The following is a 59,691-nucleotide window of genomic DNA, read 5'->3' on the forward strand; positions in this document are numbered from 1 at the left end:
TCTATACAGAATATTAAAAAGTCATTTTTTACGGAAATGTCAATAATGTTAAATATCCTCGTCAAGTTTTTTGTCACATGGATATTTCACTGTCAAACTTGGGGTTGTTAGTGTGCGCATATTTTATAGCGATCCCCTTGTGATAATCGATAGATTGACAGCTACATGAAAATCTGATGTTTAAGAAAAATATTTCACAAATAATTTGTCTCTGACACTTTCGTGGAATATTTCCGAGGAATGAGGAAATGCCAGTTTATGATTTTTTTATGTCAGAGAAATCACGAAAACAAACTACAAACCAGAAAAGTTATGTCTTAAAAATTTCAGCTATTTTTTACTTCTAAAAGTCAGGAGACGAGTAAATTCCCATTTCTGTAATTGATGAAATTCAGAAAGAAAATGTCATTGCCTGATTCCTATAGAGACCCTAGGCAGGAAATTAAAATGTGCAGAAACTTGATACAATCAGTCAGGGCCCTAATAGAGCAGAGATATGGCTAATTAAAATTGACAGTCCATATAGCAATTATCAGTGTACGTAAATCGAGACCTCATTGAAGGAGAAGCCATCGTGATAAGCCATGTATGCCAAGACTGATAACTCTGACAGCGTAGATTTCTTGCCTGTGCTGTAACCATTTAGACCTGGGTGTGTATGGAATTTGAAGTTATTGAACTGAGCAGTGGGCCTATTAAGACACCTGATTCAATTACTACCCAATCCATTACATAGATAATTAAGTTACTAGGTAATAGTTTAGATCCCCCCTGCTATCAATGTGGAGATCACAAGAGTACAGTCCCTTGCACTAAATGCCCCAAGCTCCAAATTAACAATAATTGCGGCAATATTTTTACCATTTTCACTAATTATATTGCAATCATTTACAATTTTTCACAAATTGATATACCATTAACAAATTACTATTGATTACTACCAAATGACTAATGAGTGTTTTTGTTATAACCAAAGGCTTGCTCTCTATAAAAGTATTTCTACCTAACAGTTGCTTATCATTCGTATAATCATTGTTTTATTAATGGATTCTGAATTCAAAAACTACCCATTTTATAAATGTAAAAACTGGTTTATGATGAAGGCAACTGTATACAGGCATGAACTGTTCTAAACTGGTTAATTTAGATCTACAATTGTTGGAAAGCATCCTTATTTTATCTGATGATTTCTGACAGAGTTATGCCCCTTGAACTTCGACCATTTGATTACAATGTTATGTTATATAGTACAACAGCATGGCAACAAAAATACAGTGTTACGTTATATAGTACAACACCATGGCAACAGATCACTTTACTAGGAGTTATGTTGTTTATAATGTACATTAAAATAAAGAAAAAGAATCTGGAAGTGAGGTTACACCACTGGCAGTGAAAATTTCAAATCCCGTATTTGTTTGCACAAAAGATTTCTGGGTTCCTATGATCAAGGGGTGTAACTCCATCAAACAAAAATCATTTGACCTGGACCAAATTTGAACAAGAGATACCTGTATATGCATTTTAAATTTTATGTATTTATCCCTTTAAAAGCCAGGAAACTAAAAATATCTCTACATATGGAAACTTGCTTTTGAAACCACAATAAATTTTCCAGATTAAGATTTTAATTTTTTTGAAAAAAAAATCAAAAAGTAGAGTTCATAGAGGTTACTACATTTCAGATATATATACAGTCTGTTTGACTTGCCGGATGGGAATGTTAAAAAGGTTTGGGGGGGGGGGGGGTGTAGAGAATATGATACATGTATTTTATATCTGAAGTCGATCCAGACATTCAATTTATTACTGATAAATGGCACTGGCTTTGTTAATTTGACATTTCTATTGATCCTCCAGGATTTACCCTGTCTGGACACATTCCATCGGAGGAACAACAATACTGTTCTGTTGGAAATTCGATTGAGAGGAACGTTTTTTATTTACAGATATTGTATTATCTGAAGGCTATAACGTCTGCCCATCTTTGTACACTCTGTTAGGAATTTTTAATTCATTGTTTTAGATAAAAAAGAATATTGCTGTCATTCTAAAGATTACGTTCAAACAATGCAGACAAGTATAGATGTATCATTAAAAAAAGGATAGCTAAAAATTGACAGAATGAAATTTAAATAATGATGATAAATTTCCATTTGATTCCATGAAACTCCTGGTGGAACTATTGATTAAGATTTAACTGGAGAATAGATTTGTAGCTGAAGAGAAGGATGACTAGAGAAAATTTTGCAGGGGATTTCATGAATTTTCATTAGGCGAGCATTTTCCTTGATATTTTAAGCCCGCAAGATGGATTTTGTTGGTTACATGTGATTACTTTTAGTCATTTACAATTCACACTCTGAGGGCAAATTCTGAGATATTCTCTGCCCTGACATCTAATCAATTACTGGACAGAAAGACAGTCCAGTAAACGCTCTATGATATTAAGTGGTCACCATGAAATGATTCCCAGTTAGTGTTGCCACCCCCCCCCCCTCCCCACCCCCAGCCCTGGTCAATCAATGATGGACAAGCTGAGATGATTCAAGTTTCTTTCATATGATATTATCTATTGCAATTTCATTTATATCAGTTATACAACTCATCTGAGTATGTAACATTATATAAACATTCTATATATGAGATATACATTTCGTATATGAGTGGATCGATAAAGAAAACTAATCTTAATGAAGTAACAGTGAATGTCTTACAAAATATTACGATGTTGTACATCTCAATTTTACAGCTTGTAGTTGTAATTTACCAAGACAGCAATGTACCAAATTTTCTTAATTCCATAACAATCTCATAAGAAGAGCCTATCAATTTTCTAATTCAACGTAAATTAATAAGAAGATATGAGGAATTTATGGTAAAAAATGTTACGGAATAATTGAAAATGACCTGAATTTGTTAGTGTTTTTTTTAAGCTGTTTTGCATAAAAAAGCGTGTCAAGTGAAACTCCTATGATTATTAAAACCATTAAGCATGACAAATAGCGAATATCTCAAGCACATCATTAGGGGGCATATTCTGCTGATAATGAGCTGATTAGAGTGGTAATTAATCATTGGTTGAGATATGTAAATTGGGTAACCACATAATTAAAGTAATTAGTGATCAGGCCATGTAAATTAACCACTTCCTCTGACCTGATCAATCGGGAAGCGATCAGGTGGAACGAGATCTTCCATAAAGTCCAGAATCACGAAGCGATCAGGTGGAACAAGATCTTCCATAGAGTCCAGATTTCTGAAGCAACTACTTAATTAGGAGTAATAAGACATTACTTTGCAAGGGGTGGTTTGATGACTTTGGAGCTGGGATTAATTACAGTAGAGGTAGAAGACAGCTTGAGCAGTGGATGCTGGGAAGGGGTAGGGAGACTGATCAGGGAAGGTTAGGTCCAGGCTCCGGGTCCATAAAACTAAGAAAAGTTCACAGTTGATCTCAGCCCCACAAAAGGATTATAATGTGGAAAAGTGAGACTGAGATCTAATGGAGCAACCCCAGGGGAGGGGGCAGATATTGGAGGCATATGATGAGGAAGTTATGAGTCCAGAATCCTAGTCTTTTGTTGCTTGAAAGCTTCCAGCATAGATTCAGCCATTGGTTGAAGTAGTCTTATTGAAATAGAGCCGACACTTTCGAGGGAAACAATGCCACCGATCATTGCTCTGTCTTTGATATTTTGATGGGTAGATTATATCTATCATATGATGGAGTACTTGACTACTTGATGATATATTTGGTGCTAATCTTCCGCTTCCATTATAACAAAGCTTATATTCCTCAAAAGGTGCGTTGTGGCACAGGAAGTCAATGCCAGGGAAATCGGATGACAGGGAGACATCGATGAGGACATCAAAGAAACTCTGACAAACTAAGACTGTAATCCAGATAGAATCAGGCCATGGAATCAGGAGGGGAAGTGTCCTCCCTCTTATTCTGAAGTTCCCTCCATTTGCACTGAATGTAAACCCTTGTAAATCTATGATAAAGACTGGGAATAGTCGACTGCTACAAAACATAATTAATTTGTGAAAAAATGAGGTCAGATTAAAACATGTTGCATGAATTAAGATAACAGGTTTTGTAGTAATTGTGTTTTATCTTTATTATAGTTAGATCATATTAAGTAAAATTTATGTGATTAGGAAGGTAGCGGAGGGAGCAAAGAGACTGAGCCCTTTCTTAATCACATAAATTTTACTTAATATGATCTTACTTACTTAAAACATAACTAACTTTTTTATTGGCTGATCAAAAGTTCTGTGCCAATCAGACATTATCTCTTTTTTGTTTACAGTTATCATAGTTGTTAATCGAAATATGTCGCTCTTAACTTAGAGAAATTCTTAATGATTAAAAACGTCACTTATTAGAATATTTAGCGACTGCCGATTGGATGAATAAGTGGGTTATGTTCTAATGTTAGTATGATATTTTGGAGGTTGTGACTTTTGACCTTGAGGTTCTGTGAGAGGTTAATCAGAATGTGTTGACTGTTGACATTAGGACATTAACGGCTGTTGATTTCTAGTTTGTGTTGAGTATTAACTCTTTGCCCCTTTTTGTAGACATTTATCACGGCACTGCACGAAGTCTCTAGAAAATTGGTTCTACTACAAATTAATAACACTCAGAGGGGAAAAAAAATGTTATTATTAGAAATTATATGGACTTTCTTCTGAATCTGAGGAGATTTTCAAATTATTCTTGCCCTAATTGATCATGTTGAGTTTTCTTCTATAATGGAGCCCTTCGAAATGGTGATTGATTTTCGTCATGGGAAATATGAAGTTCCTAATGAACTGATTTTAGTAAAATTACAAAGTTAAGAGAAGCCATAGTATGGCATGCCTAATTAATGTGCTTATGTAACTTTTGAGCCATAATTAGCTGATCTATAGCTGTTATACTTCCTCTTACAAAAACATGTCGTGGATATTTCAGTTTATTACGTTTGGACTAGTTATGTGGATTCACGTAGTACCTTCGCAATATTTTTTTTTTGATTTTTCACTCTGATGAGGTATTGACGTTAGGATTTTTTGCACCTCGATGCAATTAAAAAGGGATTTACTGATTCAAAAGGGCTTAAAACATTATAAACAGAATATCTCATGATGCATGATTATGGTATGTGTGAATTTTAGGGGTGTTATGTATATTGTGGTACATATAATAAAGAGATAGCACCTTTCCCATTGTTCCACCTACAGCCTATCAGAACAGAAATTACCTTTTACTCAAAATAGATCCTAAGGTACCTGTCTAAATATGATTCAAAACCTAATTCATACTGACTTTGTTTCATCACCACTGATTTGCCATAAATTCAGGTAACCTGCATTGAGAGATGAAAGAGAAATCTCTGTCTATAAGATGAGTTGATATTCTGAACGGTATTTACGAATCGGGCAAGATGCAATGAAAATTGAATCATTATATAAGTGTTAACAGAGTGAAGTGTGACTGAGGAGATCTGTTTATATCGGAGGTGCTCATACTCAGAATTATGAAAGAGAATTTGAGAAAAAAAAATCCAGCAGATATATGTAATCTCAACTGTTTATTCTGATCATTGTTTCAGTGAAAAGAAAAAATAAATATTTGCAATGTGGGGGAATTAATCTACCAAGCGACTGCAAAATCAAAAAGCCATGCATTACCACTAGATATATATATGATCATATGAATGAGTAATTCAGCTGTGTCCTTATTTACTAACCATGATCTTCCCTTTGACCCTGAGTTCACTATACCTTTTTAAATTAGCTTAGTTTCTAAGACACTAGTTCAGATTTTTTCAGCAAACTTTTTTAAAAAAATGACCTTGAACTTTCATTTATAGCCTTGACTTTACTAATTATATTTTATTTCCTTTGGAAGTTTTGAATGTAAACTCCAGTTGCTTCTTTCTCAGACCATATTAAGCTTGGTTATACATGTAGTATGTTTAAGGCTCTTTTATTACCTTGAATATCAAACATGATTTGTTAAATAAAATATTGTCATATGAGGTTTGGTCTACAAGGTGTCTGTTTCTGTACATAGATTTGAAATAAAGGTGTCTTCAGTTTCAAAGGGAGCTCTATCTCAGTCTCTGTATTTCAACAAACTGAAAGCAATTAAACACACAGCTGAACTTCGTACTTTGATTTAATGTAAAGTTCCTGGAGAATTGGAAAAGTGAAGAATGGCAGAGCTGTCATTAGGCCTTTGGATATTAAAAAGAAAATATATAAACAAAACAGTGACAATATATCATCTTCAAGTTCTATTGTTAACATTATTGCAACACTAATACAAAATCAGAAGACTTGATTCAAAAGTATTAAAAGTCTTGTTAAATAGGTCTGTTTTTCACAGGGTATTTGATCTACATTTTAGTCATTGTTCGCATGTTTTTAGTATATATCTACGATAGGCATTGCATCGGTTTGTATACAGTGCTGTTATTTACCGAGTATACAGCCGATGTATTGTATACTGAACCATGTATTGTATACTGAACCATGTCGTTTAAGATCAGGAACAGTAAACAAGCGAGGCCCGAGTTCAATTCCTGTATCGAGGATAAATTTATCAACAAAAGCGTTGAACTCTTTCACATCCTTTTCACTTCAGTTCAGACTTTTATATATACCCTAACAAGGCTATTCAGAGGATCTAAGTGGTCCTGAATTCTCTGCTACAGAAGCACTCAACAACTCTCGTTTACCTTTAAATCCCCGGATTAATTTGTAAGGTGCTAATTGCGTGATTGTTGTGACCGTCAGTTCCTCTCCTTTCAATTTCGTACTCTGTGGGTTACTGGGAACTTGCTACGTTACTCGGTGTGATATTTCCTGGATTCTGTGTCCATCATATTTGAGGTGCTCTTCCAAGTTGTATATTTTGGGAGGTGTCGTGGATTAATCTCTTTCTGGATCTGAACCCGAATATGATTGAATTTTCCCTTTTGACTTGCAAAGGTTTTCACTTGAACCTCATTTCTTTGATTGTAGTCAACTAGCAGTTTGGGTTTCTGCCTTCAGAGTCTTAGTCAAATAGACTATTGTCTGATAATTTTGCTATTTATAAGATTGGTGCTATCGAAAGCTAAGGCCAGTCCTGTTATTTCCAAGTAAAGGACAGATATCATCGGAGGCAACAGGTGCCCCTTTATGCTTTGTCAGACATTGGACACAACATCGATATCTACCTGTATACATATCTGAATAGTCTTTTTTCCATGAATTAATGAAGATTGATATGCAGCAGAGAAAATTGAAGGAAACAATGAAATAATTGAAAACTGATAAAAAAAGAATTGATAGAATAGTGTAGCTTAGAGGAGTAGGGATTATAGATGAGTGATTAAGAGGGACAGCTGTCGGGGCTAATCTGCTTGGATTCTGTGTACATATTAGAGCCAGGGCCCCAGGGACTCGCCAGACCTGGCCTCTTTATCCAGCCACGGATCTGTAACATGTGGGCCCTGCATTCAGATTGTTCACTATTTCTGGACTGACCTGGGGAGGAAGCAGCACTGACATTGAGATAAAAGTTTGGCCTAACACACACACCAATAGATTGACTCCATTCACAAGCCCATCCCAGTTCTCCCTGTGCTCTGACCTTGCACCCCGCGTATAATTTCTGGACTCTGGGATTTCTGTGCTATTTTGGTATTCTGTGCTGTATTGTGATTCAGTGATAATTTGTCCTTACTCAGGGTCGTGTGATATTACATAGTGTAAGACACACGCTGATAGACAGTAAGGTGATCACTTCAAACTGTGCATTTTGTGAATGAACCTGTTACCTTCGTTCTGGAGTACTATCAAGGCCACGAGGAAGTATTGGGACAGGTCACAGAACACCGATTTTTCTTGAAACAGGATGTTAACATTGAAACAGGGAAAAGGACACACTCAAATTTGGAATTTAGTTTTTCAGGGAAAGTGATGGACACATGTATAAATATCTGTGGTAGTTCTGATCTCTGTTACATTGGTTCTTTAACACGGAACACGAGGATTTGATCTGCATTAGAAGTGCTACCCAAGGATAGTATATATCTTCCTTTCGAGTATTAGATTCTGTCACTCTGACTGAGGAGCTGATAAATTCTTAAACAGTGAATGTAATTTAGCTATTATTTTGCTTCCACATTGTCCCCCAGTGAATACAACTATTGCCTCCAATAGTGTCAAGTATTCCATCAAGCAGTGCCACTGACAAACAGAACCCGGATTGAGCCTGGGAATGATTCTTGCTGCACAGTTTTTGTCAACCCAAGGATTATTACATATTGTGTTTCAGAGACAGGTCTCAGTAAATTGGAATCTGCAGTAGCATGTAAAGTGAGTTCTGTAATTATATAGAGAAGTATTAGGCACTGACTATTTGACAGCTGAGCTACCTGGAGTTTTAATGATGAAATTTGTGAAAAATTAAAAAAAAAAAGTGGCACACCAGTATCATAGTTATTAAATTCTGGATATCACATGACATCAGTGTTTGTCTCTCTGCTACATATGGCAGTGTAAGAGTAGATAGCATATATATTAGTCTTCTGGACTGAATGCTAATTGGCTGTTTCAAAGAGCAAGATGAATATTGTACTGGCACTGATTTATAAACTATGCAAAAGTTTTCCACAGCTAAATGACGGCCGTGACATTTCCTAATGGTCAGAGCAACAAAGTTTATGGAGGGGATCTATTGATTGTGAACTGTTAAAGGAGAAATTCTCATACCAATCTTCTGAGATTTTTTTGGTTTGGTGACGCAACAAGACAGAGTTTTATGCATTGATCCGCTGCTATAAAGGAAGTCAGTGAGTCGATTTCGGAGAGTTCGGTTACTCTGGCCTACATTGGATCTGGTTGCCAGTCGGCGGATCCAAAGCATCATCCTAGAGGATCAAAGTTCAGCCATTCATTGATTCCCTAGCTTGTTTCTCCTGACTGATTCTTCTTGTTTATTTAGATGAATGCTAGAAGCATACGTTGTCACATATATATTTCTTATAAACAGATTAAACAAGGGAACGGATCTTAAAAAAATTAAGAGGTGGATGTTGGAACATTTAAAATTAATGAAAACTATTTTGGATAGTCAGTTAGAGGATTTGAACTATCTGTAAAGTATTGGTACACTGTGAGGAGTACGTAGACACTGAGTGATTGGGATCCCAGTGAGGGGGTGGATCAGAAGACAATAGCGGAGTCTGTGACCCGAACAGCAGGAGGAAAGTTAGACGTATTTATTGTCTATATCACCTGAGGCTGTTTACATCAGCTCACGGCAGCAGTGCTGTGTCGGGTATAACTCAAGCAAGCGCTCGCTGCTTTTGTTGACACTGTCGTGTTTGTCCGTGTCCTACAGTTAAATACCCGAACAGCTCCAACGTCCTGCTCTCTTAGGAACTCTTGCTGGACTGTCTTTGACCCGATTACTAGGTCCTCTGGACAGCTGCGGTCAGGATGCTCTCAGTACCAGTGGATATTGTCCCCCCTCGTCGACACTCTTGGGTGTGGTGGGTATACAATCTAATTAAATATATAAATATTTGTATCATTTCATATATTTTTTATTGTCATTGAATGTCATGCAAATTCAAAAAACTTGCTGCCTATTGATCAGAAATTCTTAATCAACAGATTAATTTACCTTGTTGAATGCTAGATATAATCTTAACACAGGCTTTGAACAAATTCACTCTGAATTAAGCCGCTGCTGCTAGATTAAGTGGAGATGCTGAGGTAGTTGATAGTCTCTGTGAGCTCCAGCGGGCTCCCATTGAAGAGAGCTGAGAGAGCCTCTCACAAACTGAATCTGCTGTAATGAAGTTTATATCTTCTTCTTGTAGGGTAAATTAACTTGTCAGAATCATTGTTCATTACCAAAAGTGAATAAATACAAAAAGTAAAATCTATGAGAAGTAATTGTCCCTTTCATTCTATGTTATGCAATATCTCAACTGTCTCTTTGTTGAAGTATTTATTAAGTTTGCCTTAATTCAGCTGGAAATCATTTCAGACATAGGGTATAAGTTATCTCTAGATTTGTCTTTAATTCAAGGTTGCCTGATAAGAATTTATAGCATTGTCTTATACGGACTGAGTAATTCTTTTCTTACCATTTCTGGCAATGACCAACAAGAGATAAATTTGAGCCCTTGCCGTCTTTTTTCTCAACATCTGTGAGATCAATCTCAGGATTCAGAAAAAACAATTGAATTACTAGTTTATGAGGGAGAGAGAGAGAGAGGGGGGAATTCTGTAATCTATTGGCAAATACAAGATGGCAAAACTCCAGAGAGTCTGTGACAGGAAATCTATGGCGGCTGTTTGGCCTTCCATCGTCTTTGTACAATTGGTCCATGTTGGGATCTCAACAGATACTTGACCATATTGCAATCACTACAGAGCAGAGTTTGTTAATCCTAAAATTACATATCATAAAATAAAGCCAATTTGTTGCAATTGCTGCATTGTTTAACTTGTGTAATACGCCATGAATTCAGACAAATTGTACACTGGGTCAAATCAATGAAAATAGATTTATATCTCTCTAAAGTACGTAAATTTTACACTATTTAATAGGCAGTGATTTATTATATTCCAAGTCATGTCCTGATGGATGGCCTAGGTACTGCGTTTTATCATATTTTAGCCTCTTTGTATGTGTAAATAAACTGCTGGAGTTAATTGCTACCTGTATATAGCCTATTTGTGGACGACTGTCAAGATTAAGCCATGGATTTGGTACAGATATGAAAACTTAATGCCAGATAGTTTAAGAAGCTCACAGTCGCTGATTTATGAATGGAGGTAGACCTGGTTGATTTCTACAAGCCCGATACTACAGGCTCGATACTACAGGCCCGATACTACAGGCCCGATACTACAGGCTCGAGCGTAGTGGGGCTTGTATTAGAGCACACCCTCCCCCAATGACAAGTGCTAGAACTGAGGACAGGAAGACATTTTGACAACTCTAACCTGTGGCAGGCCAGTATGGCAGGGAGAGTGCAAAGTCGCAAGGTCTCGTTCTTTCTTCACAGAGAAAGGTAAGAATTGACTTCAGATTGTTTTGATTTGTGATAGAAGTTCTAAAACTGGAGGAGGGTTTGTGGAGGAGGGATTTATGTGAGACTGTCCTCATACACTGAGTGATTGCAGAGAGAAGTAAAGGGCTGACAGTGAATAATGACAAGACCTCAATCATTACACAGATTCCTTCAACAGAACACTGGTTCAGTCGTTTTGTTCATGCTATTGCAAGAAATAGTTCATGTCTTGTAAACACTATGCGTTCATCAGTCATTTGGTTCACATACATGTCGTGAAGCTCTTAACAAACCTCCTAGAGGATGTTTTCCCCAATAATGGCTTTTCTACAGACTTATTGCCTCTGTTTATTATGAAACTATAGCATATAGGACTTTTTTGCAAGGATGTTTTTGCAAAGTTTTGAAAGGATTTTGTAGATGGCACAATTTTAGAAGGATAGTGTCTAAGTTAGCATTTCTACTGAGAATTTAATGAAACTTGGTAGCAATGTTTACCCTTCTTTGAGGTCAGGTGTCAAGATCAGCTACAAACTTGTGTAAGACATGAATCAGTGTCACTGGCCCTTAGCTCATGGTGGCAGCTTGGCTCTATGGAGCTGGCATGGAGAAGCAGCCATGAATCAGGCTCTATTAATCATAACTATCTTCTGCTGCATTGATCATTGAATTGTTTTCCACCATTATTCAGCACCTGGGCAAACTCCCAAAGATTCCTCATGACTTGTCAAGCAATATCCGGCATCATCCTACCCACTGCATCTTACCGTCCTTATCATTCCATGGAACAGCTGGTCAAAGTATCAGAGAAATCAAAAAGGTTTTCTGTGTTGTGTAGGGGAAAGCCAATAAAATCTACAAAATGAAGTAATTACAATGACTGACAAATCAATGCTATGTTTTGTAATTTCTTATCAATTAATCTACCAATTTAAAAAATTGTATGAACGGTTCTGTCGCACAGTTAGAGATGTAAGAATGTACTTACATTGAAAAACGAGCAGTGTAGATCTTGAACTCGCATTGAGGATAATTTACATTGGTTGAGTCTGCTTTTTCATGAAATTTGAACCTAATCTATCTCTTAGTTTTGAGAAAATAATCAAATATTTCATTGCATTCGTGAACAGCTGAGAGAGATGAGCATGAAACTGTGAAGGACTTGTGAAAATAGATGTTTGTTATAGGAATTGTTTGAATTAGGTTTCCTAGGGGTGACTCTTGGCAGGGAATGTGCCAGATTTCAATAACTGTCCACATTTGTGGTGCTGCATCAATCCATATAGCAGGTCCTCTGGTGCTGCATTCATCACACAGATGCTAGTATCTCTGACACTGCTGCTGCTTAATCAAATTGAAATGTGTTTTAATCAGAAATCGTTGTAATAGGAAATAATTGATTCTGTATGAACTGTGACATGTAAGCCGAGATATTGAATACCAAAAACTACAAAATATGTCTACATGTTTCTATCTGTGGCAGTGTGATCATTTTAGCCTATTTCCCCCTAGTTAATCCAATAACTTTATCACTATATATATTACGGTATACTCTTTTCTCTAATTTTGAGTTGATTTATGTCAGACATGAAACAGTCTATTTTTATCCTGGCGACTAAATGGTTTTCTGTATAAGGATGAAAATAATGTCACTCTTCTTGTGAAAAAACCTATAAGGTGGCTTTTTGTTTTATCCACATATTTAAGACATATGACATTGTCACGTCTTTGCAAAGATCCCAAGGAACGAGGGAAATATTTATCTACAGATTGACAGGATAAACACGCCAAGGCTTAATGGGCACAAAATCTGTTGACATGGGTAAACTTTTGATATCTGTATATCTATCGCAGATCTATGTAAGAATTCAGTGTCGTCGTGTAAAAGCTTGAAAGAGCCCTTAGTAAAGGGCCTGTAATTTCCATCAATCAACATCTTATCAAAACATCGGCACGCTCAACAAGCGCACGGTCACTTAATTAGTTGATAGTAAAGATCAAATTCTTCAGTGTTTATTTCCCAGTAAAAAATTAATCCATAAATATTTGTGCCCATAAAAATCAAAATCTTCAATTAAACAAAACAAATATTAATACTTTTGAATAAACAAAAACAGGAATTAATAATTTAGAGCTAATTGTTTATTTTAATGACTGTAACTAGGAGAATTTGTTTGCTCATAATTTTACCACATATATATGTAGTAGGCCAAGTGTTGCTTTGATGTGTTTGTAATTTGATGTGTTTGTTTTTTGATGTTGATTATCGGTTATGTTGGAGCTTGGTTGTTAACTTTTGGACGTTACGTACTTGACAAGTGGAAATTAAGTCTTCGAAGATGAATATTGGGGAAAATACAGAAAAAAACGGCAAAGTTTTGTGCTGTTCATTAAATTTTTAATTATCTGGTAAACAGACACCTTTGCAACAAAGCTGACAGAAAAAAAGATCAGTGATGAGAATCCCATGGTGTTTATTTCATTTTGATAAACATTTATATGAACTGACTTAATCAGTCTTGTATATTCAGAAATATGACTTTACTATCTATGAAGTAAAATTATTCTTCTGAATCAAATGAAATGATTGTAATGATATTCATTTCTAAGCAATATTTAATACTCTGGGAACTCTTTATCGATAATGTCAGGGTATTTTTTGTTCAAACCAGGTATTTTAGACTTGGCTTTTGTGTTGGAAAAATCCTCATACATTAGCTGCATGCATTTCTGGGGCTCCAGGTCTGAAAAATTCGGATAGAAGACCTGGTCGATCCAAATCTTTATCAGACCAGGAGCTACAGACCTGCAGCTAATTTTAATGCAGGTTTACTTTAAGCAGAGTTTTTAATTATGCATTAACAGTTCAGTTTTTAATAAATTCAGTAAGCCATCTTTTTGATGTACTATATTTACTATAATTTACATCTAAATGTAGTTTGAAGGGGACAGAGGTTGTGGAATTCACAAAGTTTGATTTCCTTACCTAAAATAGTTTTCCTCATTTTCATTTTTGTTCTTTGTAAATTTATGAAACCTGAATTGATGTCTATTATAAGAGTAAAAAAAAATAGGGAGGAGGAAGGTGGGAATGCATGAATAGAGAACAGAGAAGATTTGTTGCAGTCACTTGATGGTGACAGCGGGCATGGAATCTTATAGGGGATGAACGAGGATCAAACACTCAGAGTTTTCTAAGAAAGGATAAACTGCCTGATGTTGGAGTGATATGATTGTATGAACCTCATGTCCAGTAGTAGTTCACTGGAGTTTAGTTCTCAGAATTGTGAACTTTGAAGTAACTGGGTAAATGTTCAGTTAAATATTAAAACCTTTTCAGGCCCTTATTTCATTTCTAGCAGGTTCAGTTTCACCATTATGTACATAATTAAGTATCTTGTTATTAATTAGTTTTGATTTTCACCTCAAATGATATAGGCTGAGAAAGCCCTATACATGTATTGTTTGTACGATAGCTTGGTAATGAATAGACTTATATGGTATTTGCTCCGTATATTACCATCTCCTTTGCATTCTGTAATTATGAGGTAATTATCTGTGTATTCGTTGATTGAAATTCCTCTCCAGGCCCGATCCCTGATTTAATGAAGCGTGGGTATGGATGAGAGGTTCCCAGTCGGTGGTTCCTTCCGTTCTCGGTAATTGTCGGGCGACTGATCGCACCGCACGGGTTATGTACCGAATGTGATCCGGTGGCTGATGGGAAGTGGGGAATCTGACGATGAATTCATCCGAGAATTCGGAATCCATAAAAACAATCAAGGAAGCACTTTCTGAGAAAACCCTGTGTATGTAGTAAATCAGGGAAATGCTGATTTAGTGAGGTCTGGTAAAACCAATCAACAGTCCATCTGTTGGAATGCATAGAAATGTACAAAGATGTTCAGATTTATTGACGTTCAGAAACAAATTCGATTCTGCAAATGGTTAGTCATGATGAGAGAAAAGACAACTTATTGAGATTTATGAATTCAATTTTACCCAGCAAATTTTGATTTCTGTAAATTCCTTATGAATTGGACAGAGCTCGAGTTAAAACTGTTTTTTTTACCACAAACAATGCTAGACTTTCTCCCACTGACCACACAATAGTACACACAATAGTACATGTATTTCTACTGACTTTGGCTAGTTTGTGGGTCTGTAGGGGAGGGAGTTAGACTAAGTGTACTCTAAGTCTTCCTACACCCCAGAATGACTGTCCTGTATTCTGTTCCGGGTTTGTCTGGCTGAGAAGAATTTTGACCGATTCCTGCTACAAGGAGTTCTGACCAATTCCTGCTATTCCTCCTACCAGGAATTCTGAACGATTCCCTCAACCAGGAATTCTAACCAATTCCCTCAACCAGGAATTCTGACCAATTCCCTCAACCAGGAATTCTGACCAATTCTCTCTACCAGGAATTCTGACCGATTCCCTCAACCAGGAATTCTGACCGATTCCCTCAACCAGGAATTCTGACCAATTCCCTCAACCAGGAATTCTGACCAATTCTCTCTACCAGGAATTCTGACCGATTCCCTCTGCCAGGAATTTTGACAGATTCCTGCTATTCTTCTTACCAGGAATTTTGACCGATTCCTGCTACCATCAGTGGTTGCCAAGAGTGCATCGGAGATTAAATTCTGGGAGTATATACTCTGTGCTAAGAATGCCAACAGGATGGTGTAACACACCAGTTATTGTTACTATAAATTGTATAACACACCAGTTTTTGTTACTATTTAGTTAGTCTGGAGCACTGATTAATTTATTCCTTATCTTTATGTAAAGGTCCTATAATAAAGAAAAAAGAAACACCTTTTTGGGGTTATTTCATTGATACCCCTTACCTCTTTAAATTAAGTTCCTCAACAAGTAAGGAAAACAATCTTGAATATTAATTATTATGACACCACATTCCTACAGTCCTGTTTATTATGACACCACATTCCTACAATCCTGTTGAACATTGTAGACTTATTACTGTGGAATCATTTAAATTCTTGGGGGGTGGGGCAATTTTCGTGGATTGTGGTTATTTTGCTTATTTGTGGGGATTTATTTTTGTGGATGCTTCCATTTTTAGTTTCAGTAAGAAATCTGACTCATTTAAAGTTTGTTTTCATTGAGGATGTAAATTCATGGGGGAGGACTAACCTCGAATACCACGAAAATTGAGCCACAATGAGTTCTAATGAATCCACAGTAAATGTGTCCCCCAATGGTTCCACCCTACAGCCAACTTCTACAGAAAAACAACACAATAAACCCATATAAATACATCAACAGGAAAATGAAATAGATAATATTACAATGATCAGAGATGATTTATTGTAACTTTTACTAATGAGTTTTGTAATGACTGTATATTGATGCACACAAAATAACTGTCAGATTCATCTGTCTGAGAAAAATATCAACTTCTCAGCTCAGATGAGATGATGAACAAGCTCCAGCTATGCATACCGTTCTTTGGAATGACTATTGGCTAACACTGATGCTTCAGGTTTTGTAGTTGATTTTTTATGATATTTTTTATGAGATTTTGGTTGTTTATGTCTTACTTTCTCTGCCATCTGACACAAATTAGGGTAGAGTAAGTCAGTTTTCATGTACCTAACTAAGCCCCAGAACAAACAGTCCCCGTTGTGTGTGTGTTAGTCCATCTGTCTGTCAGTGCATGGCCCTCTAATCCACAGCAGATAAGTTCCAGTTTATCTGGGAGTGTTGTAAACAAACCTGTGGGGTTCCTTTCATTCTGTCCTCTCCAGTAGAGATTGGAGATTTTCAGGGTCAGCTCTAAGATTGTAGCAGGGTCAGTGCACTGGAGGAGCTCAGGTAAAATGTGGATTTACTCATTACAATCCCATAATCCTCTGATTCAAGTTTAGAAATGCACTGGGTCTACGTATATAATTGCGTAAAGAGGTTAAGATCAGGAGCTCCTTTTTTTGAGGTGACAGGAGTTTTATAATCATTGTGAATGGAAAATTAGTGCAAAAAACCAACATTTGGATGTGAGAAATGATTCATTGAGTTTTGTTAGAGAATCTGGATTCTGAGTTAATTCTAGGGTGAAAATCATTATGCTGCACGGTCCTTGGGCGGAATACTTAAGGAAAAGAGGCGTGTAAGTAAGGGAGACGACTAACCAAGCAAGGGAGATAATTGAACACTTTTAAACATTCTTTATCAAGAAAGGGGCTTTCTCTCCATTTTATTCTAGATATTGGACCACACTCTTACTGAAACAAAATGTAATGTATGGCTGCAATGCTCCGAGACTCCATTTATTGCATCTATTTTGAAATGATGACTACCCCGATAGATAAATTGTTTTCAAAAAGGATTGGGTTTTAGTAGAAAACATATGAAGCTCTAGGACAGAAGGCATAATCTGTTGTCGAAGAATAAGAAAAACAAAACCTATGCAAAGTGAAGGGAAAGCCTCAAATTGTGAATGATACACGATTATATAGTCAGGGAAGAAATAGTAGACTACTGTTTATAGTAGACTATTTTGTCTATAACGAATCTTTGTTTTCACCCAAATTTACATACCGTACATTTATTCTCTTTTGAGAAGTGGACAGGCATAGCCTACATCCTGTCCACTTCTCAAAAGAGAATAACCGTACATTATACAAAGTTACCGAACAATATTTTGTTTGATAACTTATCAAATGACTACCGGTATGTCATTGTATTTTTGGTTTCATGGAATTGTTTTATGTAGGAGACTGTCGTGTGTTGTATGCTATTCTATTTCCTGCATTTCTTGGTGGTTCTGATCTCTCAATGGTAAAACGACTGCAGACAGTTTTAGGTCATTGCTCTTTTATGCCATGTCGATGAAAGCTTATGCCATGAAAGAGAATTAGTTCAGACGTAAATGGTAATCTTTGAAACATTTGAAGTGGGATAATCCCTGTATTAAGTCATTTGCTTTAATGGGAGGAAACAACCAGAGCTCGGAGAGAGCAGACTTAGGTTTAATCAGCTGGAGCGCTAACGATCTCGATCGCGCTCGATCTCGTGTGATCTCCGCAGATCAATCAAATTGCCTCTGTTTATAAGGATTCTGCATCACCTTCCAATTAAAAACACGTTGCATTTTATGAATTGGAAGCTGACAATATAGAATCAAATGTACACCAGGAGATTGGAATTTTATTGACATTCGGAGAGAAGTGTGGAAATCATTTTATTGGGGTTTATTGAAGTAAATTTAATCTCCATTACTGTGTAGATTTTATCTGAAGTGTAATAAAATATATTTCCAATAATTGCCAATTCAATGAAATTTGCCATTCGCCCTTTTTTATATTTTATTAAATACATGTATTTGTAGAGTTATACTGTAACAACATTTTCCCTGATTTTATCCCCAACAAAAACAAATAAAAATTGGTGGACTGGGATTATACATGATAATCCATATCTCAAGCTGTATTCACTGCTGTTGAATCAAAGGACACTGGGTAAAGTAATAGTCAACAGCCTGGGAGAATTCCTCTCCGTTGGGCGGCCTTTGAACACTTTATACTTGATGTCGCTCCAGAGTTTTTGCAATCATATTCAATGTTAGATAACTCAGATATTTCTCCCTGCTACACAGATAGAGATGTAGCTACCTCAGATCATGACCAAGTTTATTTAAGTTCAGAAAAAATTATCAACTTCTCAATCTTCCCAATTTGTTAATTCCTTTTTAGGAAATATTGCCAATGCACAATTTATATAAATATTTTTTTTTTAAGGAAAAAACCCCCACCTTTTTAAAAACAAAGTTTAAATGAGAATCAATGCAGCACAGCTGGTTTTTCTTCCAAATATACCCGGTATATATAATGCCTAGTGATACCTAACTGAAGGTCTATCAGTTAAATCTGATCAGATTCGACAAAATGGACAAGTCCTTAGAGTACCTGCAGGAAACTGTAGGGACGACTTGGTAGCAGGGATACCTGGTTGAGAGACAGAGGGGCAGAGATTTGTCATGGGTTGAGTCTGCCGTTTTCTCTCTCTCCTACTGTCCCATTGAGTACTCTGACCAATGTTAACAGCCTCAGGCTGTGTTCACAACTGACCTGTTTTGGGGGATCTGAAATGTCACTTGCACAGTATAAGTGGGTTACGTTGCTCTAAATCCGTCTGACAAGACATGTGCAGTACAGTGGGATTCAGCCTTCATCCTGCAAGGGTGGCTTAGTGGGATGATAATCTGTCACAGCCACAGTCAGGGGCATGTCAGATCTAATAATCAAATCTATTAATAATCATATCAATTACCCTATAAATAGACCTCTTCATTCTCCCTCTCACAGCAAAGAAAGTGCTGCCCCGATGCTAGGTGATGGTGAGGCTTAGTGAGAGTATTAATGAGCCAGTCAGTTGGGCCTCTAACTGTTTTAATCATTTATTGGGCCACGTTTTATTGATGCGTCTTCTAGGGAGCTATTTACCTGTGTTCTTGAATTCCCTGACTGTCAATCCTTTCTGTTGGGTGTGCTGCTGAGATAACCATTGGAGGAATTCAGGGTTTGGACTTTCAGACCCTTCATTGTTAGGGACAGTTACATTCTGCCTCTGTATATTGGAAAATGGAAAGACATTGTGCTATTTGTCGAGGTTTTTCTCTATTATCATGCAGTCCCCTGGGACTGTTGGGAAATGATGAAAACAGTTAATCAGCCACGGATAAGCCACTGATGAAGTTCAAATCCCCGCTAATTGTCCATTGAAATATCTTTGCCATTTTCTGAATCCTTGAAGAATTCTGGGAACAGTTTGGAAGGTGAAAGCCTTTTTATTCTGACAATTTGCATCAGAAGAATGGCAAGGAATTCGTAATTAATTGTCCAAGGATTATCTGTTTTGTCAATTGGATCGGAACCAAGAGGAACGTCCCTGGTTGTTATTGGTTGTGTGTTAGCAGTAGCTAGAGATTGCGTCCCTGGTTGTGAGGAGGCAGAGATTGTTAGGGTGACAGGTATCACTAGCATCAATCTGCAGGGTGAAACATTTCCTTGCAGCTGTGCACCAGTACTGAAACTGATCTTGTACCTTGTTGATTGAGAGGGTCAGACATACCTACCATTACGGGAGGGAGTGAGACAAATGGTGAACTGAGGCGCTGGTCATTCAGCAGGGATACACATTAACTGTACTCACTGGTGACTTACTCAGGGGGTGAGACTGGATTGCTGTGCGTTGTTGTTGACGATGAGAACCAGTACCCTGTATAGTAGTGTGTGTAGCAGTTAGAGGGAGCTGACAGTTATCCCCAGATAATGCGAGTTGTTACACAGGGAGGGAGGCTGAGCGGCTTCCAGTGACTTCTAGTGACGTAGTGGTCGGCATTGTCGTCAGCATCGGCGGCCAGTGTTTTCTTGGGAGCTGGGTCAGTGTTAGTCACAGCTGGTACACTTTGTAGGTGTCACATACACTGTAGGTGTGACAGACGGAGAACCTTACCATGGCTGCCTCAGTGTACAGGAAGTTTAAAGGGTTCATACCTCACCGGCGTAAGAAGGAGCCGTGCCCCAACAGTTATCCCGCTAACGAACACTTTGAGTGCTACTGTCCAATCCATCAGAAGCGGTAAGTTTTCCTGTCCAGGCGGATGTTTGTTTACTGTTTATCATCTGACATTTCTCTGACACCAGGTACACCACGCCAACTCAAGTGTGAATTCTCAGGTGTTTTGTTTATACCTGCTGTAGGTTAAGGGTTTCTGTGTCATCACTGGACGCTGTACCTGCTTATCTTTCAAGGTGTTACTATTTTAAGGTTTTGTTGACATTTGGTCTGCATTTATCCTTCAGATTTTTGCCTGATCAATTGCAGTTGCATTACAAGTTGAGTTTTGATTAAGGCAGCTGCAGTGTTTACAAACATAATGCACCTGAAGCAATATTCAGGATAAGAAAACACCTCTGTAATTAACAATCAGGGACTAAGATCCTGATGATGGATTTTTGTGTGATGAGGATCTGTCAATGGGGAACTGAAGTTGATTTAGTATGTAACTGAAGAACTCTATATAGCTACAGTAACACCTGTTGTATGGTACAAATACAGAGTGTATATGTAGGAATAGAGTAGTTATCCTGGATCAAACCATGAGAGAGAGAGAGAGAGAGATAGAGAGAGAGAGAGAGAGAGATGCCATTTGTTTCTGAGCAGGGGCATTTGTCTCTGAGAGAGAAAGAAAAAGACTGATGGAAATACAGATAGACCATTTGTGTCTGAGAGACAGAGAGAGAGATTGGATTTAAGAGAATAAGAGAGAGAATGAGGTCATTTATTTCTATGACCACTATATTGAGGTCTACACTATTTATCACTAAGTACTGAGGTCTTAGAGTCGGTCTAATGCTGTATTAAACTGACTGAGATCTGACACCAACTTTGCAATCAAAGTCAGGACTTTGTGGGATTTATCTCCCTTATAACATTGGTTTTCGTCGTAAGATTACAGTTCAAGGAAGAGAACCTGTGCTTATAAATCACCGACATTAGGAAACCCTCAATCAACAACCTCTGCCTGGAAGTTTACTTTTTTAGGTTTTTAAAGTCGAATTTTAATGGGTGATAGATTGGCAAAAGTACAATTATTGAGCAAAGTGAAAATTGATTTGAATGCAGACCACATGCATCACTTTAACTTCTCTTGAAAAAAACATGACTGTATTTAGTGGTATGTTTTGTTTCTCTTTTTATTTATTCCCTTATATAAGTATTATCTTCATCTGATTAAAAACCAAGTGTTGTACCAAGGGGACTAACTCTTCACATCTCAATGATATTTCTTTGTTCCGATCCGTACATTGTACAAAAATTCTTCTCTTAATCATCATTAGATTTCCATTGTTGATGAATCAGAAGATGGGCTAGGCCAAAGTCAGAATGGGCCTGTATTTCATAATTCCGTTTTTTTTAAAACAAATTTTTTTTGGGGGGGGGGGGGGGGGGTTTAGATGTTTGGTTTTCTGATATTCAGTTTTTTGTACAAAAACAAAAGGACAGACACAACCTACAGTGTTTTGACACATCTTCAAATCCTATGCCTCTAAAAAAATCTTCTTACATGTACTTATCCTACTTAAAAATTTAGTCTAAGAATAGGGTTAAATGAAGGACTGAGATATTAAAAAAAACCAAACCATTTTTTTATGGAAATACATGGTAACATACTGTAATTGATTTTAAGCTGTACTTTATTTAAAGTGTGTCACCGAGAGAGGAAAAAGAAATTATTTCATGTACATTGATATACGTAAATGTATAGTTGCTGTAATGCACTAATAAATTCTTTGACAGTTTTGTTCAAGAATAGGTACGTGTCCTAGTAATGTGTCGTGTCCTAGTAATGTGTCGAGTGTTTTTAAGGAATTCTTTGAACTCCTGCCCAGGTTTATCAAAGAAGATAGTGATGTCAGACTCGTGTGATTTCTGCGATACCTGCAGCGTGATCAAACCTTGACAATATGTTATCTCCATAGAGTATTCCAATACCTGAGGTTACTATTGACAGCCAGGGTCAGCTAATTCCACAGGTACAAACTCTGCCATCATTTACCTGTTACTAGTAAACGTTTTTTACCTCCATATCACCTTAGGGGCACTAATTTTATTAGCAGAGAAATGTAAAGAATTTGGAGAAACAATGTCAATGTACCAATTTTCTGCCTGTGGGGGGGAATATATAAAATTATTATGCATTTCATGCTGGGCTTTTTTAATAAAGTAATAAAAATAATTTAATAGCATGTAAATTTCATGTTTCATTAGTTGTTGCAATCATTTCTAAAAAAAAAAAAAAAGTCGAGCATTAAAATTTGGTGGAGATTTACGTCATGGAAAGAAAATGCTCAGCGGGTGATACACCGTGAATATTATCAATTTTAATCTAACTGCCAACATCATCAACCATTAAATCAGGAAGGGAAGAAAATAAAATAACTTCTGCCTCTCGCTGGAGGAGTAAGTGGGTGACTAGGAATATATTAACCTCGCGTGCCCCTCAGGTGCTGTTTGTATTGTCTTGTGGCTGAGTATACCTTGTCTGCCGTTAAATCACCAACAAACCGCTATCCTCTCTACACCACTGTAAACAAATTCATTTGTTTAATTCAATGTTACCATAAAAAAATGAAGGAAATCTTATCAGTTTAGATACAGCGAGTTATTTGTGGTATATATTCTGACATGAGGCTGGAAGGGGGCAGAGGAGGGGAAGAAATCAGTGTTTAAATCTGCTGCTCTGCAAGTGATTTTTCTTCTCCTTATTGCTGTGAAAACATCTGTTCGTTTTGGAATGCTACAGGAAGGAAGTCCTTCTCATGGCGGAAAACGATGAGGTTTTTTTTCGGCCAAGAACGGCCATGGAGTCCCCAGACAAGGAAAATTCTCTGCTGGAAGAAATCGTCAAATTTAATGTAGAGAAATCGGAACGACTTGAGAGGTCATGGGGCCGGAGAGCTTTATCTTTCAAATTACCAAGGTCATGGAGGACCACTAGTAACAAGTCCATCAGGTAAATTTGGGGGGGGGGGGGATAGAGGAGCTTCCTAGCTATAGTTCTACTGTTATGATCTCTAGCTCCAATGTGATGAGGATAAGGTGGATGTATGCTACCCTTTGATGTTAAACACACTGTGATTTTAACTGATTCAGTGCGAAGTTAAGATTTCTTGGTTCATAAACAACTGTAAAACGTTAAATAGATTGTGTTAATGATTTTTTTTTATGCATGTTTACTGTGGATGCTCTTCATTGTTTGATGTAATCTGTCAAATCTGTTAATTTTATTCCTTGTGGTCGGTAAATAAATTCCATTGTTGTCCTGTAGAGGGAGATATTTGTTGCTCGGTCTGTAACGTTGTTGATGTACAACTCGATGTAAAGTTAAGTGGACAATAAGGAGCAGAAGTAGCTGTGATTATACACTTACATACCTCCATGCTCAAGTGCTGCTTCATAAAATATAGTATTCATTCTTTATCGATTTGAATTTTACTATAGACCAGTGTCGTAATTCAACCAAAGGGAGACATTGGGAATCCTTTTTTATTTACTGATGTGAGAATTTTATGTCCAGCACTAGATATTAATCTTTATGAATTTTTAATGACAATTTGAAAACAGTGTTAAAATTTGAATGTCGTTTCTCACATAAATTAAGAGTTTTGTATGAATACATTTGATCCCCTCACCAATGATGGCTATAAAGGCCTCTGAGACTTTCTGTGGAAGTGATAACCTGTTTGTATTACAAGACTCGGTCATCAGAGCAGACAACTCCACTCAAACAATTGTACATGAATCAAGTGGAGGAGAGCTTTTTGGGTTCCTGGTTTGAATCTGATTGGTGGGCTATTTAAAAAATTGATTGGTGGGGGGGGGGGGGGGGGGAGGGGTGAAGGTTTGAATCTGGTTTGAATGACATGGCAACCGTACATCATATACCTGTGGTCATGTATAGAAGGTACCGGTACAGTCGGGACCACAGGTGTTGACCTTGAATGACCTAGGGAGTACCTTGCTACCCACAGACAATTTGTTCTCTGTGTGATGGTCCGAGCTCTCGATTGACAGCCAATACCTGGGCTTAAACTGATCTTTTCTTGTCCATACAACAGTTGATTTAAGAAAGCAATATAACTTCACTTCAGAATGCATATCTTTCCAATAAAGTACCTCTGATAGTGTGATATTTCTATCTGAATATACAAGAAATATTCCTTTTGCTGAAACAGTAAAATGCGGTCTTTGATGGCCATGATGTGGGTTATATATGTTGATTCTTTTCTGCAGGAACAGTATAAGGAAACCTCCAAAGAAAGCATTTTACTGTTTATATTTCTCACTGAAAATCTCGAGAATTATTCTAAGGTCTTAGAGCAATAAACTGCATAAGGAAAAAGTTAGATAGACAAAGTAGCCAGAAAGTGTGCAATGACTGTTGTTTCCAATGGTGCTTCAACTTCAGTTACTCAATTTCAAAAAAGTCAGAAATAAAACTTTTAAAGAGTGTAAAATACCGGTATAAGAAAATATGATACACAAACTATCAATTATCACCTCATACATGTCATAAGTATTTACCTTAACAATAAATGATAAACAAGTAAACATATTCTTAGCACAATGAGGACTCAACACAATGATTTTATATTGTTCATTAATGCTTGTTTCCTATCCCAATGCTTTCATGATCCTTTGAACAGCACATATCTATCAAAACTCAATATATTAGATGAGGAAAAAGATGCAATTACATGTAGAAATTGACTAGAAAGAAAAACTATAATTCCTTAACAGGATAAATGGGAAAAATCTTTTATTATTCTTCAATTTTGAAAATTTCAGAACTACTTGGGTATTTTTATTTCATTTGCAATGCAAAATCCCCATATCTAAAGGTGCATCTAGAACCATATGAAATCAACAGGACAGTTACGGATGCACTTATCATAAAATGAAAATTTTGGATTTTAGGAAATAGAAGGTATTATTGACTACTGAAATATTAAAGCAGTAATTAATGCAGAAATAAGCTGGGACAGGGTGTAACACGTACACTGTTCCAGGCTACAATGGCTGCAGGTAATGAAAACAATGCCTGGATTAATGGAGTGAAGTTAATGACTGCAGGGTTCCATTGGAATGTCTCTCAGGCAGGAATGTTTTCTGCACTTTGTCTTCATAATGTTTTGTTATATACTGGAGAAAAATGGCAAAACCAAGATATGAAAGAACGCCAGCTTTCTGAGACTCTGCAGTGCCCCCTCGGATTGTGTACAAATAGAGGCCCTGGCACTTACAGCGGGGATACACCGAAAGAAACACACAAAATAGATTTCTCACGTAGCTAATTGTTTGTAAAGCTCTTGACCTGAAGCTATTGGTAAATTTACTTTTTTCCGTTTGCTGATTCTGTGTGATAGGTTGATATGGAAATTGTTGAGCTCTGTACAAATATCAAATGCAGACGAGTTTCCAAGATGGAATTTATGTGTAGGAAATTGTTTCAAATTACCATAGAGAGCTTTTTCTCAGGTTCAAATTTAAATATAACAATGTAAATCTTATAGGACATTTACAAGGTCCACTCTGTGATCTTGACTTGAAGCAGCTGTAAAATGGATAGATTTTGTGTAACCAGGCTGAGCATCTCAACTAATGCCGTTTTATATTGCTGGTTGCTTCAGAGATGTATAAAGTACTGTATACAGGGTTATTTTTGCTCTGTGTAATTTTTGTTCTTCGCCCTTGCATCTGGTTTTTCATCGTTTTAAATTTGCACAGATAGAGTTGTGTTTAAAGGGAGACAATATGAGCATTGCAATTTGTCCACGAAATAAAACAGGGGCGAATACTTCCCTGTATACTTGATCTCTCATGGTTTGGGATGGTATTAATATTGGTATTTGAGTTGAATCCAACGAGACTTTAATTTTCTATCCCTGAATCTTGGTGTCAGAGATTGAATTGATACCAGTAAAGCTTGTTTCTTGAGATATGTTTGAGGTTTAAATTCAACACTCAAAAGCCTTGGTTTTGTTATGGTGAGATATATGAGATCGATTAATAGTCACTTTCATTATTCTGTCCTAAGTTAAAGCTAAATTCAGTTTATATTATTAGTTTTAGTTTAGTTTGATAGGTCTAAAATCAGTTGTACTAGATTTGTTCCATTTTGGATATGGCATCAATAAATTCATATATTTTAAAGTTATGAAATTATAAAAAACAAAACAACTCAACTTAGCTAAGTGGTGAAGTGAGATTATAAGTTTCTTACATACTCACAAGTTTTTGTCTTGAGATAGAACCATTTTAACAAGACCCTGGACTTTCTGTAGGACGTAACTATCTATTTCACCAAAACAGGTTAAAATAAGGCTGTTTTTTGAGAGAAATATGCACAGATTTTGTAGTATTTAGCTTAAAACCCAGACAAATCTTTTTGATTTCAAAGAGCAATGGCTGAGTGGCCAGCAACGAAATAGACAGGCCTACGTCACAGTGCTGTTTTACACAACTACCCAAAGTCCAAGCTCTTGTTAAAATGGTACTTCATCTTACTTTGATGAAATGTGTCTGAGATATATCTTGTATCAAATATCTCTGTAATTGAGATAGTGTCTAACATACTTCTGAGTTAGTGTCTGAGACACATCATGTTGTTATCTGATAAAGCTTTGTCATCTGAGATCAATTCCTACCAGTGTTGAGATTCTAGTTGCCGTGGCATTTAGAATCATGTGTAGTATCGGACCGTCCCCTAATTGTGCTGGTATTCAGTCCCTGTGTAATTACGCTGTTCAATTTACCTCAATTTAATGCTTTCACCTTGTTTTTATTATTTTTCCTCCATAAAGTAAGCTCTACCTTTTAATTCTTGAAGAACTTTGGAGTCTAAACCTAAGATATAAAGTCAATCGGCTCCTTTAATGAATTAATGATTTAAAAAGATCAAGAGAGTGCAAATAGAAGCTCTGGAGATAAAAGACAGACCTGAGGAACCTTCCATGTTAAAAGATCTTAAAAATTAGGCAGCAAACTGTATACAAAACCATTACTCTATTAGTGAAGGCTTCATTAGGTCTTTGATCAGAAATCTGGCACCTAATGATGTGTATTCACTGAAGCATAACGCAGACTCTGAAAGATGGTGACGAACCATCCCTCGTACATTTACAGATCTTTATCATGATTTTGTTGTTGTTACAATTTGGACGTAATGATATTACAGTTTTGGCTTGATTATTTTTGTCATTACAGTTAAGATGTAATAATATTTTTGTCACTGTTAATAAGCTCTAGAATGATTTTTTGGACATGAACATTGTAACATTTTTTGTGTTTTTTTTCCTGTTTTAATATGGTTTATTGTTGTCATTACAGTTTTGATGTGATGACTTTTGTTGTTGCACAGTTTTAACATGATTTTGTTGTCGTTACAGTTTTGATGTGGAGAATGGGACCAGTGGCCGGGGAGGCCTGGAGGGGACCAGTCCGTCCAGTCGACTGCTACTACAGAACCCACCCCAGAGACGGGACTCCTTCCTGTACCGCCCCGACAGCGACTATGACCTGTCCCCAAAGTCCATGTCCCGCCATTCCTCTGTACAGAGTGACGTGTGAGTACTGTTTTATATTCATTATTACCAACAGTAAAACTCTAGTCAACATTTATAAATTTTTACATTAACATTGATTATTTGATAAATTAAAGTTAAATCCTTCCTTCGTGCAATTAGGCACATAAGGCCGGTGCTCATCCTTATAGTTTTGATGATGCTAACAGAAGAGAGTCACTGACCCTGAATGGGACACCAGTCCATCGCAGGTTATCTCCCAGCATGAGCCGGTACCGAATTTCAGCTGGGTGGACTGAGACAATGTAAATTAAGTTCTTTGACTAAGTGCAAAACACACAACAACAAGTGACCACAGCGGGGTTTGAACCAGCATCGTTTTGGTTTCTGGTCTAATGACCACTGAGCCATGTGTTCCATTATTTGTGATCAAGGAATTCATTTTATCATAAATAATTGTATATATTAATCAATATTCTAACATAATACCCCTGAATCTCTAAGTCTGGTGCTCTGCCAAATGAACTATCTTGCACCATTGATCATATTGGGTTGACTGTCAAACTATAATACAAAAAGATGAAAGTGATTATATTTCTCTTTCCATAACTTTAACTACTGTAAATGTATTGACTTTGGCTGTGGTTTTTGTTTAGCCTTTTTTGCGGAAAGTTGCTGCACTTAACGGAGCACATCACAAAAAATCATGCATCCATCAGTCCATCAGTCTCTCCATTAGCCCATCTGTCTCTCCATCAGTCCATCAGTCTCTATCAGTCCATCAGTCTCTCCATCAGTCCATCTGTCTCTCCATCAGTCCATCAGTCTATCCATCAGTCCATCAGTCTCTCCATCAGTCCATCAGTCTCTCCATCAGTCCATCAGTCTCTCTATCAGTCCATCAGTCTCTCCATCAGTCCATCTGTCTCTCCATCAGTCCATCTGTCTCTCCATCAGTCCATCAGTCTCTCCATCAGTCCATCAGTCTCTCCATCAGTCCTTCAGTCTCTCCATCAGTCCATCAGTCTCTCTATCAGTCCATCAGTCTCTCCATCAGTCCATCTGTCTCTCCATCAGTCCATCAGTCTCTCCATCAGTCCATCAGTCTCTCCATCAGTCCATCAGTCTCTCCATCAGTCCATCTGTCTCTCCATCAGTCCATCTGTCTCTCCATCAGTCCATCAGTCTCTCCATCAGTCCATCGGTCTCTCCATCAGTCCATCAGTCTCTCCATCAGTCCATCAGTCTCTCTATCAGTCCATCAGTCTCTCCATCAGTCCATCTGTCTCTCCATCAGTCAATCTGTCTCTCCATCAGTCCATCTGTCTCTCCATCAGTCCATCAGTCTCTCCATCAGTCCATCTGTCTCTCCATCAGTCCATCAGTCTCTCCATCAGTCCATCTGTCTCTCCATCAGTCCATCAGTCTCTCCATCAGTCCATCTGTCTCTCCATCAGTCCATCTGTCTCTCCATCAGTCCATCTGTCTCTCCATCAGCCCATCTGTCTCTCCATCAGTCCATCAGTCTCTCCATCAGTCCATCAGTCTCTCCATCAGTCCATCAGTCTCTCCATCAGTCCATCAGTCTCTCCATCAGTCCATCAGTCTCTCCATCAGTCCATCTGTCTCTCCATCAGTCCATCTGTCTCTCCATCAGTCCATCAGTCTCTCCATCAGTCCATCAGTCCATCTGTCTCTCCATCAGTCCATCAGTCTCTCCATCAGTCCATCAGTCTTTCCATCAGTCCATTAGTCTCTCCATCAGTCCATCAGTCTCTCCATCAGTCCATCAGTCTCTATCAGTCCATCAGTCTCTCCATCAGTCCATCAGTCTCTCCATCCACCTGTTGTGACACTGGATCAGACAATGGGTCCAGGGTTTTTGACATTCTCACACATGCCTTGACCGTCATTATATTATACATGTAAATGGTCTGTCTGCAGTTGATCTCCATTACCTCATCATGTGTACTCAATGTGTACGCAAGATGTCAGAGTTAAGATTGGATCTGGCTGCTTCTAATCAATATATATAAGACTCCAGTAGACAGAAAAACAGACCTCTGCTGTATTGAAATGAAAATTGATTTTGACTTAAAAAAAATTTAAAAGCTGAGCCAGAAGAAAAATATTTCAAACCCTCAGCTGTGTTTAATTTTTATGATCTTAAATGCAGTTGAAGATTAAGAGATAGCTTAGTTCAGTCAGGTGATGTAATTCATTGGAACAATTTCCTTCCATTTCAACAGCTCTTATAATGGCAGAAGTAAAATATTATAGAGATTATTTTACTGGGCTTATCTTGACAATTTCTTTTCATCCGAATCATTAGATCTTGGTTTCTTTTGGTACAGATTTCTTCAGTGATCAATGAAACAGTTGAAGTCTTGAACATTCTTACAATCTTAGCTGTTTCTTTTTTATGGGTTCCTGGTATCTTATTATCACTCCCTCGTGAATTGTGAAATGAAGTTCAGATTTCATTAGGATCAGAAGGTTTCCTCAGTTTGTATCCAGGAACTCCTGCCTTTCTTGATGGCAACCTACTGAAGCAAGAAAGGTAACTCTGATTGTTTTTTCAGCATAAGACCACCCCAGCTAACTTTGTGTTGCTGCTATTAGTTTATATCAGATCATACCACCAAATAAATCTTCCTTTTTTGTATGAACTACAGAGAAATCGAAACATTCTGTGGCTTGTCACTGTTTGAACATTTCGACAAGTAAAATGCCAAATCAAAGAGAATCAAAGCCAATTAAAGCTGTTAAATCACTAGCTACGCACACGGAATCGGAACAAATGCAGCTGGTGGCAATATAGCAGCCATTCCTGACATAATCAAAACATGGCCTTATCTAATCACTGCTGAAAAATCAAATACACACCAAATGAATATTGCCTCTGGGTAGAATAACATTGAAATGAATTTTTATTCTTTGTTAGCAACAATAAGGCATTTTTATGTGCAGTGCTCTAGCGTGATAGACAAAAGTTTGAAAAATTGACTACGAGAAGGAAATTAGTGTGTTTAATATATTAATTAAACCATTTTCCAGTAACTCAACCAATAAGAACCCATACTTACCATAATATAATAGCTCGAGACTTTTTATTCATAAAGGTATTGTTGTTGGCCCTCTCTTTTGCCAGTATAATCATTGCTAAAAAAATTTTAGCTAAAAAATATATGTACAAGAAACAAGAATAAAAAGAAGCCTGACTGCATGATAAAACCCAACAAGGAATTTTATGTTTGACAAGGTTGAAGTGAACATTTTTGTACATTTGAATTAAATCTTTACGATCTAAGATTGTAATTGAGCTACAAGGTAATTAAAATGAAAAGCAACCATTATTACTGTTAGAAACCACTCAGCTTCTTCGAGAGCAGGAACACAAACCTCATTATTGCTTTACACACATTTTGTTTTATACTTCTGAAGATAACTATTAGAAAAAAAAAATGGAGTTAATTTTCTTGATACAATAATCAAGTGAAAAATCTAGATTTATGTATCAGGCTGTTGACAGATTTATACTGTAGAGACGCCCCTGTTATACACGGAGCTATTGCTGCCCTAACAAAGAGGCCTGCTCACAATATAGAGAACACCCTTAGTCTTAGTCGGGGGATCGCCCAATATTTTGAGTTCAAAGAACAAAAAGGCTGTCACTCAGGATTTAATTAAATTGAGTCTTAGGGCCCAGGAGTAGACCAAATCAAACGTTTTTGCTATGAAAGCTGTGTTCGTTTGAGAAGATGAGATAAGTCTATTGCACACAGTCTTGTTCAGCATTGCCTGGCGTATGGAGGGGTACATAGCCCCAGGTGTATCGAGTGGTACATAGCCTGGCATATCGAGTGGTACATAGCCAGGTGTATCGAGTGGTACATAGCCAGGTGTATCGAGTGGTACATAGCCAGATGTATCGAGTGGTACATAGCCAGGTGTATAGAGTGGTACATAGCCAGGTGTATCGAGTGGTACATAGCCAGGTGTATAGAGTGGTACATAGCCAGGTGTATCGAGTGGTACATAGCCAGGTGTATCAAGTGGTACATAGCCAGGTGTATCGAGTGGTACATAGCCAGGTGTATCGAGTGGTACATAGCCTGGCATATCGAGTGGTACATAGCCTGGCGTATCGAGTGGTACATAGCCTGGCGTATCGAGTGGTACCCCATTGATTTGTAAACTCTTGTTGGTCCTAATGCTTAGTATGTGTATACCTTTAGAGTACACTTGATTCGGATGAGTACGGTCGGCATTAACAGTAACAGTCGGTGTTGTCCATATCACCAGCAAATCCACACTGACTGATTCATATTGACATGTACACAAATCCATTTGGATTCTTCTTTGAGCTAAGGTCACAAAGGTCACCCATCTCTGTCACTGTGATGTCAGTCACTCTGTAGCTGTCTGCCAGTTGTAGGTATCTCAGTTCCTCATTAGACGGACAGAAATATCAGAGTCCGCCAAAATTAGCGAGGGTGCTGGATTGATGAACTGACCAGTGAACTTGCGGCCAGTTCTGTAAACTTCTGTTGACTCCTGGGTTGACTGCCCAGTGCATAGATATTGAATATTTGGCAGGCAGTATGAATATTGGAGAAAATCTGGAGAGCTTGGAGTGAGTAGGGGAGAGACATGGAGATAGAATTGAATCAGTGACCAGGGATGCCTCAACGTCTCCAGCGATTACACAGTTCCTGGCGGCTACAAGATAGTTATTTCCTCTACATGTAGAGGTGAATCCTTCTCTGGTCGTAGTTTGACAATTAGATTATACACGACCAATCCCAACGTCAAATTTCGTTCGTCCTCGTCACTTTTCACAACATTTTAAGAATATTTCCTCCTATTAAAAGGAAACTCAATATTCTGAGAATTCAGGAAACAATAACTTTTAAACCATGTGTATTGACACCTCTCTGACGTCAACAATGGTATGATTATATACAACAGGAGTCCGAGGTCTCAGTAGGTAAAACACCTCTTTACATTTGTATCACTTCCTTCTTCAACTGACCGAGAAATAAAAAAAATAAATAAATAAATTTTATAAATAGAACTGATTTAACATTAATTTTGGTCAGATGTTTATCAATGTTATAAGGGTAATATAATAGCAAAATGATCATAAAGTTGATATTCTTAAAGCAAATTCTGAATTAAACAAATTATAAAGCTAATGTTTTATTGGTTTCTAAGACTTGGAAGAGTGAAGGTTCAAGGACAGAATGATCAGATGTTTGTTGATTAACATCCCATTCATGAATTGTTCCCATAAGTTGAGAACTTAGTCCAGATTTGGTGAAAAGCTTCAAATTTTGATCAGTGCTTGACTTTTAATGATAGAATAATACCAACAAGTTTTGTCACCTCAGGACCGCCCTACATTTTGTAAATGACCAACATTTATTTTTCTCATATCAATGACCCATAATAATCAATCTTATAAATTAAAACTGACTCATAATTATAAGCAGTGTTATATTATTATATAATTATAATAATATATATTATATATAATTATAATTATATTATATTATTATTATTATAAAGCACTTGGAAAGGTTCCTGCCAAGATTTTGATTGACTTTGATCTGTCGACTCTCAGATTTTCTTATTGGAATAGAACTAGAATACACTGAAGTTTTGTAATATCGTCAAGCAGACATATTGCCTGAAAAATATAATTTGATATCAATTTGTACAAAATCAATTCACCACTTTGTATCAACATCAGTTGTGTAACTTCCAATGATTTGTATAGTGGGCATCAGTACTTTCAGCCCTTTGATTGATTGGGACCACAACGCTGTTTTTCTGTCTTTAAAAGAATTTTTCCTGAAAAAAACACCACATTGTTATCATATTTAGATCTTGTCAGAATACTTTTAATTTTTGGTAATTTTCATTTATCAACATTTTGAAATATTTCAGATTAAATCTTAGTTATTTTATTGTAAACCACAACAATGGTCAACAGTAAATTAAACACCGAATATCTTGTCCAGTAATTCCATGTATCCGCGTCAAAGAGACACCGAATATCTTGTCCAGTAATTCCATGTATCCGCGTCAAAGAGACACCGAATATCTTGTCCAGTAATTCCATGTATCCGCGTCAAAGAGACACCGAATATCTTGTCCAGTAATTCCATGTATCCGCGTCAAAAAGACACCGAATATCTTGTCCAGTAATTCCATGTATCCGCGTCAAAGAGACACCGAATATCTTGTCCAGTAATTCCATGTATCTGCGTCAAAGAGACACCGAATATCTTGTCCAGTAATTCCATGTATCTGCGTCAAAGAGACACCGAATATCTTGTCCAGTAATTCCATGTATCTGCGTCATAGATACATGGAATATCTTGTCCAGTAATTCCATGTATCTGCGTCAAAGAGACACCGAATATCTTGTCCAGTAATTCCATGTATCTGCGTCAAAGAGACACCGAATATCTTGTCCAGTAATTCCATGTATCTGCGTCAAAGAGACACCGAATATCTTGTCCAGTAATTCCATGTATCTGCGTCAAAGAGACACCAAATATCTTGTCTAGTAATTCCATGTATCTATGTCAAAGAGACACCGAATATCCTGTCCAGTAATTCCATGTATCTGCGTCAAAGAGACACCGAATATCTTGTCCAGTAATTCCATGTATCTGCGTCAAAGAGACACCGAATATCTAATCCAGTAATTCCATGTATCTGCGTCAAAGAGACACCGAATATCTTGTCTAGTAATTCCATGTATCTATGTCAAAGAGACACCGAATATCTTGTCCAGTAATTCCATGTATCTGCGTCAAAGAGACACCGAATATCTTGTCCAGTAATTCCATGTATCTGCGTCAAAGAGACACCGAATATCTTGTCTAGTAATTCCATGTATCTATGTCAAAGAGACACCGAATATCTTGTCCAGTAATTCCATGTATCCGCGTCAAAGAGACACCGAATATCTTGTCCAGTAATTCCATGTATCTGCGTCAAAGAGACACCGAATATCTTGTCCAGTAATTCCATGTATCCGCGTCAAAGAGACACCGAATATCTTGTCCAGTAATTCCATGTATCTGGGTCAAAGAGACACCGAATATCTTGTCCAGTAATTCCATGTATCTGGGTCAAAGAGACACCGAATATCTTGTCCAGTAATTCCATGTATCTGGGTCAAAGAGACACCGAATATCTTGTCCAGTAATTCCATGTATCCGCGTCAAAGAGACACCGAATATCTTGTCCAGTAATTCCATGTATCCGCGTCAAAGAGACACCGAATATCTTGTCCAGTAATTCCATGTATCTGCGTCAAAGAGACACCGAATATCTTGTCCAGTAATTCCATGTATCTGCGTCAAAAAGACACCGAATATCTTGTCCAGTAATTCCATGTATCTGGGTCAAAGAGACACCGAATATCTTGTCCAGTAATTCCATGTATCCGCGTCAAAGAGACACCGAATATCTTGTCCAGTAATTCCATGTATCTGCGTCAAAGAGACACCGAATATCTTGTCCAGTAATTCCATGTATCTGCGTCAAAGAGACACCGAATATCTTGTCCAGTAATTCCATGTATCTGCGTCATAGATACACGGAATATCTTGTCCAGTAATTCCATGTATCCGCGTCAAAGAGACACCGAATATCTTGTCCAGTAATTCCATGTATCTGCGTCAAAGAGACACCGAATATCTTGTCCAGTAATTCCATGTATCTGCGTCAAAGAGACACCGAATATCTTGTCCAGTAATTCCATGTATCCGCGTCAAAGAGACACCGAATATCTTGTCCAGTAATTCCATGTATCTGCGTCAAAGAGACACCGAATATCTTGTCCAGTAATTCCATGTATCTGCGTCATAGATACATGGAATATCTTGTCCAGTAATTCCATGTATCCGCGTCAAAGAGACACCGAATATCTTGTCCAGTAATTCCATGTATCTGCGTCAAAGAGACGTAAGGGAACTCGGTGATATATTACTAGCTGATTTGTTTTGAGCAGAATGACACCTGGTATTGCGTAACGATGAGTGCTTCCAATTCATTTTGATTCTGACTTTCCTTTCCCAATAAGTCATGTGTTAAAAGCTATCAAATTGATGTAATAATTGCTTCTACCGTACCAGTGAGACTATCCGTATGTCACATTTGATGATTTTACTGCTGTGACACTAGACCTTCTTACCCCGTCACTGCTCACTAGTTTTCTTCCAGTACCCCTGATTTACTGCAAACAAATCAAATCAGGGGGGCCAGTCTTTAGTCCCTCTGGTCCCTTGTTCTTTTCTGTGCTGCATTAGTTTTTGACACAGACAAGATGGATGAGCCTCAAACTCTCTCAACCAGCACACCAGTACCAGTATTATGTAATCCCCATAACAGTTGAGTTTGAAGTTTGGGTTAATTATTAGAAGATGTTTTAGAGAAAATTTATGAGAAGATAATTGTAAGTTGTCCATAAAATGTTGTTAATGGAGTACAGAGGCAGAGCGCTGGCATAAAGTGCAGGTCTAAGTGCAAGGTTTTTGTCAGTTTGTTACAGTTGGCAGTCGGTAGGACTTGCACATTCGGCGTAGGAGGTTCAAATCCTAGTGGGATGGAAGGTCATTGAGGAGATAGATCATACTAGCTATGTTTTACCTACAAATCAAGATTTATTTAGCAGCAATATTCATAACATAAGATGAAGGTCATTTGGGGATGACCTTGAACTTTTTTTATTTCATTGACAATGTGATACAAAGACGGGTATAGAACCTCACATGTACACAATATTATAACTCGGCCTTAAAACAAAACAAAACGACTATAATTATAAAGAACAAAGACCGCAATAAGAGAAGAGCATTGTTTTATGTAAATCAATGGAGCCAATATATAAAGTTTTGTAATAGCCACCATTTACATATCAAGGTCAATGTACTTTAGAAGCACATAAATTAGTTGGGTTGAAAATTCGTTGTTTTTAAGCCAAAGAAGATTTCTTTGGGATTCAATTTGTCGTATCATAAACCCCAAAATGTATCAAATATCAACCCTATATTTATGAATACCGGGTTAGAAATTTGTCATAGATTAAATTTAGTTGATAAATAGTGCCAACGAAATTATCAAAATTATTAATCCTCAACAAATATTTCTGCCTCTTCAGTATGCACTTAAAGGTGTGAATCGTCTCTGAATGTAATACATGTATGTACTGAAGGCTAGAAAATGTTTCCAAAGAGATCAATTCGTGGGTTTCAATTTTTTATTAATGTAAATATCAAGGCCTTAGCAACAGTGATAAAGACTTCACACGATCTTGATTTACATCTGTCAAAACTGTACGTGTGTGATGATTACGCGTGAATTATTGCTCAAATTCTATCGCAGACGCTGTAGCCACTGTTTTCATACAAGTCCTCTCAACAGTGGTCCACACCGATTAGTGTGGCATTCTGGGAAGGTTTATTTTTTCTCTGTTGAATTCTTTGTGTGAAACCTCCACTGAGATATGACTATAATGCTGATGAAATTCAATTATAGATTTATCTACATCAACATCTGACAAATAAAAAATAGGTAAAAGCAGAAAAGATGAAAAGTATTGATAATTTGAGGCACGAATTAGGCAACTTGTGACAGATCTTTTCATCAGATTGGGTGTATGTGCATAGATAGTAATTTAATTTCCTCTCTCTGTAAAAGGCACATACATATATAACAAGTCCTGCCCTTGTAAGATTTAGATGGCTGATCTTTTATATTTTTCATAACAAAATAGATTGCGGACATCTGTTGCTCAGCTCATCTGGAAGAAAAGCAAATTTGAAGAATTCCCAAACAGCTTCAGTGAATTTTTATTGATTGAAAAATGTCGCAGCTTTCTGACATTTGCATATAAATTTCATATTCCCAAGAAATAACTCTCATTCAATTCTCTTAATGATGAATAAGGAGTTCTGAAAAAAGGTGAAATTATTGATTCTAGATTGAGATATGGAGATTGAACAGCTCCAAAAATAAAAAACCCAAAGATACATGAAGGAGTTGGAGTGATTCAAACAAACAGATATTTCTTTTATGAAACCTTACATTTATATAGAAGTGATTGCTTCCCCAGGAATTACTCAGATTCATAATCTATAAATGCTTCAAATAAATCTATTTAGACAGAAACTACTCAACTACCTGAAATCCACTTATTCTATAAAGAAAATCCCATAATCCACTTTCGTCTAATTGAGGCATTTTCCTCTATTTTTCTACAGCCATTTGGTCTGTCGTAAAATGGCAAACAATGCTTATTTGTCGATACTGGTTTCATCGTCATCTCCACCAGAAATAAGCATTCAATATACTTAAATAGATTATTGATATCAACGTTTGTTTAATGATATCTGCCAGTATAATGCTTCATTTATAGCTTGTTTGAAGACATCCCTCATTTGTTTCCTTCTCTTGGGAGAGAAAGCATGAGAGGGAGTCAGATCCAGTGTGGCTTGTAAATCTCTTCATCTCATTTTCTCTACCTCTTTCCTCTCTCTCACCCTTTCTCATCTCTCTCTCTCTCTTGTTTTTTGTGAGATGATCCAGATTTGATAGGAATTTTATGCGTGTGAAATATCCCAGAGAGCATACATGGTGCCAGACTATTTTTATTGAGTTTTCAATAATCTTTTACAGAAGTAAAAATTGAATGAGGATTGCGTTATTGGCACGAGCCACTAGTTGTTTACATATTTTGTTGTAGTTTGTGTACAGCGCGGGTTTAATTATAGACTAGCGTGGAGTTACTGGAGACGAGCCCTTTAAGTGAGGAGTATTTTTGGAAGCACCCTGTACAGAGTTTAAAAAACACACAGGGGTAGTGTATTGATAGTGCTCAGTGAAGTGACACAGCTTTGTTTGTGGTCGGTAATACATGAACTAATCAGCCAGAATACAGCACGGATTAAGCCTGGAGTTTCCTCTTAGTATACTGAAAGGTCATTCTATGGAGTTTGGGAAATATACACACATCACCTGTCGTGAACAGGTTAAGTAGCTGCAGCACCTGGAGAAATCCACGTTATTGGTCGGTAGTCGAGTCTCGGGGAGGCGGTGCCAGCGTGTGAGAGTTTGGAGGGGCAAATAGTTAATCAATTCTCAGTGGAGAGTCATATTTACATGAATGAGATTAGGCGATTGTCTGTTGTGATCAGTAGTATACTATGTCATACCTGGCCTAGCACACCTGGCAAACAAAGCTCAGGTAACCCTGTGTGTCGTGCAGGTAATCTCAGCCTCAGACACCAGTAAGGAACATCGGGATTGGTCTGGGATGGAGTCGGAGCCCGGAATTCACAGGGTCCTAAGTACTAGTGCGCTCCGTATCCCCAAACAACGGAACTCGTTCTGGAGAAGGTATGTTAGTTATAGGAAAATCCACTCTCATTGGCTTAGTCGCTAACTTAGTAAACAGCGTCTTAGTAAGTACTCTCTTGCTCACTTTGTTGTAAGTGGGACTGTAGTTGATGCAGAGTAAATAATTGTTTTAATCACACCAAACAAATAGTAAATTCAAATTCACTATAGCGGAGTTTCTTGTTTCAAGAATTGCATTTTTTTTTTCAATTTTAATATCAGTACTTATAATTTACCTGCCATGAAATTTGGGAAACCTGGTGAGGGGAAATTCAATATCTTGAGGAATACCCGCTACATAAATCTATTGAATATGAATTGTTTTCATGTCTGGGCACCTTTTAATTGTTATTGGAGGGGGAATTCAATGGTGACATTCAGAGAGAGATAGAGAGAGAGAGAGAGAGAGAGAGAGAGAGAGAGAGATGGAAACTTCTCAGTTATGTCCTTACCAGCCTCCCAGAGTACTGAAGAATATTGCATCCTCACTGATAATGACAGAAAGTAGACAAGGACGCTCGTGTAAACAGTACTCCAGTGAATTATCGTTATTACCAAGAATGTGAACAGAAAATTTATTGTGCAGAATTTCCTAAGTTTTTGTTGTAATTTTTTTAAGTCATTAATTTTTTTGCTGGTCGTAAAATCTAAAGATTCCACTGATGTGTGACATTGAGGGATTTTAAGATGTAATGATTTTTTACACATTTATGATTCTGTGTGATGAATTGATAGAAATCAATCGGAGACCATATACAGTGGTGATATTGGGTTAATGTCTCGAGAAATCTAGAACCCTTTTCTTGTTAGCTTTCCTGTGCGGCAATCTGATCATCAATATTTAATCAAATCTCAATCAACAGGTGGACTTATTTGCTAGCCTTTCTCACTTCAGGCTACAGTTTTCAGGGGTTTTTTGGGGTTGTAAGATGTTTTTTTTGTTATGCTTAGCTTTCCTCTTGAAGGTTGGGGGTTCACATTTACTTTATTAATATTTTCAACATCCTACACCTTAAGACACACAGTACTTTTATGAACTAGGACTGGCCAATGATAGCCCCCCTCCCCCTGCCCCCTTATCTAGGAAGACTGCTCACTGTTTAATAGTCAGAGTTCCTTATCTTTGAGGACTTCACTATTGTAATCCCCGACTGATCTGAGAGCCATCAATCTACTGTTATATATTACTCTCAGAACATTGCACCTGATTAAAAATTAATGGTTTCCAATGAGTGCAGGACATTTTGTATCACAGAAAAAGTCATTACAAAACTTAATTGAGTTTCTTATGGTTCTTGACTTAGTTGTAAGTGAATTGAAAGATGCATGGATAAATCATTCTTTATTGGAGTGAGAAGATGCCTGTTAATTAACACATGCTGTTGATAAAGTGTATTGAACTGAAAAATCAGAGGTAAAACTTTTTGTCAGAAGACGTAATATAACAGTAAAAAGTATCTATAGATTGCTTTTATTAATTCCATATCATCATTCAGGTGTTTCAGTAATGAATATAAGGTTTATCTCTCTAGTCAGCCATTCAACTGTCACCCGTTCCCTTATTAACCATGTGGCAGCAGCCTAGTACACTTTTTCTTTTCACTTGAGAAATTTGTAATTGTTTGTTATGTGTTAATTCTTTCAATATGGCATGGGATATAAAAGGATGCAGGTTGTATTTTGAGCTGGATGTTTCTTTTCCTGTGTGTACACCAGTGTTGAGATGTAAGAGGGAAGTACTGGTGGAGTATAGTGTGTGGTTAACATTGCCAACATGTACAGGAGAGAGTTCCTGTCACTATAGCCCAGATATAGATCTAGGAGCATCCTCATGTACCCCCCCCCCCCTCACATACTGTAAATTCCTAATTAAAAGCGAGGAATTAATATCCACTTAAAATCCCGAGAAGCATCCTAAGCAGATTTTAAAATCTCACCATTATTTTGTGAAAGTTGAAAACTATAAGAAATAAGGAGAAAAATTCAACGTTCGTGATTTTATATTCTCGCGATTTGATACAAATCAGCGGGATTGCGGAATTAAGTACTCGCGTAATATAAGAAATTTACACTACCTCCCCCCTTCTCTGTTTTTGATCACTACTTTCTAAAATAACCAACCAGTATTCTCTTCTATCTCCCCCAGGTTTTCCTTTGTTGACACTTGTAACATGTCTCTCTACACCCTATGTTTAGATCATGCACAGGGAGATATTGCTCCGCAACACTCTGCATAAAGAAAAATCAACAAATTTCCAAGAAAAAAAAGAAGAGTTTCTCTGGGTTATTGTTTGCCTCTGAAGTTATCTTTCTCTCCTTTGTCTGTTGAATTGATTTTTCATTTTATGAAATGCTCTGATGTAGATGGCTCGCTTTTAATCCAGTGAAATGAGATTTTGATCTTGAAGCTCACCATTGTGAGGGGCCCTTTGATCGTGAACAATGAACTCGAGGATCAGGTGCTGTCTGTGGTGCTGTCAAACGTTTCCATGGTAATGCTGATGTCACACAGGAAATGCCTAGAACTTTGTATTAATTATCACTTAATTTTCTGGTAACATGATTCATAATTGTTGCACTTGTTACAAATCTCCCCTGTTTTATGTTCTCTTGAGTTCCGAGATGGAACTCCTTTCTTTGGCGTATCCTTGAGCCTTGGCTGTCAGACTGCAGTCACCAGCTGTTTCGGCGGTTCAGCACCGGGCGAGTGTCAGTGGGTACACCTCTTCACCCCTCTTCCCCCCCTCGGCTTCAACTTAAATCACAGCTAATGAGGAAACAAGGAATGCATCAGACATATATCGGTTGAGAAACGTTAGGGCAACATCCCTCTGTACTCCTGTTACAGTCTCTGCATATCTCCGCCTACAGAAAGTTCTGGAATTCAAATTAAATTGCTGTTGAACTAATAGAATTTTTGTTTGTTTAATTTTTAAAAAGTGCATTTTTAAATTTTTGCTATTTACTTTCTTCAATATAAATGTGGAATGTATACAGCCTGCTTATATAAACCCAAAGGGGATGTCATTATTTATCATTATTAGGCTAAAGGGGGAAGTCATTATTTTCTTAATCCAACAAGAGGCATAGCGTAATTTAGTCATTACTCAATCTGAAATGAAATATGGTGTTTTTAGCTTACTTTAATACTCAGGTGTTGCAAACATTTACAACTGAAGTTAATATTAATCCTAATGCGGCAGATTATTTGCTGCCCGTGACAATTACACTTTTGGCTCTGGAGACAGAAGGTCTGGAGACAAATTGAAATGGCTGAGGTTTTAACTGAATATTATAACAGTACTAGTGTAATTAAGAGTCTTAAAATATTATCAATGTAATCCTTTCAGTGACCTGTGCTGTGGTTTTATAATGTTGATATGGCTGACACTAGCTGTGTACCGTTACACTGTTACTGTCATAGAGTGGTAACTAGTGTAGTAGCTCCGTCACTTCTCGGCATCAATATCTTCCCATGATGCAAGATAGACAACCCATAAGTCAGTTCTTCCACGTGGAATGGGAAGCCTGCAGTCTCCACTGACACAGTTAGAGCACTAGGCTAGAGGGGATAAGTCTCATGAAGTTAGTAGCATTTGTATCCACCTAACCCAGCTAGATGTGTCAGTATCCACCTAACCCAGCTAGATGTCCGACCTGCACTCTGGGGGACAGCTGTAATATGCAGGGTGGTTTGTCCTTTATGGGAAATGAATGGCGTCCGTCAGAGTGCTGTGTATTGAATGAGGTTTAAAAAGTCAATTTATATGACTGCAGCTGCCATATTAATTGTTAACAATTAAAGGATATATGCATACATATTCTTTTTTAAATGTATATATCAAACTGAAAACAAATTATTGGACAGTCTCATTTATTCAAATCAAGATGTGCATGTTCAGTTGATTGGTTTTATTATGCAATGATAGATCTATGTTTAAATCCAATACCATTTAATAACCAGTATACATTACGTTTTACATAACAACATGCATACACCTGTTTTTGAAGGCACCCAGGAATAAAATCACAAGTTGAGTTTATCACAGCTTTTAAATCTACTCAGAATGACAATTGACGAATTAAAGATTTAGATTATTCAATGGAGGTGGAGGCATGAAGACAGAATGAAGTAGAATATTTGGACTCCTGAATGTGGTGGTTGACTTGTAATTAAGTCCTCAACAAGGTTGTTTCTTTGGAAGTGTTAGAATTTAAAAATTTTAGTTCAACACTTGATTTTATTATCATGGAACCCCTCCACCCCATCAGCCTGTAAACAGTTGATAATCCACAAGAGTTGACCCCCCAGAAAAATTAGATGAATCCCCAGTTCTATTAGATCGGTGGAGATTGTTTTCATTAGCTGTGGATACAGACCCCAGGCACTGATGGCATGATGTCGTGGGGTGAACTGCCAGCTCCTGAGGGAGGATCAATTGAATTAAGTGGCTAATTGATCTTGTAGAGATAGACCACTGCCATTGACCATTATCTGTATCCCTGTATAGGTCCTTCCTCCGGTAGTTTACTGGCCGTAGTCAGCCGTAGTCTGGTGTAGTCCACTTTTTGTACCCTGTTTGGTACAGCTCTGTGGACCCAGAGTATTGATCAATAGGGCCCTATCATCCACAGACTCACTGTCATATGTATAATCTATCAGGACTGTCGTTAGTTGAAGGACACTCAGTATTCACATCTGATGAAGGACATTACAGTTTTTAACATTCAAGAGTTGCTAAAAAAGATGGCATTAGTAACCATATCTTTGTTAAAGGTTCCATTCCATCTCAGGTTTAAATCTGTTTTGTGGTAACATAAAAACATTTAGAAAGTTTCTTTTTTATGTTCCTGTTATTTACTTTGATGATTTTATACATTTAAAACATATATCAATATGTTAAAAATACATGTATTGACGCTTATAAGCTGTTTAGATATTGGACATTTAAGACCCGTTTAAATTGCTTATTTTGACGTTTCAGTATGCAAATCAATGAAATTCTATCATTCTGCAAGTGTCTCAACATGAAAGCCAACTTCTTATGAGGCTCTTTCATTCAGGATGAATATGAGAAGATTTTAAAATGTAAATACATTATACGTGAATAAAAGTCATCATTCTTTATGGATGATTGCACGACCAATAAATTCTATTCTCAGTCATTACAGTATTACCAAGAGCTTTAATCATTTCAAACTACTAAAACAGCAGACAAAGTCTTTTTTCTGTATGTAATTGACAGTCTGTGGTCTCTTTCATATGAATGAAACATTTAATGTATCTATAGAACAGCTGAACTTTATATTCTGAAGTTGCATATGAAAAAGAATTTACAACATTGTAGTTAAAATAAATGACTATTACCGAAATGATGTTGTAATGAATAAAGAAATTTTAGGAAATTTAGTAGAAAATACATTTATGAATTGACTTAGCCCAGATAGATTCAAACCTTCATCCACAGTCGTCAGTCTCTAATACCACCGAGCCAATTTTCTATAAATGTACAGTGACCAAGTAAGATCAGAAAACTTCCATGTAAAGTATGATGGCATTGTAAAACTGAATCTGGACAAACCCATCATATGGTGAAATAGAGCACATTGACCTCATTGAAGGACTGGTTGTCCCGCTTAGTTATGGATGGTTGACTTACAAACAAGGTTGCCCCTAGAACATGACAACACAAAAAAATATGAGCATGTCAAGATGTGACAGAGCTATGAGGATGTGATCTGGAGACATTGCTGGGGCCGTCCTCTGTATAGTTCACCCATCCGTCAGTCGGCGCTGACAGCAGACCTCACGTTAACAGATGACATTACTGCTCTGGTATTTAACATCATGAAAAAAAATTCATCTCGTAAAAATGAAATTATTGGAATGCCGGAGTGCAGTGTGCCAAGGACTAGATGTCATAACACGGCGAGGTGTTTGATGTATATCCTCACAGTCAGTGAGAAAAATTACGTGAGGGACTTTCAGGAATCCGTAGTTGTGATTCCTACGCTGTACTGACACTGTGGTCTAATGGCTGATTTACAAACTGTCACCATGGTGATGGATGACACATCAATCTACCTTGCTCCCTCCCCCTTTTTCCTCATAGTTTTGTAAATTTAAAAGTGCTTTTTAATTCTAGAGATATTTAATGTTGATAGGAGGTTTGAACTATAAAGAGTTATAAGTAAGCGTTCATGTTGGGACAATGTATACTGAAATTTTAAATTATAACGGGGATTTACTTCAGACAGTTTATGATTACCTCCAATTCCTGAAGAGTTCCAATGAGTAAGTAATCAATGCTAAATTAAATATTTCATTTTTTTTTTATATACAACTAAGTTATAAATAAAGATAATTTTTTCTTCCCAGATGCCTTATTATGAAAAAATAGTTAAATGTTTCACTTGCACATTTTTGGTTATGTATTTTTTTTTCTTGAAATCAAGAGATGACATTGAAGTTGTAGTGCATCAATTGACAGTAAACAGCAGAGAATAGAAATCAATAAACATCCAACCAGAATTTGATAGAGACGCGAGTGATGGTCTGGTCGTTTCTGCGTTTTATTGTGTCATTTTCATGCACACCCCTCCAATCAATACCCTGACCTTGTTGTACTGGCACTGGATCAGAATTATTTTATATTAAGAAAGATCAACAAGGCCCAGATGGGAAGGGCAGAGGGTGGGGGTGAGATTTCTGAAAGGGGCACCCTGTGTATATTTAGTTGTAGATAGTTTCGGGTTGTGTAAGTGTACGATAGTAGTGCGTAAATCTGTCACAAACACGCTACTGTAATGTAAAGGTACTGACTTAAAAACATGTCCGTGACGAAGTCAGCTCACTGCATGTCGTAATGGCAATGTCGTCACTTTATCAAGTCAGCACCAGATTCCGGCTTTTGTTTTGGTTTATATAAGTTGGAAGCTCACTGCCTTAAATTGATGCCCGCCATGTAGGGGAAGCGGTGAGTTCTATTGATCACTGGCCGAGCATTGTGGTGTGTGTGTGCTTGTCTAAGTCTGCTCTACACACTAGAACGATGCAGAAAATCGTCAAATATCTGAGGCCTTCCTTTAAGGGAAATGGTCGACGACGGAATTATATTCAATTTTCATCTTGTTTCCATTCCAGACATGCGGATGATCTGATCGTGACACCGTTTGCCCAGATCCTGGCCAGTCTACGGAGCGTGCGGAACAACTATGTGATGCTGACCAACACATCCAGGGAACGGTGAGTACGCATTTCTCTCCTCTCTCTAACTTCTGTCCATCCTCTCATCTCTTTCTGTCTTCACTCCACTGTATCAAGTACATTGTATTTATTAACAGGCAAGGTAAATTTATAACCACTAATCATGAAGTCTATAACACCATTTTGTGTTCCTGGCTACTGTAACCAACGTCAATTAAACTTGAGCTGGTATGACTCTATCATTTGGTTTGATATAGCGTGTAGTGTTAGATTAAAGTGTCTCTATATATAGTATCAAAGTATTCCTACAGCTGGTGCAGAATGCTGTTTTATTTATAACCATCCCTCTACATTGTTCTAATCAGTATTTGACCTTGAACTGAACTCATATTATTTTTTGCAATATACAATGATTGTTTAGTACAGATTTTTTTTTTTGTATCTATTGGATTTTTTAAGAGGTAATGTCAAGGTCTAAGATCGAAAATTTTAAGGTCATTTTAGAAATGATGAAATTGAGGAATCCAGTGATTAATGAAACTATAAACTATAAACTATAAACCTACTATACGTATATGAGGATGTTATTGGTGTCACAATCATTGAAGAGTTTTGGTATTCATATACATGCATACAGTTAAAATTTTCAATTACCTGTCTGTATATTTTCTTTGCTATATTCATGTACTTTAAAGATAAGTATAAAAGTAAATTTGTGTTTTTAGTGAATATCAATTTCCTTAATCTGAATCATTCAAAGTGTGCATTATTTTCTGTTTAAGCTGTGATGATGTCACTTAATTTCCTGGTGTAGAGACACTTAAAAAAACACTGGGTAAACAGTTTTATAATCTGAATTGTTTCAACTTTTTTACAAGTTATATTTGATTTGAATTGGCCCCTGTTATTTTCATTATTTACTTCCACCCCCTCTCCATTATCTCAGCATTAAACCCTCAAGATCTCACCTGGGATATACACCTGGGATATACACCTGAGGATTTACACCTGAGGATTTACTATTTTCCGGTTGAATCTGAAAGCTCTAAGTTACCTGGCTACTAAACTCACTGACAGAGCTTTCACATTCCCCTTCTCTGGCAGCACTTAATCCGTGAATCAGAAAACGGTCCAAATGACAGATCCTAGGAATTCATTATTTTACAACTGTTTGTCGCTGTTTTATAAACATTCATTGTCATAAAATGTGCAGATGACGTACAATGTATCAGAATTTTAATAAAATATTTATTTTGGACAAAAATGTGAACAGCTACAGACAGTGAAATGGGAGCTCATATTAATTTTCTGTTGTATTGAATTTATCAATAGTGCATCATATGAGTCATTTGGCATTTTCTGAAAAAACACAAAATTTGACAAAAATCTCCATATTTCATTTGTGACACAATATTATGGTACATGTATCACTATTGCTATTTAAAAAAGATCAATTTATGTTAGAATGATATGATAAACATGATATATTTGTATTTAAAGCATGCACTATAACCACTGGATATAGAGAAAAGTTTTTCAGATTGCATGGTTGCAAATTTCAGGTGTAATAAAAAAAAAATCCATATAAACTTGGAAGATGTCACAGTTGACTTTATATGTTACTCAAAATATTCAAGGTGAGGAAAATATCAAATATTGCTGACAGGTATTGATTTTTTGAATTTGAAAAAAAAATACCAACAACATAGTGGGAGGGGGATAAACATTTCAAGAATCTGGACAAGCAAAAAAAAAAAAAAAGCAAAATGTAAAACTTTGCAACAAAGAGAGGGTGGGGGGGGGGGGGGGGCTATTACTGAAGTTTTATTTCATTTTTTTTTTATTTATGGACCAAACAGTTTATGAAGTGTGAGAGTTTATAATTGGTCTGTAGAGATCGTCTATTGTAAATCAGCAGGAGGTTGAGTCCTCACTCACATAGATGATGTTGAGACGTGATCGTAGAGCCCCCGCGGACTACCTGCCAATCTTGATTTACCTTGACGGTGTAATGGAACGTTTAATAGCATGCATTCTTTTTATGTCTGTTTTTGATGAGGTCAACACCTGACAAAGTTAACTCAATCATTCTGGATATGCTTTGTCATTCATAACTTAGTATTCCTACTTTTATCAGATTGAATTGACTACATGTATTCAAGAGTATTATTCCAAGTTACATAATCCATTCAGTTACGACTTCCACGTTGTTTTTGGGTTTTTTTTTTAGCTGAACAAGTTTTGAACCAGTTTGAAAAAACACTTGTTTCCAAGAACATGAATAATTAGGATATTCTTTGTTTATTTCTGTAGTATTATTCAAAGAAATTATTAGTAGTTAAGAGTGCTCATATGACACATTGATGTAACACACTGTATACTTTATTTTCAGATCTGGCACAGGGGGGAAATCCAACTCTATACCTTCAGCTCCACCCCACACAAACGCAAACCTCAAAACAGGTAAATAATCAATTGTTTTGTTTTGTACACTACACAAATACCAACCTAAAATCAGGTAATATGTTCTATTATGTACCTCAAAATCAGGTCAATATTGTACTGTTCTGTAACCCCCCCCCCCCACCCCCCCTTCCCCCCCCCCCACACACACACACACACTCTCATATAGATATCTACTGATAAATAGGTCAATATTGTTCTGTTCTATACTGCCCCACACACAGATATCTACTGATAAACAGATCAATATTGTACTGTTCTATACTGCCCCACCCATAGATATCTACTGATAAATAGGTCAATATTGTACTGTTCTGTACTGCCCCACCCACAGATATCTACTTTATATAAACAAGTGAATATTGTTCTGTTCTGTACTGCCCCACCCACAGATACCAACCTGGTACTTTCATACTGGTCAATTTTGTTTTGTTCCACCAACAAATACAGATAAAATATGTCCTGTTGCATATAATCACCCAACACAAATAGCAAACAAAAAGCAGATTGCCCCTCCATATTATATACAAATACTGCCTGTACACATCAAATGACAAAAGCTTACTTCTTGTTTCTGTGGTCTGCCTGTATGACAGCCAATGTAGAGAGATGATGATTACTGGTTCTTTGTCTTCTGTCATCTCTTAGATCTGTTTTCTTTGTTGTGTAATTGATGCAGTTCTTTAACAGCATATATCTAACTCCCTATCCTGAAGTTTGACTAAACAATGCAGTAAAATCACCTTGTATTGTATAAAGGATTCATTCCAATAATACCATCAAAGACAGTGTAGAGCCAGCAGAGATCTACTTCTTCTGCTGCAGCTAGTCTTTTGCTGTGGTGCTATCAGGTTTTGTGGCGATGTGTTTATAATTAATCCTTTTTATTTTCTACAATTAAACCTCTTTACGACTCTGTGCTGCTAGGTTCTGTTGATTGGACTGCCACACGTGTTGCACATAAAGGTCTCAATGATCCAGGTTTTTTTTCTGCAAGTGCTTCAGAGCATCAAGCAAACAAAACATGCCTGATTTCAGACGCACATGAATCTAATTGACTCAATCCGGTGTTGTGATTTCTTTACTTGACACACTTTTTATTAGTGATGTAAACTTTAAAAAGAATTTAAGCATTTCAATTTAACAAACAATGTTAGGAGCTTGTGTCTGAGTGATAACACAGTTAGTTGTTACAGATGAGAGTTACGGCCAGCTCGCCATGGAAACGCTGGAGGAACTGGACTGGTGTCTGGATCAGTTGGAAACGATGCAGACACACCGGTCAGTCAGTGACATGGCCTCCAGCAAGGTACGCAAAGATACTCACACTCAACACTCACACTCAACACTCACACTCAATGCTCGCACCGGTCAGTCAGTGACATGGCCTCCAGCAAGGTACGCAAAGATACTCACACTCAACACTCACACTCAATGCTCGCACCGGTCAGTCAGTGACATGGCCTCCAACAAGGTATGCAAAGATACTCACACTCAACACTCACACTCAATGCTTGCACAGGTCAGTCAGTGACATGGCCTCCAGCAAGGTACGCAAAGACACACTCAACACTCACACTCAACACTCACACTCAATGCTCGCACCGGTCAGTCAGTGACATGGCCTCCAGCAAGGTACGCAATAATAGTCACACTCAACGCTCACACTCAACACTCACACTCAATGCTCGCACCGGTCAGTCAGTGACATGGCCTCCAGCAAGGTACGCAATAAAAGTCACACTCAACACTAACACTCAACACTCACACTCAATGCTCGCACCGGTCAATCAATGACATGGCCTCCAACAAGGTATGCAAAGATACTCACACTCAACACTCACACTCAATGCTCGCACAGGTCAGTCAGTGACATGGCCTCCAACAAGGTTTGCAAAGATACTCACACTCAACACTCACACTCAATGCTCGCACCGGTCAGTCAGTGACATGGCCTCCAGCAAGGTACGCAATAATAGTCATACTCAACACTCACACTCAACACTCACACTCAATGCTCGCACCGGTCAGTCAGTGACATGGCCTCCAGCAAGGTACGTAAAGACACACTCAACACTCACACTCAACACTCACACTCAATGCTCGCACCGGTCAGTCAATGACATGGCCTCCAACAAGGTATGCAAAGATACTCACACTCAACACTCACACTCAATGCTCGCACAGGTCAGTCAGTAACATGGCCTCCAGCAAGGTACGCAAAGACACACTCAACACTCACACTCAACACTCACACTCAATGCTCGCACCGGTCAGTCAGTGACATGGCCTCCAGCAAGGTACGCAATAATAGTCACACTCAACACTAACACTCAACACTCACACTCAATGCTTGCACTGGTCAGTCAGTGACATGGCCTCCAGCAAGGTATGCAATGATACTCACACTCAAAGCTAACACTCAACACTCACACTCAATGCTCGCACCGGTCAGTCAGTGACATGGCCTCCAGCAAGGTATGCAATGATACTCACACTCAAAGCTAACACTCAACACTCACACTCAATGCTAACACTTAAGACTCACGCTCAACACTCACTCTCAACGTTCATACTCAACACTCACTCTCAACGCTCATACTCATCACTCACATTCGACACTGACACCAGATGCTCACACTCAATGCTCACACATTTTTTTGATAGATTTTGATTTCACTAAGCTTATTGTCAAAATCACATGTTCATAGAAATAAAATTTGTATTAGTAGAGCAATTGTCTACAAATAGATGTATACCCTCAATGTTGTATTTTACAAAATCATTGAAAATTGATACCAATCACTATTGATGAAGCAACAATATAATAAAACATTTTTTTCTTCTTGAAAACGAGATTAAAAGAAAATATTGATAAGAACACATATATACAGGCAATTAAATCCTTAGTCCAGAGGGGGGACAACTCGAGCTGTAGCTAAGTTCGACATTTTCTAGAGATGAGTCTGAAGCCCACACCTGTGTCATAAAACCTTAATCACTGGGCATATCAAATTAAAGACACCATCCAAAGGACAGATTGTTGGCTAGATGGTGTGTATCAACGTTCTCAATCAATGATCACGTACTGTAAATGTTTATTTTCTTCTGTTTTTTAGTTCAAGCGGATGTTAAACAGAGAATTGAGCTCATTCCGCGAGTCGAGTAAATCAGGGAACCAGATAGCCGAATTCATTTGTAACACATATCTAGGTAGGTATTGGGTAAGCAGTCGCTGTGTCCCCACTGTAAGCTATACCCGCCCACAGAGAGATACATTTAAATAGGAGAGGCCCAGTAGACAAGAACAGTGTGACACCTCATTATCTAATTATCAAACCAAAGATTTTAAGGTGGTTGCATGAAATAGGAAAATAAAACAATAAACCAAGGCCTGAATTTCACAACAAAGGGACACGTTACATCTGAGCGGACAATGAAATGTTGTCATGTAGCGGGGCAGGGTCTTGTATACACCTGTTGGTGGTGCTATGAAGGCTGTCTGGTATTGGGATCAAGTACTTATGTATGCCTAGGAAATTTAAGACAAACTAATTTGTCTTTATTCTTCGTTAACTTTTGCTGGGGCTGATACTGAATGGTTTTTATGACAATTAAAATATTCATTACCACATGGTCATTGATCATCTGATTCTCATATAAATTCAGAACTTTAATTATTTAATCAAGTATGTCAAAATTTGATTCCAATTGAATGTTATCCAAGAACAAAGCGTGTACAGAGCTGTTTGTTTCTTTTCCCAGACAAACAACAAGATTTAGATATACCACAGGTAAACTCGGAACAGAATGATAAGTCAGCAGAGAAAACCTCACCCATGACAAAAATCATCGGGGTCCGGAAACTAAAGCACACCAACAGCTACACGACGGTGCCAAAGTACGGGGTGGAGACCAGGCACCCAGACGAGCTGGGCAAGGTATGGGGTCAGGGGTCAAAAGGGGGGGGGGGCTACTCAAAATTGTTGTTAAGATTCAGCAGCTTTATTAGTTTTCAATGATCCTAAAGATGAGAGGTGAATTATTTAAAGAGGCAAGTTTAGAATGATTCAAAAAGTTTATTATGTCTATAGTGAACTTGAAGTGGCTATGGTAATCAGTGGTGATCAATAGGGGTCTTTAAGAATAATATACAACTTTTCTGTTGACAACATGAATCTCTTAAGTAACTTGATTTTAAAAACAAATCAGAACTTTCTGGTAGATAAATAAACTTCATATATCATCCTTTAAAGATAGAACAGAAAAATACACAGCTCACAAATGAATAAACTGAGGCTGAAGTCCTTGTATTAAACAAAATTAAGAAGGTCATTTTCTGCTCTTGTTTTTCAGCATTTAGCAGATATTAACAAATGGGGGATGGATGTCATAAAAGTAGCAGAATTCTCAAACAACCGAGCACTTACCTGTGTTACCTATACAATATTACAGGTAAATAGAATTAACCACTTACCGTACCTGTACAATAGTACAGGTAAATAGGATAAAGTACTTACCTGTGTTACTTATACAATAGTACAGATAAATAGGATAAAGCACTTACCTGTGCAATAGTATAGGTAAATAGGATAAAGCACTTTCCTGTGTTACCTATACAATATAACAGATAAATAGGATAAATCACTTTCCTGTGTTACTTATACAATATTACAGGTAAATAGGATAAAGCACTTACTTGCGTACATACTTGTATATTATATTGGTCAGGAATATATTAATATTCTATATAAAATTTTGAACAGGAGCGCAACCTGCTGAAGACGTTTAATATCCCGGCGCAGACACTGCTGACTTACCTGACACACCTGGAGGATCACTATCACCGTGACAACCCGTACCACAATGCAGAGCATGCGGCTGACGTCACTCAGTCCACCCATGTCCTACTTAACGCCCAGGCTCTCGAGGTGTGTATAGGGAGGGGGAGGGATACTTGGGATGTATTGGGATGGTTCCTCGAGATGTGTATAGTGAATAAGTGGGGGGATGCTTGACATGTATTTGGAGCTTCTTATAGAGGGTGACTGGTACTCAGCTCTCTGGTTCTCTAAGGTGTCCAAATAAAGGGGGGGAGGTACTTTTAAAATCAATCTGGCTCAGTGATGCCTAATCAAGATATATTATTAAATAAATATCAAAACCAAAACAACTAAGATGAAATAATGTTAAAACAGATTCAGCAGATAGGTGACTTTCTGTGCAGTCAACTCTGATTAAGTAGAGAAAATTGATTTCTGTATGGCCCGTACTGAATATGGAGATGGCTGATTAAGCTAATGATGGCTTCATCTAACGAAGCCCATCTAAATGAGGACCAGGCCTCAAGAATATTTTCTGCTTGGCTAATTTTGTAACCAATGTTTGAATCATTTTGTTAATTAAGGGTTTTTAAAAATATTTTTAGAATGTGTTCACTGATCTCGAGATACTAGCAGCAATATTTGCCTGTGCCATCCATGATGTTGATCATCCAGGACTCACAAATCAGTATCTCATCAACACAGGTAACTTCCTCAAAACAAATAAGTATCTCATCAACACAGGTAACTACCTCAAAACAAATCAGTATTTCATCAACACAGGTAACTATTTAAAAACAAATAAGTATCTCATCAACACAGGTAACTATCTCAACAAAAATCAGTATCTCATCAACATACCGGTAGGTAATTATCTCAACAAGTATCAAAACTTACTAAAAGTAATACTTTTGGCAGGTTCGGAGCTAATGGTAATGTACAATGTTAGTTGACCTGTCTGTCTGTCTGTCTGTAGGTTCGGAGTTGGCAGTGATGTACAATGACGAGTCGGTACTAGAGAACCACCACCTGGCTGTAGCTTTTAAACTTCTCCAGGAGGAAAACTGTGATATATTTGTGAATCTCTCCAGAAAGCAGCGCCAAACTCTCCGCAAGATGACGATTGATATGGTGAGACTTGGTACCGTTGGACAAGTTCTATTGACTATTGATATAAAAAGACGTGTTCATTATAACATGACATGGTACACAGCTGATCAACTGATTTTGTTTTGTTATACTGTGTACTAGGTATTAGCTACTGATATGTCAAAACACATGAGTTTACTGGCAGACCTGAAAACAATGGTGGAGACAAAGAAAGTGGCCGGGTCAGGGGTGTTACTGCTGGACAACTATACCGACCGTATCCAGGTGAGAGGAAAGAGAGAGAGAGAGAGAGAGAGAGAGAGAGAGAGAGAGAGAGAGAGAGAGAGAGAGAGAGATGTACACTGTGACATGATACAGGTAAGTCAGAGTGACACAGGATATTGTTGATGCAGTGTCTACAATCAAAACATTGAACCTTGAATGTTTACTTTTATTGTAACACCTTGTTATCTTTGTGTTGTTTCAAATAAAATAGTGATACATATTGACCCTGTAGACATCAACCTTCCCTAGTTATAAACACGACTAGAGAAACCCAGGGGGTCAATGCATTAAAAAAAATATTGAATGATCCTTTATTACTCTGTCATTTTTTGAAATATTTTCACAAATTTAAGGTAGCTCCCTACTCGTAAAATTCTCTGAGGAAAGTTGAAACACCGAACTGATTTCAACTTAATAGACTTAAATGTCATCAATTGTTTGAAAAAATATGCATGTCATCACACTTTTTGAGATGCCAGATAAACTATACTAAAGCATATTTTAGCATCTAAAACCGTATTTTTTTTTTGTTAAAAGTAAAATCTTGTGGGCAGAAATATGTTTTTCTTGTTTAATTTTAACGTCAACGTTATCAGAAAACTAAAATTACAAAAATATATCAAAATTAATCGTTGGAATAAGAAAAACTATAGCATTTAGACATACAACTGAGAGAAAAGTCAGAAAAAGAGTTATTTCCCCTTTGCATAGATAAGATATATAAAAATTTGGAAATTTAGGATAAAATTAAGAGCGAAAATATCTTAAACCTACCAATAATTTTTTAATTACATCCATGTGATTATATTCACATAAAATAAATAAAACTATCTTGCACAATTTTTAAAGAATTCAAAGTTTTACAAAAAAGTGTGACATCACAGAACACTGGATCTACTTTAAATCAGAGTCACATACTTTATACATATACTGATATTTTAGCCATATTCAGGTGGAATACCCATTGCAAGTTTTGTTTATTTGGCAACTTGTCCATGCGGCTAATTTTTAACTCTGACCAACTTGTGCTACTGTTTTACAGGTTCTGCAGAACATGGTTCACTGCTCAGACCTGGGAAACCCCACCAAGCCCCTGGACATCTACCAAAAGTGGGTCAACCGGCTGATGAAGGAGTTCTTCCACCAGGGTGACATGGAGCGGGAAAGAAACCTGGACATCAGCGCTATGTGTGATCGCCACACCGCTACTGTCGAAAAATCTCAGGTAACCATTATATAAACAATTACAAGGTTCTGTCAAAAAATCTTACACAAACAACCAATTATTCTTGATATTTTTAAATTTATCCAGTGTTTTATTTACAATCTGGAATTCAATTGATCGTTCATGTTCTTTGTGATAAACTATTATATAATAATGGAGCTGTATTTTTCGAAAGTCTATTTGGGAAAATTAGTAATTTTTATATCTTTCATACAAAGTTCATAAATTCTATACTCCAATGTTTTTTCTGTCATGAATATGATGATCAGTGTGTTCCTTTCATGTGATGGTTTTGATTTTATATTGAAATGTTCTTTTCTCCATTTTAGGTTGGTTTCATTGATTATATTGTCCATCCACTATGGGAGACCTGGGCCGATCTCGTTTACCCAGATGCTCAGCACATCTTAGACACACTCGAGTACAACCGAGACTGGTACCAAAGCCAGATCTCAATCTCACCCTCCCCCAGCTTTACTCACACCCCAACAGAGAACTCACATTTTAATTTCATTGAAGAGGAGGAAAGTGAAGGAAATGGTGTGGTTACAATAAATGTTGGGGTCGATTCAGGATAACCCTGAGAGTAACACAGGACTACAGTCAAAGGCCGGGTAAAAAGCCATTTTCCCTGAGTCTGCATTCTGTGCGTCTAAATGGATGTGACAAAGGAACTTCTTTCATGGAGGACAACACATTTTTCATGCCATTTAGAAGTGTTGCAATAACAACATGTTCCCTGCTGTCAAGATGTGTTTGATAAATGAAAAAACACATCGTCATAACAACGACTTGTGAGGTCACGGACATATCCATGGTGAATTCAGTAGAACACAGGTTTTAAACATTAGTGACTGGTCCCGCCATGGTCCCATGTATTTAAGTTGCTCAGACATTTAGATATTCATTCCAGACATACCTCATGCATAGCGCTCCAGCTATCGACTGCTACCTGCTCTCCCAACAGACGTGCCATAAACGTGTTGACAACTAGGACCTCTGTCACTGAGGTGCCAGAGGTGCTTGTAACAAAGATCACCCAGGTCCGTGTGATTTAACAAAGAAAGCACTGAAAAAAAAACTGCGCTGCTTGGTAAAGAGACATTAAAGATCATGAAAAATTTTATGGCAGCGGCCAAACAAGATGTACGTTACAAAGCAATAGAATTCTTGTCTTTACACTGAGGCGCAGCGGTGTTCAGCTGGTCTCCCTTTGATATTTGACACAATCGATTTATTTATTGAACTTTGACCTCTCACTCTAGTCAGTCAACAATACCTTTAGGTTTCCATAGTAACATTACAAAAAAAATTTGATTTTTCCTATCCAAAGAGGTAGGCACCCGATCATTATATATGGACACTTTTTAGTGTTCTGTTGAGTTCCTGATATAATTAATACCATGATTTGTAAAAATTATGTCTTACATTTATTTCCATCATTTGTTTGTTCCATTGTAACATACCAGCATTGGTACTTCTATGAGCCTGTATGGAGATACATGTACTATCTTAACTAGTTGATGACGGTACATTATACTCGTTAGATGAGAGTATAAGATAATAGTAAGACTAACATTAGCCCAAAGAATTTGATAATTGTATCAGTATTTAGATCTAGCATCATTGAGACAGGGGGCATTTATACGATGCTCTCGTAGATCTCTGTTGTTTCATTCTGTAATGGTTCGTGTTATGGGCTGATTTCACTATTTATTGGTTAGTGTAACGGGCTGATACGAATCAGGAATGTTTCACAGCTCTTTGTTTTATGATCCCAATTTTCTGTGATAAAAAAATGCTGCAAATGAACAATGTGTTTGTCTTTTTATTGTACCACGTTTTTCAGAGCTTCATACATCTTGACCGAGCTGACATAAACTAAGGCAAGCTCAAGTTTTGTCTCAGTCTCACTATCACAATATATACTGGGATTCCCTTTGTAAAAGTGGACTAAGATCATCTGCAAGCTCACCTAAAGTTTTCGGTCCTGGAGCCAGATAACAATTTTCTACAAATAAATGTTTTTTTAACAAATTAGTTATAAGAAAAGTTTTATTGTTAAACTTCTCACTGTAATATTTCATTCTTGAACTAGTCGTTGGCTTATTGTAATATTTCATTCTTGGACTAGTCGTTGGCTAATTGTAATATTTCATTCTTGAACTAGTCCTTGGCTTATTGTAACACTTCATTCTTGAACTAGTCGTTGGCTTATTGTAATATTTCATTCTTGAACTAGTCGTTGGCTAATTGACATATTTTTGCTATGTAATACCGTACATGTATTACACTAAAACAAGGCTCTAGCTCCAAGGTCTGGCAATTTTTGGTCATTTAATCAGTTTGTAAATGACTTGAAAATGCCCAGAGGAGAATGTTGGAAAAAAGGTTCAAAGAACTGATGAATGCACAGAGATGTCAGGTATGATAAGGTGACAAATTCAACAATCTACAATATCAACTAAAGAATTTCAACACAAATTAAAGAGAACAGTATTTTGTATGTGTAACAGGATGGGAGAAATAATGACGGACCAGACCGGGTTTCGAACCCAGGCCCCCTGAATCTCTAGTCAGGTGCTCTACCAACTGAGCTATCTGGCGCCGGTATTCGAACCCGTCTGACCGTCACATTCCTCCCCCCTTAAATGATCTTCGTCCCTGAAGATCACCCCAGGCTCTTCCCCTGGCAGGAGTTCACCTGTCAGTTCCAGGGGTTGGTCACGGCACCAAATGTAATGGGATGGGAGAAATAATGCATAGATTTTAATAAAATACAGATAGGTATGAACAATTACAGAAAACAGTATTTTGTATGGATAGATTTTGTAATATAATAAAGGAAGGTATGAACAATTACAGAGAACAGTATTTTGTATGGATAGATTTTGTAATATAATAAAGGAAGGTATGAACAATTACAGAGAACAGTATTTTGTATGGATAGATTTTGTAATATAATAAAGGAAGGTATAAACAATTACAGAG

General features: G+C 37.3%; 1 protein-coding gene and 1 long non-coding RNA gene across 9 annotated transcripts; one reads left to right on the top strand and one right to left on the bottom strand.

Moving 5' to 3' along the window:
- The first annotated feature begins 6,868 nt into the window (after positions 1-6,868).
- LOC105324649 (3',5'-cyclic-AMP phosphodiesterase 4B) lies at positions 6,869-58,515 on the top strand. Of its 8 annotated transcripts, none has more exons than XM_066066140.1 (14): positions 6,869-9,539; positions 28,056-28,232; positions 46,753-46,854; positions 49,208-49,278; positions 50,475-50,587; positions 52,398-52,491; positions 53,044-53,219; positions 53,635-53,733; positions 54,045-54,209; positions 54,707-54,806; positions 55,078-55,232; positions 55,353-55,475; positions 56,518-56,700; positions 57,030-58,515. In XM_066066140.1, exons 1-14 carry the CDS (start codon positions 9,487-9,489, stop codon positions 57,276-57,278), a joined length of 1,860 nt encoding a protein of 619 aa, XP_065922212.1. In that variant the 5' UTR covers positions 6,869-9,486; the 3' UTR covers positions 57,279-58,515. The 8 variants fall into 8 exon arrangements, with proteins under 8 accessions (XP_065922212.1, XP_065922213.1, XP_065922214.1 ...); XM_066066141.1 differs by lacking the exon at positions 6,869-9,539 and adding an exon at positions 10,965-11,075; XM_066066142.1 differs by lacking the exon at positions 6,869-9,539 and adding an exon at positions 17,028-17,209.
- Positions 9,366-9,979, bottom strand: LOC136270002 (uncharacterized). The gene is made up of 2 exons (XR_010707635.1): positions 9,674-9,979; positions 9,366-9,552 (listed from the first exon to the last, which is right to left on the bottom strand). It is a non-coding gene; the product is annotated as an uncharacterized lncRNA (long non-coding RNA).
- Positions 58,516-59,691: the final 1,176 nt, after the last annotated feature.

The sequence above is a fragment of the Magallana gigas genome, chromosome 7 (assembly GCF_963853765.1).
Source record: "Magallana gigas chromosome 7, xbMagGiga1.1, whole genome shotgun sequence".
In the NCBI taxonomy this organism is placed as follows: domain Eukaryota; kingdom Metazoa; phylum Mollusca; class Bivalvia; order Ostreida; family Ostreidae; genus Magallana; species Magallana gigas.

Coding starts and splice junctions, on each gene's coding strand:
- LOC105324649 (XM_066066138.1), top strand. CDS start 23,427: ATGGCGGAAAACGATGAGGTTTTTTTTCGGCCAAGAACGGCCATGGAG. Junction 55,233..55,352: donor GCAAGATGACGATTGATATG/GTGAGACTTGGT, acceptor ACTGTGTACTAG/GTATTAGCTACTGATATGTC. Junction 55,476..56,517: donor ACTATACCGACCGTATCCAG/GTGAGAGGAAAG, acceptor ACTGTTTTACAG/GTTCTGCAGAACATGGTTCA.